The sequence below is a fragment of the Lissotriton helveticus genome, chromosome 5_1, assembly GCF_964261635.1.
Source record: "Lissotriton helveticus chromosome 5_1, aLisHel1.1, whole genome shotgun sequence".
In the NCBI taxonomy this organism is placed as follows: Eukaryota; Metazoa; Chordata; class Amphibia; order Caudata; family Salamandridae; genus Lissotriton; species Lissotriton helveticus.
In genome coordinates, this window is record NC_136065.1 from 2,024,820,219 (window position 1) to 2,024,892,307 (window position 72,089).

Here is a 72,089-nt window from a genome sequence, read left to right on the forward strand (position 1 = left end):
AGACTACAAAAGCCAATTCTTACACTGGGAAGGAAACAAGCTTCCGGGGACCGGTTTCTGCCATTTCAGGCGTCTTCGGCCCGGCTTGCTTGAATCCTGATGGTGCAATGAGCAAGGGACTCACATCTGAGTATACCCTTCCACGCTTAGGGTGGACAAAATAATTTACAACAAGGGGTGGTGATGGACAGAGTCTCTGAATTAAGCAGAGTACTCTCACCCAGTCAAGAGATCAGGGCTAGATCCAACACCGTTTTTTTAGCTCATTGCACCATCCCAGTTTCAGAACCTGGCTGTATGCAAATTAGTCTGTCCCTGGCCCAGTGCATCATGGGAACAGGGCAGACCAGACTACAAAAGCCAATTCTTACACTGGGAAGGAAACAAGCTTCCGGGGACCGGTTTCTGCCATTTCAGGCGTCTTCGGCCCGGCTTGCTTGAATCCTGATGGTGCAATGAGCAAGGGACTCACATCTGAGTATACCCTTCCACGCTTAGGGTGGACAAAATAATTTACAACAAGGGGTGGTGATGGACAGAGTCTCTGAATTAAGCAGAGTACTCTCACCCAGTCAAGAGATCAGGGCTAGATCCAACACCGTTTTTTAGCTCATTGCACCATCCCAGTTTCAGAACCTGGCTGTATGCAAATTAGTCTGTCCCTGGCCCAGTGCATCATGGGAACAGGGCAGACCAGACTACAAAAGCCAATTCTTACACTGGGAAGGAAACAAGCTTCCGGGGACCGGTTTCTGCCATTTCAGGCGTCTTCGGCCCGGCTTGCTTGAATCCTGATGGTGCAATGAGCAAGGGACTCACATCTGAGTATACCCTTCCACGCTTAGGGTGGACAAAATAATTTACAACAAGGGGTGGTGATGGACAGAGTCTCTGAATTAAGCAGAGTACTCTCACCCAGTCAAGAGATCAGGGCTAGATCCAACACCGTTTTTTAGCTCATTGCACCATCCCAGTTTCAGAACCTGGCTGTATGCAAATTAGTCTGTCCCTGGCCCAGTGCATCATGGGAACAGGGCAGACCAGACTACAAAAGCCAATTCTTACATTGGGAAGGAAACAAGCTTCCGGGGACCGGTTTCTGCCATTTCAGGCGTCTTCGGCCCGGCTTGCTTGAATCCTGATGGTGCAATGAGCAAGGGACTCACATCTGAGTATACCCTTCCACGCTTAGGGTGGACAAAATAATTTACAACAAGGGGTGGTGATGGACAGAGTCTCTGAATTAAGCAGAGTACTCTCACCCAGTCAAGAGATCAGGGCTAGATCCAACACCGTTTTTTAGCTCATTGCACCATCCCAGTTTCAGAACCTGGCTGTATGCAAATTAGTCTGTCCCTGGCCCAGTGCATCATGGGAACAGGGCAGACCAGACTACAAAAGCCAATTCTTACACTGGGAAGGAAACAAGCTTCCGGGGACCGGTTTCTGCCATTTCAGGCGTCTTCGGCCCGGCTTGCTTGAATCCTGATGGTGCAATGAGCAAGGGACTCACATCTGAGTATACCCTTCCACGCTTAGGGTGGACAAAATAATTTACAACAAGGGGTGGTGATGGACAGAGTCTCTGAATTAAGCAGAGTACTCTCACCCAGTCAAGAGATCAGGGCTAGATCCAACACCGTTTTTTAGCTCATTGCACCATCCCAGTTTCAGAACCTGGCTGTATGCAAATTAGTCTGTCCCTGGCCCAGTGCATCATGGGAACAGGGCAGACCAGACTACAAAAGCCAATTCTTACACTGGGAAGGAAACAAGCTTCCGGGGACCGGTTTCTGCCATTTCAGGCGTCTTCGGCCCGGCTTGCTTGAATCCTGATGGTGCAATGAGCAAGGGACTCACATCTGAGTATACCCTTCCACGCTTAGGGTGGACAAAATAATTTACAACAAGGGGTGGTGATGGACAGAGTCTCTGAATTAAGCAGAGTACTCTCACCCAGTCAAGAGATCAGGGCTAGATCCAACACCGTTTTTTAGCTCATTGCACCATCCCAGTTTCAGAACCTGGCTGTATGCAAATTAGTCTGTCCCTGGCCCAGTGCATCATGGGAACAGGGCAGACCAGACTACAAAAGCCAATTCTTACACTGGGAAGGAAACAAGCTTCCGGGGACCGGTTTCTGCCATTTCAGGCGTCTTCGGCCCGGCTTGCTTGAATCCTGATGGTGCAATGAGCAAGGGACTCACATCTGAGTATACCCTTCCACGCTTAGGGTGGACAAAATAATTTACAACAAGGGGTGGTGATGGACAGAGTCTCTGAATTAAGCAGAGTACTCTCACCCAGTCAAGAGATCAGGGCTAGATCCAACACCGTTTTTTAGCTCATTGCACCATCCCAGTTTCAGAACCTGGCTGTATGCAAATTAGTCTGTCCCTGGCCCAGTGCATCATGGGAACAGGGCAGACCAGACTACAAAAGCCAATTCTTACACTGGGAAGGAAACAAGCTTCCGGGGACCGGTTTCTGCCATTTCAGGCGTCTTCGGCCCGGCTTGCTTGAATCCTGATGGTGCAATGAGCAAGGGACTCACATCTGAGTATACCCTTCCACGCTTAGGGTGGACAAAATAATTTACAACAAGGGGTGGTGATGGACAGAGTCTCTGAATTAAGCAGAGTACTCTCACCCAGTCAAGAGATCAGGGCTAGATCCAACACCGTTTTTTAGCTCATTGCACCATCCCAGTTTCAGAACCTGGCTGTATGCAAATTAGTCTGTCCCTGGCCCAGTGCATCATGGGAACAGGGCAGACCAGACTACAAAAGCCAATTCTTACACTGGGAAGGAAACAAGCTTCCGGGGACCGGTTTCTGCCATTTCAGGCGTCTTCGGCCCGGCTTGCTTGAATCCTGATGGTGCAATGAGCAAGGGACTCACATCTGAGTATACCCTTCCACGCTTAGGGTGGACAAAATAATTTACAACAAGGGGTGGTGATGGACAGAGTCTCTGAATTAAGCAGAGTACTCTCACCCAGTCAAGAGATCAGGGCTAGATCCAACACCGTTTTTTAGCTCATTGCACCATCCCAGTTTCAGAACCTGGCTGTATGCAAATTAGTCTGTCCCTGGCCCAGTGCATCATGGGAACAGGGCAGACCAGACTACAAAAGCCAATTCTTACACTGGGAAGGAAACAAGCTTCCGGGGACCGGTTTCTGCCATTTCAGGCGTCTTCGGCCCGGCTTGCTTGAATCCTGATGGTGCAATGAGCAAGGGACTCACATCTGAGTATACCCTTCCACGCTTAGGGTGGACAAAATAATTTACAACAAGGGGTGGTGATGGACAGAGTCTCTGAATTAAGCAGAGTACTCTCACCCAGTCAAGAGATCAGGGCTAGATCCAACACCGTTTTTTAGCTCATTGCACCATCCCAGTTTCAGAACCTGGCTGTATGCAAATTAGTCTGTCCCTGGCCCAGTGCATCATGGGAACAGGGCAGACCAGACTACAAAAGCCAATTCTTACACTGGGAAGGAAACAAGCTTCCGGGGACCGGTTTCTGCCATTTCAGGCGTCTTCGGCCCGGCTTGCTTGAATCCTGATGGTGCAATGAGCAAGGGACTCACATCTGAGTATACCCTTCCACGCTTTCTGGTGAAGAATTGGCTTGGTAGTTTGGTCTGCCCTGTTCCCATGATGCACTGGGCCAGGGACAGACTAATTTGCATATAGCCAGGTTCTGAGCTGGGATGGGGCAGTGAGATAAATAACGGTGATGGATCAAGCCCTGATCTTTGGACTGGGTAAGAGTGGTCTGCTTAATTCAGACACTCTGTTCATTACCACCCCCTTTTCTGAATCGTTTTTGGCCACTATAGGTGTGGCAGGGTATACTCAGACATGAGTCCCTTTCTCACTGCTCCATCAGGATTCAAGCAAGCCGGGCCGAAGAGGCTGAAATGCCAGAAACCGGTCCCCGGTAGCTTGTCTCCTTTCTGGTGAAGAATTGGCTTGGTAGTTTGGTCTGCCCTGTTCCCATGATGCACTGGGCCAGGGACAGACTAATTTGCATATAGCCAGGTTCTGAGCTGGGATGGGGCAGTGAGATAAATAACGGTGATGGATCAAGCCCTGATCTTTGGACTGGGTAAGAGTGGTCTGCTTAATTCAGACACTCTGTTCATCACCACCCCCTTTTCTGAATCGTTTTTGGCCACTATAGGTGTGGCAGGGTATACTCAGACATGAGTCCCTTTCTCACTGCTCCATCAGGATTCAAGCAAGCCGGGCCGAAGAGGCTGAAATGCCAGAAACCGGTCCCCGGTAGCTTGTCTCCTTTCTGGTGAAGAATTGGCTTGGTAGTTTGGTCTGCCCTGTTCCCATGATGCACTGGGCCAGGGACAGACTAATTTGCATATAGCCAGGTTCTGAGCTGGGATGGGGCAGTGAGATAAATAACGGTGATGGATCAAGCCCTGATCTTTGGACTGGGTAAGAGTGGTCTGCTTAATTCAGACACTCTGTTCATCACCACCCCCTTTTCTGAATCGTTTTTGGCCACTATAGGTGTGGCAGGGTATACTCAGACATGAGTCCCTTTCTCACTGCTCCATCAGGATTCAAGCAAGCCGGGCCGAAGAGGCTGAAATGCCAGAAACCGGTCCCCGGTAGCTTGTCTCCTTTCTGGTGAAGAATTGGCTTGGTAGTTTGGTCTGCCCTGTTCCCATGATGCACTGGGCCAGGGACAGACTAATTTGCATATAGCCAGGTTCTGAGCTGGGATGGGGCAGTGAGATAAATAACGGTGATGGATCAAGCCCTGATCTTTGGACTGGGTAAGAGTGGTCTGCTTAATTCAGACACTCTGTTCATCACCACCCCCTTTTCTGAATCGTTTTTGGCCACTATAGGTGTGGCAGGGTATACTCAGACATGAGTCCCTTTCTCACTGCTCCATCAGGATTCAAGCAAGCCGGGCCGAAGAGGCTGAAATGCCAGAAACCGGTCCCCGGTAGCTTGTCTCCTTTCTGGTGAAGAATTGGCTTGGTAGTTTGGTCTGCCCTGTTCCCATGATGCACTGGGCCAGGGACAGACTAATTTGCATATAGCCAGGTTCTGAGCTGGGATGGGGCAGTGAGATAAATAACGGTGATGGATCAAGCCCTGATCTTTGGACTGGGTAAGAGTGGTCTGCTTAATTCAGACACTCTGTTCATCACCACCCCTTTTTCTGAATCGTTTTTGGCCACTATAGGTGTGGCAGGGTATACTCAGACATGAGTCCCTTTCTCACTGCTCCATCAGGATTCAAGCAAGCCGGGCCGAAGAGGCTGAAATGCCAGAAACCGGTCCCCGGTAGCTTGTCTCCTTTCTGGTGAAGAATTGGCTTGGTAGTTTGGTCTGCCCTGTTCCCATGATGCACTGGGCCAGGGACAGACTAATTTGCATATAGCCAGGTTCTGAGCTGGGATGGGGCAGTGAGATAAATAACGGTGATGGATCAAGCCCTGATCTTTGGACTGGGTAAGAGTGGTCTGCTTAATTCAGACACTCTGTTCATCACCACCCCCTTTTCTGAATCGTTTTTGGCCACTATAGGTGTGGCAGGGTATACTCAGACATGAGTCCCTTTCTCACTGCTCCATCAGGATTCAAGCAAGCCGGGCCGAAGAGGCTGAAATGCCAGAAACCGGTCCCCGGTAGCTTGTCTCCTTTCTGGTGAAGAATTGGCTTGGTAGTTTGGTCTGCCCTGTTCCCATGATGCACTGGGCCAGGGACAGACTAATTTGCATATAGCCAGGTTCTGAGCTGGGATGGGGCAGTGAGATAAATAACGGTGATGGATCAAGCCCTGATCTTTGGACTGGGTAAGAGTGGTCTGCTTAATTCAGACACTCTGTTCATCACCACCCCCTTTTCTGAATCGTTTTTGGCCACTATAGGTGTGGCAGGGTATACTCAGACATGAGTCCCTTTCTCACTGCTCCATCAGGATTCAAGCAAGCCGGGCCGAAGAGGCTGAAATGCCAGAAACCGGTCCCCGGTAGCTTGTCTCCTTTCTGGTGAAGAATTGGCTTGGTAGTTTGGTCTGCCCTGTTCCCATGATGCACTGGGCCAGGGACAGACTAATTTGCATATAGCCAGGTTCTGAGCTGGGATGGGGCAGTGAGATAAATAACGGTGATGGATCAAGCCCTGATCTTTGGACTGGGTAAGAGTGGTCTGCTTAATTCAGACACTCTGTTCATCACCACCCCCTTTTCTGAATCGTTTTTGGCCACTATAGGTGTGGCAGGGTATACTCAGACATGAGTCCCTTTCTCACTGCTCCATCAGGATTCAAGCAAGCCGGGCCGAAGAGGCTGAAATGCCAGAAACCGGTCCCCGGTAGCTTGTCTCCTTTCTGGTGAAGAATTGGCTTGGTAGTTTGGTCTGCCCTGTTCCCATGATGCACTGGGCCAGGGACAGACTAATTTGCATATAGCCAGGTTCTGAGCTGGGATGGGGCAGTGAGATAAATAACGGTGATGGATCAAGCCCTGATCTTTGGACTGGGTAAGAGTGGTCTGCTTAATTCAGACACTCTGTTCATTACCACCCCCTTTTCTGAATCGTTTTTGGCCACTATAGGTGTGGCAGGGTATACTCAGACATGAGTCCCTTTCTCACTGCTCCATCAGGATTCAAGCAAGCCGGGCCGAAGAGGCTGAAATGCCAGAAACCGGTCCCCGGTAGCTTGTCTCCTTTCTGGTGAAGAATTGGCTTGGTAGTTTGGTCTGCCCTGTTCCCATGATGCACTGGGCCAGGGACAGACTAATTTGCATATAGCCAGGTTCTGAGCTGGGATGGGGCAGTGAGATAAATAACGGTGATGGATCAAGCCCTGATCTTTGGACTGGGTAAGAGTGGTCTGCTTAATTCAGACACTCTGTTCATCACCACCCCCTTTTCTGAATCGTTTTTGGCCACTATAGGTGTGGCAGGGTATACTCAGACATGAGTCCCTTTCTCACTGCTCCATCAGGATTCAAGCAAGCCGGGCCGAAGAGGCTGAAATGCCAGAAACCGGTCCCCGGTAGCTTGTCTCCTTTCTGGTGAAGAATTGGCTTGGTAGTTTGGTCTGCCCTGTTCCCATGATGCACTGGGCCAGGGACAGACTAATTTGCATATAGCCAGGTTCTGACCTGGGATGGGGCAGTGAGATAAATAACGGTGATGGATCAAGCCCTGATCTTTGGACTGGTTAAGAGTGGTCTGCTTAATTCAGACACTCTGTTCATCACCACCCCCTTTTCTGAATCGTTTTTGGCCACTATAGGTGTGGCAGGGTATACTCAGACATGAGTCCCTTTCTCACTGCTCCATCAGGATTCAAGCAAACCGGGCCGAAGAGGCTGAAATGCCAGAAACCGGTCCCCGGTAGCTTGTCTCCTTTCTGGTGAAGAATTGGCTTGGTAGTTTGGTCTGCCCTGTTCCCATGATGCACTGGGCCAGGGACAGACTAATTTGCATATAGCCAGGTTCTGAGCTGGGATGGGGCAGTGAGATAAATAACGGTGATGGATCAAGCCCTGATCTTTGGACTGGGTAAGAGTGGTCTGCTTAATTCAGACACTCTGTTCATCACCACCCCCTTTTCTGAATCGTTTTTGGCCACTATAGGTGTGGCAGGGTATACTCAGACATGAGTCCCTTTCTCACTGCTCCATCAGGATTCAAGCAAGCCGGGCCGAAGAGGCTGAAATGCCAGAAACCGGTCCCCGGTAGCTTGTCTCCTTTCTGGTGAAGAATTGGCTTGGTAGTTTGGTCTGCCCTGTTCCCATGATGCACTGGGCCAGGGACAGACTAATTTGCATATAGCCAGGTTCTGAGCTGGGATGGGGCAGTGAGATAAATAACGGTGATGGATCAAGCCCTGATCTTTGGACTGGGTAAGAGTGGTCTGCTTAATTCAGACACTCTGTTCATCACCACCCCCTTTTCTGAATCGTTTTTGGCCACTATAGGTGTGGCAGGGTATACTCAGACATGAGTCCCTTTCTCACTGCTCCATCAGGATTCAAGCAAGCCGGGCCGAAGAGGCTGAAATGCCAGAAACCGGTCCCCGGTAGCTTGTCTCCTTTCTGGTGAAGAATTGGCTTGGTAGTTTGGTCTGCCCTGTTCCCATGATGCACTGGGCCAGGGACAGACTAATTTGCATATAGCCAGGTTCTGAGCTGGGATGGGGCAGTGAGATAAATAACGGTGATGGATCAAGCCCTGATCTTTGGACTGGGTAAGAGTGGTCTGCTTAATTCAGACACTCTGTTCATCACCACCCCCTTTTCTGAATCGTTTTTGGCCACTATAGGTGTGGCAGGGTATACTCAGACATGAGTCCCTTTCTCACTGCTCCATCAGGATTCAAGCAAGCCGGGCCGAAGAGGCTGAAATGCCAGAAACCGGTCCCCGGTAGCTTGTCTCCTTTCTGGTGAAGAATTGGCTTGGTAGTTTGGTCTGCCCTGTTCCCATGATGCACTGGGCCAGGGACAGACTAATTTGCATATAGCCAGGTTCTGAGCTGGGATGGGGCAGTGAGATAAATAACGGTGATGGATCAAGCCCTGATCTTTGGACTGGGTAAGAGTGGTCTGCTTAATTCAGACACTCTGTTCATCACCACCCCCTTTTCTGAATCGTTTTTGGCCACTATAGGTGTGGCAGGGTATACTCAGACATGAGTCCCTTTCTCACTGCTCCATCAGGATTCAAGCAAGCCGGGCCGAAGAGGCTGAAATGCCAGAAACCGGTCCCCGGTAGCTTGTCTCCTTTCTGGTGAAGAATTGGCTTGGTAGTTTGGTCTGCCCTGTTCCCATGATGCACTGGGCCAGGGACAGACTAATTTGCATATAGCCAGGTTCTGAGCTGGGATGGGGCAGTGAGATAAATAACGGTGATGGTACAAGCCCTGATCTTTGGACTGGGTAAGAGTGGTCTGCTTAATTCAGACACTCTGTTCATCACCACCCCCTTTTCTGAATCGTTTTTGGCCACTATAGGTGTGGCAGGGTATACTCAGACATGAGTCCCTTTCTCACTGCTCCATCAGGATTCAAGCAAGCCGGGCCGAAGAGGCTGAAATGCCAGAAACCGGTCCCCGGTAGCTTGTCTCCTTTCTGGTGAAGAATTGGCTTGGTAGTTTGGTCTGCCCTGTTCCCATGATGCACTGGGCCAGGGACAGACTAATTTGCATATAGCCAGGTTCTGAGCTGGGATGGGGCAGTGAGATAAATAACGGTGATGGATCAAGCCCTGATCTTTGGACTGGGTAAGAGTGGTCTGCTTAATTCAGACACTCTGTTCATCACCACCCCCTTTTCTGAATCGTTTTTGGCCACTATAGGTGTGGCAGGGTATACTCAGACATGAGTCCCTTTCTCACTGCTCCATCAGGATTCAAGCAAGCCGGGCCGAAGAGGCTGAAATGCCAGAAACCGGTCCCCGGTAGCTTGTCTCCTTTCTGGTGAAGAATTGGCTTGGTAGTTTGGTCTGCCCTGTTCCCATGATGCACTGGGCCAGGGACAGACTAATTTGCATATAGCCAGGTTCTGAGCTGGGATGGGGCAGTGAGATAAATAACGGTGATGGATCAAGCCCTGATCTTTGGACTGGGTAAGAGTGGTCTGCTTAATTCAGACACTCTGTTCATCACCACCCCCTTTTCTGAATCGTTTTTGGCCACTATAGGTGTGGCAGGGTATACTCAGACATGAGTCCCTTTCTCACTGCTCCATCAGGATTCAAGCAAGCCGGGCCGAAGAGGCTGAAATGCCAGAAACCGGTCCCCGGTAGCTTGTCTCCTTTCTGGTGAAGAATTGGCTTGGTAGTTTGGTCTGCCCTGTTCCCATGATGCACTGGGCCAGGGACAGACTAATTTGCATATAGCCAGGTTCTGAGCTGGGATGGGGCAGTGAGATAAATAACGGTGATGGATCAAGCCCTGATCTTTGGACTGGGTAAGAGTGGTCTGCTTAATTCAGACACTCTGTTCATCACCACCCCCTTTTCTGAATCGTTTTTGGCCACTATAGGTGTGGCAGGGTATACTCAGACATGAGTCCCTTTCTCACTGCTCCATCAGGATTCAAGCAAGCCGGGCCGAAGAGGCTGAAATGCCAGAAACCGGTCCCCGGTAGCTTGTCTCCTTTCTGGTGAAGAATTGGCTTGGTAGTTTGGTCTGCCCTGTTCCCATGATGCACTGGGCCAGGGACAGACTAATTTGCATATAGCCAGGTTCTGAGCTGGGATGGGGCAGTGAGATAAATAACGGTGATGGATCAAGCCCTGATCTTTGGACTGGGTAAGAGTGGTCTGCTTAATTCAGACACTCTGTTCATCACCACCCCCTTTTCTGAATCGTTTTTGGCCACTATAGGTGTGGCAGGGTATACTCAGACATGAGTCCCTTTCTCACTGCTCCATCAGGATTCAAGCAAGCCGGGCCGAAGAGGCTGAAATGCCAGAAACCGGTCCCCGGTAGCTTGTCTCCTTTCTGGTGAAGAATTGGCTTGGTAGTTTGGTCTGCCCTGTTCCCATGATGCACTGGGCCAGGGACAGACTAATTTGCATATAGCCAGGTTCTGAGCTGGGATGGGGCAGTGAGATAAATAACGGTGATGGATCAAGCCCTGATCTTTGGACTGGGTAAGAGTGGTCTGCTTAATTCAGACACTCTGTTCATCACCACCCCCTTTTCTGAATCGTTTTTGGCCACTATAGGTGTGGCAGGGTATACTCAGACATGAGTCCCTTTCTCACTGCTCCATCAGGATTCAAGCAAGCCGGGCCGAAGAGGCTGAAATGCCAGAAACCGGTCCCCGGTAGCTTGTCTCCTTTCTGGTGAAGAATTGGCTTGGTAGTTTGGTCTGCCCTGTTCCCATGATGCACTGGGCCAGGGACAGACTAATTTGCATATAGCCAGGTTCTGAGCTGGGATGGGGCAGTGAGATAAATAACGGTGATGGATCAAGCCCTGATCTTTGGACTGGGTAAGAGTGGTCTGCTTAATTCAGACACTCTGTTCATCACCACCCCCTTTTCTGAATCGTTTTTGGCCACTATAGGTGTGGCAGGGTATACTCAGACATGAGTCCCTTTCTCACTGCTCCATCAGGATTCAAGCAAGCCGGGCCGAAGAGGCTGAAATGCCAGAAACCGGTCCCCGGTAGCTTGTCTCCTTTCTGGTGAAGAATTGGCTTGGTAGTTTGGTCTGCCCTGTTCCCATGATGCACTGGGCCAGGGACAGACTAATTTGCATATAGCCAGGTTCTGAGCTGGGATGGGGCAGTGAGATAAATAACGGTGATGGATCAAGCCCTGATCTTTGGACTGGGTAAGAGTGGTCTGCTTAATTCAGACACTCTGTTCATCACCACCCCCTTTTCTGAATCGTTTTTGGCCACTATAGGTGTGGCAGGGTATACTCAGACATGAGTCCCTTTCTCACTGCTCCATCAGGATTCAAGCAAGCCGGGCCGAAGAGGCTGAAATGCCAGAAACCGGTCCCCGGTAGCTTGTCTCCTTTCTGGTGAAGAATTGGCTTGGTAGTTTGGTCTGCCCTGTTCCCATGATGCACTGGGCCAGGGACAGACTAATTTGCATATAGCCAGGTTCTGAGCTGGGATGGGGCAGTGAGATAAATAACGGTGATGGATCAAGCCCTGATCTTTGGACTGGGTAAGAGTGGTCTGCTTAATTCAGACACTCTGTTCATCACCACCCCCTTTTCTGAATCGTTTTTGGCCACTATAGGTGTGGCAGGGTATACTCAGACATGAGTCCCTTTCTCACTGCTCCATCAGGATTCAAGCAAGCCGGGCCGAAGAGGCTGAAATGCCAGAAACCGGTCCCCGGTAGCTTGTCTCCTTTCTGGTGAAGAATTGGCTTGGTAGTTTGGTCTGCCCTGTTCCCATGATGCACTGGGCCAGGGACAGACTAATTTGCATATAGCCAGGTTCTGAGCTGGGATGGGGCAGTGAGATAAATAACGGTGATGGATCAAGCCCTGATCTTTGGACTGGGTAAGAGTGGTCTGCTTAATTCAGACACTCTGTTCATCACCACCCCCTTTTCTGAATCGTTTTTGGCCACTATAGGTGTGGCAGGGTATACTCAGACATGAGTCCCTTTCTCACTGCTCCATCAGGATTCAAGCAAGCCGGGCCGAAGAGGCTGAAATGCCAGAAACCGGTCCCCGGTAGCTTGTCTCCTTTCTGGTGAAGAATTGGCTTGGTAGTTTGGTCTGCCCTGTTCCCATGATGCACTGGGCCAGGGACAGACTAATTTGCATATAGCCAGGTTCTGAGCTGGGATGGGGCAGTGAGATAAATAACGGTGATGGATCAAGCCCTGATCTTTGGACTGGGTAAGAGTGGTCTGCTTAATTCAGACACTCTGTTCATCACCACCCCCTTTTCTGAATCGTTTTTGGCCACTATAGGTGTGGCAGGGTATACTCAGACATGAGTCCCTTTCTCACTGCTCCATCAGGATTCAAGCAAGCCGGGCCGAAGAGGCTGAAATGCCAGAAACCGGTCCCCGGTAGCTTGTCTCCTTTCTGGTGAAGAATTGGCTTGGTAGTTTGGTCTGCCCTGTTCCCATGATGCACTGGGCCAGGGACAGACTAATTTGCATATAGCCAGGTTCTGAGCTGGGATGGGGCAGTGAGATAAATAACGGTGATGGATCAAGCCCTGATCTTTGGACTGGGTAAGAGTGGTCTGCTTAATTCAGACACTCTGTTCATCACCACCCCCTTTTCTGAATCGATGGAATGGGAGGATGCAGGAATCCATTTAATAGGAGACTTGTATGAGGATGGGGCCCTGTTGCCTTATCAGACGTTGCAGGAGAGGTTCGACCTGCCGAGGGGCGGGTTTTTGCTGCATCCGGCGCTAATTAGAGCACTCCAGGTACATTGGCGGGAGGGGCTGGTGGAACCTAAGACGACCTTGGCGTGCTAGTATACCATGATGGCCGCCGAGACCTTTAAGGCGGTCACGTGTCTTTATTCCAGGATGCTTAGCGAGGGATTGGTGCCCTTGGAGGTGTTGTTGGGAGCGCTGGGAAGCTGAAATAGAGAAGTCTATCCCCGCCCCGGCCTGGTCTCAAATCATGCGCAGAGCTTGGAAGAGCACTAGGAACGCGAGATTCCAACTGGTACATTTTTACATTCTCCACGGGGCCTATTTGACGCCAGGGAAGATTCAAAAGAATTTCCAGGTACAGGAAGCGGCGTGCCCTCGCTGTGCGCGGGCGGGTACTGACCTGTTACATATGCTGTGGTCTTGCCCCAAGATGGGGTTTATTGGAAGGAGGTAGGTGAGATGCTACACACCATTACGGAGCGCCAGTTGACTTTTGATGTAGCCACTAGTATCCTGCATTTGTTCCCACACATGTCGAAAAATAAAATAACTAGTAAATTTATAGATATAGGGCTCTTACTGGCAAAACGAGAAATAACGATACGATGGAAGGCGACAGTGGGTCCCAGCAGCGGGAAGTGGAGGGCTGAGTTTCTAAAGTGGGCGACTGGGGAGAGTACGCTTTGTTACCAACAGGCCCGACGGCAGAACACTGACAAAGCGTTGGAGGCAGCAACGGCATGGGAAACACTGGTACAGGCGTTGCAGGATTGTCAGGTAGAGGAGGAGTGAGAAGGGATTGCAGAAGTGGTAGGATACCCGAACTAGGACAGGTGTGGCTAGAGAGAGTATAGAGGGAGACTCCTGTTCCTACACGATTGTATAGCTCCGTGGCATAGTAAACACCAGCGATACGGGGGGGGGGGGGGTTCACTGCACACATTGGGGGGAGTCGGGATTGCAAGTAGTATTGGGTTGTGCTTATTGTAGTCGGGTTTTTCTGATGTAGTGCGGATAGCACGATTTTATGTACGCAGGATGATGGGGTTATTCCCTCTGACCAAGATTGCACTCTCCACTCGAGTGGTGGATTACATGTATGTGTATGATATTTGTACAAAACCCAATAAACTACGCTTAAAAAAAAAATGAATACATATAATTGTGCTCCTTCCTAACTTTGCCTATCCTAATGAGCATATATGTGCTAATTTGCCAGATCCCATAGAGTAGTCTAACTCCCCATTTTACCTGTGTGCGTGTATCATCCAACACCAAGGTTTGATATTAAGCAGGCCATCATCCTTCTCAGGATAGGGACGGAATCGAGCTGGGCTAAATTATTCAGGCACAGAGTGACTATGACATTCCTGTCAAAATGTTTCCACTGCTTAAGCAAGGGTCCATACAGTTCATATATTAAACTGAACCCATGCATTTATTACCTAAGCTCTGGTACAGCTGTACCTTGATTATTCTGCCCACCCCCAAAGACAACAACCAATAAAAAAGTACAGTACCAGGTACCTTGTACAGGGTGTTCTAAGAGACGATAATGTGCCTATGAAGAAATGTACTTGTAAGCAATTATTTCCCAAATATGCTAATGTGCAGGCAAAATGTGTACACTGTTTAAAGGATGTAAACTTTAAAAGTGAACATGTAAAATGGAAGTGTTTGTGCTCAGGGCCTACACAACCACATAACACCCACTCTTTGTCAGTAAAGTGACTAAACATTTAGGCTAAACATAAAAGTATATATATTATAAAACCTACGGCCTAAAAACATTTGTATCACCATCGCTGAAAGTGTGGCAGTCAGAAGTGTTCTCTATGATGAGAAGCCAGAATTTGCATACGTGGATGGCCCATATTATGCATTCTGTATCAAAGGCAATCTTCCAGGACATCTGTGCAGGTGGATTCTTAATGGACCCATCAGCAACTCTACATCCGGAGACTGGACCAGTCGTCTGACAAGGCATGAATCCATTGCACACTTGAAGGTGCACAATATGCAGTGGAACACGAGTTGAACACAATGTAACCAAATAGGTAGAAAGAGCGGAGATCAATTCTCGTCCAGTTCCTGCAGCAAGGGTGCGCCAAAATACTGCATCATTCTAGCACGACACAGCAGCACATGTGGAAGTCCCATTCTCATTTGCTGCAAACACACTCATGCTAGGGGAAGACCCCTTACTGGATAGGAAAGGTTCCCATTCTGCATGCTAAGCCGATCCGGGCCAAGAAAATACATCAAGCACATTACACTGGCCTCCCTCCAGGTAGAGTAAACAACACATTAAGGGCCAGATGTAGGTAATTCTATTTTACCGACTCATAAATACCGAATTTTACAGATTCGGTATTTATGAATCGGTAAAATAGAAGTACCGAGATGTAGGTAAATCCAGATGTGGATTTACCGAATCTTTAAAAGTCGGTATTTACCGATTCGGTAAATACCGACCGGTAATGCTCCATTCATTCCTATGGGCTTTGAAGCCCATAGGAATGAATGGGGCATTACCGGTCGGTATTTACCGAATCGGTAAATACCGATTTTGACAAGGGTGCAGGGGGTGTCACTTTGACACCCTCTAGCACCCCCACAAAAGGTACGGGGGCCATGTGGCAGGCATACCTGCCCTAAGGGCAGGTCTGCCTGTCATATGGCACAGGTGTGCATGCACACATGTGCATGCACACCTCAATCGGTATTTCACCATCAAATTGAATTTGATGGTAAAATACCGATTTCTTAGGCCTTGTGGGACTCATAAGAGTCCCACCTACATATCAATTTTACCGATTCTGTAAAAATACCGGTCGGTAAATTTACCGACCGGTATATTTACAGAATCGGTAAAATTACCGATTTGCCCAGTTTCTGTCCTCCTACATCTCGGTAGCCAAATACCGGTCGGTAACGGCCGAATTCGGCCGTTACCGACCGGTATTTGGCTACCTACATCTGGCCCTAAGAAGGGACAAAAGTAGGGTAAATAATCTGTTGAGAGCATTCAAAAAGACACCAATGGATCCAATTATACTGCAGAGCATACGAGTGGCAAGGAACATTTTAGAAAAGGAAAAAAACTAACAAAGGGAGTGGTGGAACACCTTTTGGGAAAAACTGTTGTATGACAATAAAACAAACAACTCCTCAGACATTTGGCAGACCTTAAATAAAGTTGGCAGGCATAAGCCAAATGTGGCTTCTTCAAACACCTCTGAGTCAACTTGGCACCAACTCTTATTCGATCACTATTTTTTTGTGTTGAAACTTTTTATTACAATAAAATACATAGTAATACAAAAATTAGCAAAATAATGAATTACTGATAAATACTTAAGAAATATTAAAGGAATAAGAAAAACATGAAATACATAGAATAAATAGGGAATCATATTATGTATAAATATTTAAGTAAATAAGTGAATAGATAATAGAAATATCATGAATAAGAAATGTATATTGTATATATTGTTAATAGATAAAATATGAATGAATCTATATATAAATAAAAGACAATAACTGTATACGCGATAGTTATATTGATAATATTAGGACACAAAAGTTTAGGGAAGAGTAGAAAGTTGGAAAGGAAAATGAAAGGAAGAAGAAAATAAGAAAAAGGTGGTACACTTTGAAGAATAGTATAAAAGAATAGTGAGAGAGTAGAGCCAGAGTAAAGGAGGGGGAGGAGGGATGACAGGGGTAAGGAAAATGAAATGGTAAAGGGAGAAGAAAGAAAGGAAGGAAATGTAAATAAAACAAGAATGGTGAAGAAACCTTAATACACAAGGATGAAAAAAATGAATTAATTGATTTGGTTGTTTGCATTAGGAGAGAGAATGAAGTTGGGTAGTATCATCAATTTCAGCTTTTAAAAAAGGAGACCAAGTTTGGAGAAAAATATCAGCTTGGTCCTGGAGGTTATAGATTGTGCGTTCATGTAGGGCCGTCTGCATCATTGCCACCAGCCATTTGTGAGGATGGTGACTTCCAATGACGCAAAATACAAATTTTAGCTGCAGCTAGCGCAGTATGTAGGAGACAAATTTGTGGTTTGGAAAGATTTGGGAAATAACATAAATCGTGCAAAAGAATGGTGGTAGATGTAAATGGTAAAGATAATGACATTGTGGAATGTAAGTTTTTACCAACAATGGTCCAAAAAGACATGGTTCTAGGCATTCGGAAATGATATGGGTTATGTCACAACCAGGGGTGAAACATCTCCAGCAATTAGTGTGTGAGAGTAGTCTAGCTTTATGTAATTTAATCGGTGACCAGTGCCAGTCATGGAGAATTTTAAATATACTAAATTTAAGCCTTGCTTCACTGACTCCTTCATGTAATCCCTCCAATATCTGGTCCCACTCAGAAGCTGTATATGCCATTTATTTTGAAGAGTATAAGAGAGGGTTTGTGAGAATAGAGGAAACATAAAGGTTTTATAAAGGCTGGAGGTCACTCCTTTAAGCTTCCCCCACAAATTTAGATAAGATGGTATTGGAGATACCTGGAGCAACAAAGAGGGAGATCCCAAATGTTTCTTCGGACATTGTTGAAGTTGAGAATATTTAGAGGAGTGTTGTATAGGAAGTTTAAATTCCTCACATAGTTGAGAGATGGTTTTAAAATTACCATCATGAAGGAGTTGATCTGGGGAGTAGATACCAGCTGCTTGCCATAAGGGCCAAGATAATGTGCGATCATTGATACGAATAGCTGAATTATTCCATAGGGGAGTTTTAACAAGAATACGTGCATTTGAGTCTAATATACAATGTCCTCTTTGCCAAGATTTGTGCATGACTGAGGCTCCGAGGCTCAACTGTATGGCAAGGCTCAATCTTGGCACCAATCTTCAAAGGGGGCGATAAAGGGGACCTCGGGAATTACTGATTAGTAGCGTAATCGACAATGGCACTAAATTCCATGGGGGTGGTACTGGAGGAGCTGCAGCTGTGGGCTGAGGCAAACACAATCATTCCGCTAAATCAAACTGGCTTCACCAAGAATAACAGGACCTCAGTTAACATCATGACGATTTCCCTGCTAACCGATTTGGCAAAGATCCCTTTGCCTCCCAGTCTATAGGGAGACCGGGTGGAAGTGGTGGCAGAAAATGGTCAATCAAAACATCAGGGCCTGCCTATTTGTGTCGGTACTTAGTTATGGATCTGTCACTTTGAAAGCGATCACTGTACCACTTCACTTTTTTATGCACATTTACCTTGAATAACATGATTACATCTAATGAATTAACAGTGCATCCTTCTGAAATAGGATCGCCTAGTTTCTATGTTTTATAGGTCTGTTAGTAGGCTAGTAATTCATTAGCCTGTGTTCGGTGCAGACACAGAAATTACATGCAACAAAATTTCTGATTCTTATCTACAAGGTTTCCCATTTTGGAACATTATTTTTCAGACTGCTATATCACAAGGAGTATTGCCTAATCATTTATATATATAAGGAAAGAGTTTCTGGTACTGTCACTGATGTTTCAACTCTGTATCATTCTCATATTATCATACTACGCTGACTCTGACCTGCTTTCACTCATAGCTATACTATTAAGTCTGATTTCTATTGCATTTGCCAATTATATCATGGTTCAAGCTAAATATTATGAAATACAGAACCCAACTGCTTTACTCCAGCACTCTGCCTCAGTTCCCTGGCGAGTCACCTGTGCACCATGCATCCACACACGCTGACAGACCGCTTCAACTACACAGTACAACCTGCTCCCTTCAGTCACTATGCAAATTCCAATTAGGCCTTGCACTATTTCACTGCCCCCTAATGTATGGCACATATGGAACATAGAGTGCTGTAACACTCCTCCTTATCACTTAGCTCGTGTCTTCTCAGTAAGGGGGCAGGACTAAACAACAGTGCATAGCCTTACTCTGCAGGAAGGATGATAATGTCATTAGTGAACTTGCTGTTAGTTACCTATAGTCTGCCCTTTGTGCAACTGGACATCATGGTAGAAGTTCTCTGCACTGAATTCCCTCATTATCCTTCTTTTCATACTGTTTGCGAAATATACCTTACACTGGACCTGCACCACCCTTCCAAAATGGACACAATGTGAATGGTTGAGACAACCAGCTTTTGCAACCTGGTGTCCTGCCCTCCCTCGGAGAGTGTTCAGTGCTGCATGGTCCATTTACAATGATTCATGACTGAGTCATTATGGACATTCCACCTTGTCCTCTGTATAGCAGTTGATACTACATGCCTTAGAAACAGATACTGCAGGTACATGCTGAGATATGTTACAGTTTGCTAAACATAGGATATGTCTGAGGGTTAAATGTCAGTTTGTAAAATTCAATTAAGGTTAGTTAACATAGACTTAGTCGCTGGTTTCGGGAAAAACATGGCGGCAGCTAGGTAGGCTGTCGTACTGCTCCACGGCGAGCTCCCGTCTAGAGAATTCCCTGCCTCAGTAAGGACTACAGTTTTGCAGGATGAGTTGTGGGAGTAGATAGCCACAACAATGTTTGCCTTCTCTTCGTGAAATTTACAGTTTTTCTGCCGTTTGCTGTCGTATGGATTCATTACTGTTTTCTACCTTTTTTTCGGATGTGGTGAGGATGCATTGCAGTGTTCCGCCCCCGGAGGTGCCTCGCCGAGCAGTCCGCTTTCTGTGTTCCTGCTCGTTTTTGGAGGACGGAGGACGTCGTGTTTACTGCCTCCGGGATGCTCTTTCCGTGAGCCCTACTGCCCGGGGTGTTGCTGAGTCGTGTCAAGGTCCTGCTGGTCCTGCTGATGCGGCGTTTCCCTGGAGACTGTTTCCTGATCTCTCTGGTGTGTCCAGGCTGTGAGATCCTCAGGTGAGGCCGAGGCTGCGTCTGTGGGCAGCCGCGCTGGAGCTAAGGAGAGGGAGGAAACTGCGGGGTTTGGTGCGGCCGTTCCGCAGTTCCTCTTTTGCTGCAAACTCAAGAAGTGCCATTAATAGAACACCTCCCAGAGACACACAGAAACAACCACTGTCGACTCCGTTGACAGCAGCTGCAGTGGTGGGGTTAGAGGCTGAGGTTCACAGTAAGGTTAGTGAGAGCTCTGAAGTTACTCTGGCTGAGTTGTTGCCAGGGTCAAGACCTGCTTGTAATATTTTTGGAAATTCGGCATGTACCTCGGATAAAAGGCAAGATAAGCGGGGACCGGAAAAAGAAATAGCCGTGCCAGAGGGGGAAACTGCTAAGTCTGCTGAGTCTACGGGGGCTGTTAGTTCTGGTGTGTCGGTTAGGAGGAAATCTTCTTCCTATTTAAACATAGAAGTGACGTCTATAGGCACCAAGCATAAGCCTAAGCCTAAGCTAAAATCTATAGCTAACGGCCCTAAGGCTGCATTATCTTTAGGGTCAAAAATCACCCCTTCGCTTCGATCCTATTTCAAAGCGGTCCCTCAGTTACTTAATCTTTCTGAGGATCATAACATGGCGTCTGTCCCACCTGCCCCTGATTGCCTTTACTCTCTCCCTGCCCAGGATATATTACCCTCCCTCCCAGTGGGGGAGGCTGAAGCTGGGGCTGAAGCTGGGGCAATGGCACTGGACACCCCTAACCTAGAGGGTATGGCGGGTGTAGGAGAAGATCAAGAAGTAGAGACGGGAGTCCAGGTCATTGGAGTTCTGTCCCCTGTGGAGCGGAGCCCCCCACAGAGCTTGAAAAAAGCGGAAGGACCAGACCCTGGAAATCACTTAGCAGTACCGCCGGAGATGGAAGGTGCAGCCAGAGGAGGAGAGTGGGGGGGCGATGAGAGCCTCAGGGAACAACACGATGTTGGTTCAGTTAAAGCCAGCATAGTTAATTTTGAAGGTGGATCCTCTATAACAGCGGCTTCCTTATTGGAGATGTTTTCTGCTCTCACATCGGAGATTAGGAATGGTTTTACTGAGTCCTCCGCGAATCAAATGGAGATAAGGAACTACTGCGAAGCATTGGACAGTAAGATTGATGGACTTACCATAAGAACAGGTGTCCTGGAAGAAACAACAGCAGCACTTTTGACCCACTTGGAGCAGGCTAAAGTTGATATAAAGAAGCTTACCAGTGAGGATCAAGCACTAAGTGAAAGGATGGAGAGGTTGGAAAATAACGCTAGGCGGGGGAACATCCGCATCCTCAATGTTCCGGAGGGAACTGAGGGCTCAGACATTAAGCAATTTATCACTGTTTTGTTGAAGGAGTCCCTTGGCCTAGACCATTCAGTTGAAGAGTTGGCATTGGATATCCAGAGAGTCCATAGAGATCCCTTTCGGCGGAACCCCCAAAGGCCAAATCCGTGTAAAATACTGGTTAACTTCCATACTTATGTGTTGAAGGAGCAGATTCTTAACCTGGCGTTAAAACAAAAGTCACTTGCCGGGAAAGGTTATACATTCCTAATCAGATCTGACCTCTCCAGAGTCACATTGGAGAAACAATGGGAGTTTGGGAGGCGGTTGGATGCCTTTAGGAGGTTAGGTGCAGCAGCCCAGCTTATGTTTCCGGCTACCATTAAAGTCATGCATAATAACCAGATGTTTAACATCAGATCGGTACAGGCAGCCGATGAGCTCTTAATGAAGTTGGGCAATGAGAATAAATAGGATGTGCATAACTGGAGGCAGTATAAGTGTACCTCTTCAGGTAGGCTCAATATTTTCTACGTCATTCATAAGCTATGATCACTCCTGGCTTAGAAGCAGTAAACCAACTAGACCGATTTTTATTTTTTTATTTTTTAGCAAACTAGCTATTCACTTAACCAGTTGTGGCAATTATTTTTGAGGGCATGTAGGGTAATCTCTTTCGTTAATACATGTCCTTATGTCCTTCCATCTCCTCTATCTCTCCCCTTGGGGCAGGTGGGGCAATCTCACCGGGAGCTCGTGGAAGGGGTGCTATCTACTGGACTATGTTCCGGTTAGATAACACAAGGGTTTTTCAAGGGGTGGGGGGTGGGGAGAGGGGTAAGGGGGGCACTGGGTTAGGGGGGTGGTGGGGGTGGCATAAACATAAAAAAGTCCTCATTGAGCAAGGATGTGTTAAAATGGATGGTAGGAGACAGATGTTGGATAGTGTTTTAAGTTCACAGCTGACATGCTTAGCTTCAGTTGCTTTCCTCTCTTTTAAGTATGAGTAGTGTAAAATATATCTCCTGGAATATCAATGGCCTTCGCACCAAGCCTAGAGCTAATAGAATTATGCAATACTTGCGAGACTTGGATGCACAGGTCATTGTGCTCCAGGAGACTCCTTTAACTCATACGGAAATGCTCACCCTTATTAAGAAAAATAGATGGATTGATTTTGCAGTTTCAACAACTCAAACAACAAATACGAGAGGTGTTTCAATTGTTTTTAAAAAAGGAGCTAGAGCTAGGCTGGTATCAAAGGCGGTGGACCCAGGTGGCAGATGGGCCATTGCGTTAGTGGTTATGGCGGGTGTACAAAGTACAATCCTGGGTTATTATGGTCCGAACCAGGACGATCCCTCTATTTTGGAGTCTAAATTCTCACACCTGCTTTCCTTTCCTGAACCTATTATCTTGGCTGGCGACTTTAATGTCGTACTGGATCCTCTATTGGATAAATCGGCCAATAGCCGTTCCCAAGTTTCTTCTAAGACTAGGTCCCTGCTACAGAGCGCAATGAAGCAATATGGGTATGTTGACATCTGGAGAGAGAGGTCTGGAAAACAACAGGGGGTCTCCTTTCGGAACTACAAGTACCATCACCAGTCCAGAATAGATTTTATCTTAATCAGTCTGAGGCTGGTAGACTCCGTTAAGACCATTAGCTATCTCCCGTTACATCTGTCGGACCATGCGGCTGTAGTAATGGAAATTGTTTGGCCCACTAAGACATGGTCTTTTGATCGCTCTCTTCTTTCCTCTTCGGAGGATATTGTGTCTCTTAAAGCAGAAACCCATAACTTTATGAATGCTAATAGGGGCTCAGCGACGACGAGGACTATTTGGGATTCGTTCAAAGCTTTCCTGAGAGGGGTTATTACGGGGAAAGTTTCATATCGCAGGAAGAAACATAGGGAGGAAGTAACCTCTATTGAAGCTAACATACTTCAAATTCAACAAGATATAGACACCAACCATACTACCTCTGAACCTGTTCTAACCTCTCTTAGGAATCAGTTATTGGTTCTGAAGGGTAGCTTGAGCTCAATATTAAATATTAGACTCCAGCAGAGATGGGAGGCCAGCAAGTTGGCCCATTTTGAATACAGTGAGGGGGCGGGGAAATTATTGGCATGGAAGACCAGAACAGATCAGGTTCGCAATAACATAGCTGCGATAACTGTTGATAATAACACCTTTTCATCAGATGAGGATATTAGGAGGGCCTTCAGAGATTACTTTCAGGTGATCTATAAGGAGGTTAATGGGATCTCGTCAGAAGCTATTGAGGCTTGGCTGAGGGATATTGATCTACCTTCGTTTTCCCCGGAGCAGTCTCAATCTTTAGATAAAACCATCACTGAAGATGAGGTTAGATCTGCCATAAAAAAATTAAGAAAGGGAAGGCGGCCGGACCCGATGGGTTGCCGGCAGAAATTTATAGAGCCCTTGAAGCAGAACTCGTCCCCTTTCTTACTATATTATTTAATCAAATCCTACTTGAAGGACAGACTCCGCCTGCATCTTAGGATAATGCCTCTATTACCCTCATTTTGAAACCGGGGAAGCCAAGGGTCGCCTGTGGATCTTATAGGCCAATATCAATATTAAACGTGGACTACAAGATCTTTACCACAATTTTGGCATCTAGGTTGGCTTTGATTGCGCCCTTGGTCCTCCATCCTGACCAAAAAGGTTTTGTGAAGGGACGACAACTATTTGAGCTTACCTATGATCTGATAGGGGCCCTTGATATAGCATCTTCCCGGAGCCTCCCACTAGCTGCCCTCACGTTGGACGCAACCAAAGCCTTCGACAGGGTCAACTGAGAGTACCTGTCGGGGGCTTTGGCCAAGTTTGGCGTTGGCGCAGGGTTTCACCGCGCAATCGGTTTCTTATATAATAGTCCAGTTGCGCGTTTGTTGGTTAATGGAGATTTGTCTGACCCGGTTACCATCTCTAGAGGGACACGGCAGGGTTGCCCGCTCTCCCCCCTACTATTTGATTTCTATATCGAGCCCTTCGCTCAATAACTAAGGGAGGAGGCTACCATCAAATCTTTTTCTTATAGAGGGTGGGAGAGGAAAGTAGCCCTATATGCCGATGACGTGCTTATTTGTACGTCACATGTAGATACTGCACTCCCCGCAATTTTAAAAATAGCCTACGCATTCGGTCAAGTATCCGGTTACGAGATCAACGAAGCAAAGACCGAGATGCTTGTCTGGAATGACGATGGGAGCGCCATGGAGGTACAGGCAGGTTCTTCAATGAGGTATTTGGGCCTACGTATTGTGAAAGACATTGATAAAATTGCCTCAGTTAATCTATCAACAGTAGCTAAAGAGTGCCGTAAGTTGTTACAATCATGGTCCCATATCCCACTGTCTTTAATTGGGAGGGTTAACCTAATTAAAATGTCGATTCTACCCAAAATTTCCTTTTTGTTTAGCACTTTCCCCTTATATTTTGATCATGCCTGTTTAGCCAAATTACAGTCAGACATCACATCTTTTATTTGGAACAATAAACTGGCAAGGATATCATGGAAAAAACTTAGGCGGCGAAGAGACAAGGGGGGGTTGGCTGCCCCCGACTTAAAATTATACGCATGGGCCTTCCAGCTGTCTCACACTCGTTATTAAAAACGCCCACGAATCATGGGGTGGGCTCTGTGTTTTCAGCTATGTTGGAAGGTGAGGGGGTTGGCCAGTCTGCTTATCTTTTCAAGTTTGGCAACCCGAAATTTAAAACAAAAATCAAACTGAAGGTCCTGCAAGGATTGGCAAAAATGTGGGCGGAAGTCACAAGATCTATAAAACAAGGGTATTTTTGTGATAGAACACCGCTTTGGGGGCTACCTGAAAATCCTGCCTGGCTCGGAGACAGTTTAGCGGTGCCTATAAGAGATGCAGGTTTAGAAGTTTGGGGAGATCTCTTTTTTGCAGGGGAGTTGCTTTCATGGGAACATCTTCAGGCTAAGATCGGCCCTTCGAGGTTTAAATATCTACAAATGACCAGTTGGACGCAAGCTTACAAAACTCAACCATCCAGAAGGAATAAGTTTGAACTTGGAGGTCACAGCCTACTTATCAACAATCTAGTGAATAATTTACCAGCTAAAAAGGAGACTTCACAGTGGTATAAACTCATCCTTGAGGAAACGGATGGAGAGTTCACCTTACCGGAGTCGTTGTGGAGCCCTTTAATCACTAGCCATAACCTGCAAGACCTTTGGTGTGCGTCATTTGAGCTCTTGTGTAATATTATGAAGCTCTCATGGCTACGCAGAAATCACCTTTTTACTCTGCACAGGGCATATTATTCTCCCCTTAAATTATCTAAATTCACTGAGGACAACTCTGTTGCATGTGCAAGATGTGGGCTTTTGGCAGCATCTGATACTCATATGTTTTTTGAATGCCCCAGGCTAGATACATTTTGGGCAGCGATTAGTAAGACTTTAACAACATCATTGGGTGCCCAGGTTAATATAGATCTGCCTCTTGTGATTTTTGGGATTCTGGATGAATATCAAAGTGCAGCTAAAAATTTGGTGTTCTATGCGGTGCTGTTGGCAAGAAGGGAAATCTGCAGGAAGTGGAAGGAACCTTCACCCCCCTTTTTTAGTGAATGGCAGGCTTCCGTATTGCAGACAGCTCGCATGGACCTGGCCAGGTCGGGTAACCAGAGCAAAAGGGCTTTTTGGTATCTGTTATCATGGGTGTAGTAAGGTGTCCGGGGTTTTTTTTTTTTTTCCCCGGGTCCGATGATTACTCTACTATGGTGCCCTTTTTGCTCCTGCACTATGTATACAGTCGTTGCCCGGTCTTAGCCCGGCCTGATGTGGCTGTCACTCCTACCAGGGTTGCCATTGCTTAGGTAACCGGTTGGTTTTATACCTTCTTGACTGAGCTTGCAATAGCTGAGTGATGCTTGGCCCCCCACTCCGTCGCTCCTTATCCCTGCCAGTTTTTCACAAACTGAGACAGCTTTTTGTATGCGAATGCGAACTTTGGTTTGGCATTGAACCATGGTAGTAATGAGGACAAAAATAAAAAAAAATTTTTAAAAAAAAGGTTAGTTAACATAATTCTAGGGCAATTCATCAAAGTAACCAATAGGGGCTTGCCATTCTTTCTTCTTGAAAGCACAGTTATGGATATATGAGAAAAAAAAACTTTTATGAAAAGAAAATACAAGATCATGCAAACAAATTAAGGATCATGGCTTGCATGAACCCATTACATGTTCTAAAACCTTGACGGTGAGGTTCTAATATCATTGTATTTTATGTGATTGAAACCAAGACAGAGGCAGTTCCTATTTGGAATACGTTGACAAATTAGCAAACACCACGAGACAGGAGACTCGCTAAACTATTGCCCCAATTTTGTTCCTTAGCACCCCGTTTGAAATAGGCGAAGTGCGAGACGCTATTATGCACATGCAATCAGGCAAGGCTACCGGTCTAGATGGGATCCCAATCGAATTCTACAAAACGTACATTGATTTTATGGCCCCGGTGCAGAGGGAAGTCTACGAGGATGCACTAGAAGTAGGCCACCTACCTCCATCCTTGAGAGTAGCTTTAATTACGTCCCTTTTGAAACCCGGGAAACAACCGCAGAGCTGTGAATCTTACAGGCCATTATCACTGTTGAACTGTGATGTCAAGATCCTAGCAAAACTTATTGCCACTTGCCTCAACCTTCTCATGCCTAATTTAATATTACCTGACCAATCGGGGTTTGTCCAGGGTAGCGCCACCTCACACAATTTGCGTACCTTTTTTACGGTCCTGAATAATGTCTCTGAAGACCTACCCATGGCGGCTATTTTTCTGGATGCTACAAAAGCATTCGACTCGCTAGAGTGGGATTATGTCTTTGCTATCTTGAGACGTATGGGATTTCCTCCTATTTTTTTATCCTGGATTAAGTTGCTTTATGCCTCGCCTACGGCCAAAGTACTCATTAATGGGAAGGTGTCACAAGAAATACCCATCACGAGAGGTATGCGCCAGGGCTGCCCGCTGTCGCCCCTATTGTTTGCAATAGCGGTTGAGCCATTGGCAGCTAAATTGTGGCAACATCATAAGGAGCTGGGTTTACAGTGCAATATGAGGCAGATATCTTGTATCCCTTTACGCGGATGATATAACGCTTTATATTCGCGACCCCCGTCATAATTTGAATACCATACTCAGAGAGTTTGTACGGTTTGGTGGACTTTCAGGAGTCCAGATAAATTGGAGTAAATCCTGTTTGTTTTCCCTCACAGCTGCCACATCTCCTTTTGCCATGGATTATCCCATGCCTTGGTGTGGAGATGACTTTAAATACTTAGAGATTCATATATCTAAAGACAGGGATGCACTAATGCGGCTTAACTATGGGACGACTATGGTTCGTATATCTGAGGCCATTACGCGATGGATTACTCTACCACTCTCTATGGCTGGTAGAGCCTCCTTAATTAAGATGGTGGTGTTGCCACAATTACTCTACTTGTTTTTGAATATTCCTTTCTATCCTGGAAGGTATTTCTTCCAGCACTTGCGATCAGAATTGTCTCGTTTTGAGTGGGGCGGTAAAACGCCGAGACTGAAGTGGGATATACTCATCAGACCATACATAAAGGGAGGCTTTGGACTCCCTGACTTTGAGTTGTATTATTATAGTGCTCAGGCACAGTACGCTTTTTATTGGATGTACCCGCCTAGATACATGCCTCAGGTAGCGGCGGAACACTGGCTGGCCCATCCAGTTCCGATTGACGGAGCGATACATGACCCAACTCCTGGCAGGGACAAGACTCCGACAACTGTGACGAGCACGGTCTATGCCTGGACCCGGAAAGGTAAAAGCTTGAATGCACCTTTGCTGTATTCACCACTCTTGCTGCTGACATATCACCCTGAAATGCCTCTCTTGCAAGAAACCGTATTCCATAGACTAGCTGAGCGCACACACGTCAAAACATGGGGAGATTTATATCCCGAAAGGCCTTTTCGCACGATTGACCATTTGTTTCAAGACGTACCACGAACACCTCTTGACACCTTTCTTTATCTTAGGTTGCGCCAAGGCCTCAGGTCAATTACACCCGACTTTCCAGCCGAGCCCCCTGCGCATGCGCCATTACACGTATACTCAAAGGTGCAACACCCAAAAAACTTGTTTTGACAATTTATAGAACGACACAAGCCCTGAGGGAGTTACCTAATCCTGTAGCTAGAACCAAATGGGATCTGGAGTTGGGTGTGGTACTGACGGACAGACAATGGGACTTTTGTACACAACAGACCGAACGCATTTCTTCGAGTAGTAGGTTTAGGATCATTCATTACAAATTCCTTCATAGGCTATACTACACGCATACGCGCCTCCATCGGTACCAGTTACGGGAATCGGATGCTTGTGCTAGATGTCATGCCCCGGGTGCCAACTTCTTGCACTTAGCGTGGAACTGTAATGTAGTGAGTGCATATTGGTTGCATGTTTTCGAGGCACTATCTCAAATGATTCATACTGACCTAGAACCCTCCCCAGTGTTTGCTTTATTAGGTTATGTTGAACCCATTCCAGCAAATTATCGTACATTTGTGGCGCTGGCGCTTCTTATGGCCAAAAGAAGAGTAGCTTGTAGATGGGGCAGAGGGCGGGCGCCAAAATTCAAAGAGTGGCTACATGACCTTACATACTGTCAAGAGCCGATATTAACATATGCTTAGCTTATGCCTGTGGCTTCCCGTCCGACAGACATTTGGGCCCCGTTGAAATGCTACTTGCAAGCGCAGTCATACTCTGTTACTGAGGACTAAATGTGCCCCCATTTCCCCCCCACCCCCACTCCCCATGCATTACTTGCTAAAGCCTGATTTCAGATAACAGATGTGAGGACCTACATTGTCCTGGACACTGTACTAGATGACAGTGGGGATACTCTCATAATGTTTCATTGCTATACTTGAAGACGGTCTTCTGCACACACCGTAGAATTGTCATCACCCAGAAGTAGTGTTTTGTATCCTGTGCATTTGTATGCTGTTAATGGTCTAGAGACACTGCTGCCTTTTGATGGATATTGTCATGCTGTGTGCATGGGACTGCCAACTGCCTACGTTTATGCCTACTAAAAAATGCAATGTTGGAGATATCGTACCGAACTGTATCTATGTTTGATTTCGCCTAACCAATGTATTATCGAGTCATGTGCTTTACGTATCTATCATGAAAGTCGGAATGCTGTGTGAACTCTTGATGTACCTTTTATGTATGTACCTTGATAAAAACTTGAAAATAAAAGTTTTTAAAAAAAACTATTGCCCCCATTTTTCCACCTGACCCAAACAGAAGAACTCCTTGGTCTACTGACCACAAAGGGCAAAAAACATATGTTGGGTGAGCCTGGCAGTCAGAAGAGAATTCAGAGCAGTTACACTGATCCCTTTTTCCAAGTACCCTAATATACTCTGGGCCCCTTCCCAGTAGTGTTTAAAAAGAAATATAGCAAATCCTAGCTCGTTTACTACATATTTTTCTTTCGTCCAGTCTAACATTAGGCCAGGTTTACATCTGGCACGTCTCTGGTTGCTTCTCAGCTCACTATAAAGTCTCTCTTTTTCACTGTCTCCTATAGATACCACTTGTGCCTCTCATTGACCTCATAGATAAGGTCATTGTCCATTACTTCTGGAGTCTGAGTAGTATAACATGTTGCTTTCTTTTAGGTTTGATAATATAAACCATTGGAAACCCAAGGCTAATTCTGCTGGAACACAGCTAAGTTTACAGAAGTTTTGCCTACCGTTCACCTACCTGCTGGACAAAATAAAGCAAGTGAAAAGTGAGTACATGCCAGACTTGAAGATAGCTATGGGAGGGCAGATCCTGGTTTGAAAATTGAGCGTGACAAGTTGACATACGCTCGTGGGAGAGAGCCTTGGGCAGGGCCGGACTGGTCATTCAGGGCACCGGGAAATCCCCCGGTAGGCTGGATGGGGTGGGGGCCTGTTTTGTGACAAGGGGCCGGGTCTGTTGTTGGGGCCGATTTGGACCGACTGTGAGTCATGGTCTGTCCAAATCGGCCCCAACAACAGAACACGGTGCTTACAGCAGTACATTAAGCCCAATCAGGCCGCCTGGCTGTCTGAGAGGCCTGATGTGGGCTGCTGTGCCGTGCCAATTTCAAATAAATTATTTCATTTTGATCAGGCGGCAGCCAGGCCGCCGCGGCGCCGCCCGGCCGTACTCATTAATGTATTACACACTACGTCACCACATGACCTCACCTCCTGTAACCTGACCATGATCTTCAACAACAAAACATCATCAATGATGATGTTTTGTTTAAGACGCGCGCAGCGCGCATTTGTCATCGCCTCCGCGGTGCCGCTGTTTTTTTTAGGGTAGGGTCTTTGCCCAAAATGACAAGACTCGGACACATGTTTCTTGAATAGCAGAAAAGGCCACCTTTATTTTAGATCAGGTAACTCCAAAATTCAGGCAATTGTTTTATAAGATCCACAATTTAGTAAAATATGCCAAAACCATTTTCTTCTTCTTGGGTATAAAATATTAGCATTTTCAGACCAAAACCATCCAATATTATGTTCTCACAATCTTTCAAAACCTTGTGTTTCATTACTCTTCATTGGTTACCTTTATTCTTTTCACCTTTCTTTTTCCTTAAATCCGCTCCAGACTTACCCCCCTTTTTTTAGGGGATGGGAGGGTGGGACTTACAAAATTTGACACCACCCGCCTCCCAGCTGCTGCCTCGTAACCTCCTACAGCGCGCACTGTGAACATTCAACAGCGCGCGCCTACCTCCCCGCCTAACGTTGCCCTCAGGCTGGTCCACTGGGCGAATGACCCCAGGGGGAGACCGCTCGCGCTCTGCTCCCCCTGAGGCCCCCAGCAGTGATGCTCATGCGCATTGTGAAGTGTGCGTGACTGAAGCGAGGTCGAGGAAGGCATTCAGAGGCCAGAGAGGGAGACAGCAGGACAGACCAGCCAGGAAAGAGATCCGCACCCCGTAGTTTAATCTCCCCTGTCTGCAGCCAATGAAATATTCGGCATGCGGCTATTTGTAAATACTGACACACAATGTTTTTCATTTCATGATACAGCTTGAACTCAGTGTAAAAGTTGTACACTGAGTTCAAGTTGTATCATGAAATGAAAAAAATTGTGCGTCACAGAATTTAAAACTGCATTCACCAACCTGCCTTTCTTCTAGGGCGCGTAGGAAATTCGCTGCGTTCACTTGTAAAGCTTGCACACGCCTCAAATGTTATGGTGTTATCAGGCACACAATCTTATTTCGATTCCAGTCTTCTCTCCAACCAACAGAGTCGTCTAGTGTCCAGTGGAACAGAACTGCTCGACGAGTACCCAAAAACGAGGTCAACCAAATTTAATTTGTATTTTTGTGGCATAAAGATGGCAACTTCACAGGAAACGTGAGCTGAAAACGCCATTGCTTGTTGTGCATTAAGGCAGGGGTTGGTTAGAAACCGTGCAGAAGGTGTGAAGTGAGGCAGCATCGCCGGTTTTGAAAAGGAACAAAATGTCCCTTTTCGTGTAATGGAAACGTCACTTTATGAAAATAAACACGAAGTGTGCACTTCCCAGGCAAAGCAAAGAGCGTTTAGCCAAACAAAAAATATTTTTTTGAGGGACAAGGTAAAATGATAATTTGAGTGGGTTTCTGGCAATCTTGTCAGGAACCATCACCATTGCAATCTGACCACATCTTTTTTGGAACTAAAGGATGTGGCTGTTTTTGAACCCTTTTTGGACTTAATCTCCCTGCCAGCTGACAGGTCCCTGTACTATAAATTTAGGGTTGGTACCCTTCCGATTGGGACCTTTGTAGCAAAATGGAAGGGAGCACACCGAACATCTTTTTGTGCTCTCTGCCCATCTAGGCCAGAATCTGTAGCACATATACTCTTTGAGTGCCCAGATTACATTAAACCCAGGAGATATTGGCTCAAACCCCTTTTTAAATGCCTGGGAACACGTAGGCATCTGGTCGCACTACGGATCTTAATGACCGATTCTACCTCTCTAATAGTTTGTGGTGTCTCCAAGTTTTTAAAACATGCATGGCTGATTCGTTGCAAGAGACTTTCAGTTTCAGTTTAATTCATTTTTTAGCTAATTTATCATGGAATATTTCTATTTTTTATCCGTTTAACATTTAAATGTCTGACGTACATTACATTGTTTTACAAACATGTTTCTTGTGTATGTATGCTTTCAAGATATCTTGCATATCGAATAAAAGCTTCCAACAACGATAATTTGAAACTGCCTTGTGCATTCTTGAAGATGTAATACCTAGTATAGTGGGCATTTGTAGCAATTTATGCTCATATTTTAGAGACATTGCAAGGCATGGACAACCATAAACCTCATTGTTGCACCCAATACACCACTGATGACCACAAATGGGCTCTCATCAGACTTCCACTAGGACTATGCAGCCAATCAGGAATCCAGACTATGGTATTTCAGCCTCACCTACAACAGCCAACAGTTTAAATAGCACATGCCAAACAGAAACCCCTCACCACCATGAAGACAACATAACACAAAAGCCACGGAGTGGCCAAAGCATGGCCAGTTCAACAGCACTGACAAAGCACACAGATAATATTAGCTTAAAATGACACATGCACAACAGCACACCATAAGACACCGTCCTGGCTTGTGACACTTATATTATAAGCACTGAAAATGCCAGTACGTCTGACTTTTAACTGAAAGTGCCTCTTCAGTCCTTGATGAGTTTAGGCATTCAATAAGTCATCAAGCATTGCTACCCATATTTGCACTCGTACATCTATTCATCCACCCACTGGCTTATTCAAGGTCGTGAGTTGTTCCCGTGAGCAAGCCTGCACTCAGTATTTGGCATCCTGTTGAAACTGGCAGAGTCAAACCTGGTTCACTAGCTGGAGAGTGGCACCAGCAAGTGAGAGACTCCGTTAATGACCACCAGAAACAGTGAGAGCCCTAGCTCAAGTTCACAGTCGACTTGATGCCATGCCATGTGACATCCTGCCCTTTAAGATTAAAAAACTAAACACCAAGCATTTACTTGTTTACATGTTTATAAAGTTCAGTAAGATCTTTTTTAAACTGAAAATGAAGGCCAGACCCTCGAACTGAGAGCTATTTTACAGTACTAGCCTGCTGTATGCTTAATTAATGTTCTGCCCTGTAAGATTGTGAGGCGGGAGGAAGTGGCTAGAGGGAGGAGAAGGAACATGAACAAAAATCAAGAGAAATGGAGACTAAAAGGTGAGCAGAGCTCCCCTTGCAGGACAGGCAGGTCACACGTTTAAATCTCAGGAAACCTCTCAGTTTTCCATCTTTCGAGGCCCATCTGTCTGCTATTTACAGCATTTAGAGGCTGCAGACGTATGGCTGACAGGAAATGCTATGAACAAAACAACGTATTATAATCCTCACAGCGATAGGGAGGTGCAGCAACATGATGTCATGCACAATTTGCCATTAACAGCAGTTTTATATAGAGTCATGCTAATTAATTTATTTGAAAGGTTTTATATAGCGCTGGCTAGAACCGGAGGTATCAGAGCGCTTTACATAAGGTAGGACATTGTTTCAGAACATTGTACATAGTTCTTTGTTTGGAGCTCCCGAGGTTAGATGGGCGTACATGCAGTAATATGCAGAGAGATGGCTCTAAACCAACCAGTAATAGCTGTAAAGACTTAATGCAAGGGGTCAATCTGTACCTCGCCTTGCCCACCTACTCCTAAAAGTCAGAACAGGGCCAAATCAAGATACTGTGATTATCATGGGTTTATGCTACTTGGGTGAGAATGGTCCAGATGAGTGATGGAGCAAAGGAGAAATGGCATTTTAAAAACATTTTCGCAGCCAGGTTCCCTCCTACCTTCTAGTTTGTGAACGTTTTAGGGCACCACCACCACCACCACCACCATTTGGTCTTTTTAAGGGGTCCTAGTGCCTTTTGTCTGATTTAATGCTCCTCTCCTACTGTGCATTTTTAGGAGTTTCCCCTTGTATTTAGCTTTATTTGAGCCCTGCCCATGCTTCTCTTTATTGTTGTGTTGTCTCCTTTTTGTATCGAGGCCTTACTTTTATTATTGGAGTGTGGATTTAGTATAGCTAGGGTTACCTGAAAGAGGCAACCAGCCCCCAGCCTGGGTATTCTTCTCCCTCGCATGAGTTTCAGAAACATCATTAAAAACAAGCATTGGAAATGCAATAGGTCTCGCATTAGAAAAGTTGGAGCTATTGGTCTTGTAAATGACAAATATTTTATTTATTTGTTGGTTTTTAAAATAGCTAAATTGATAGCTTTGTCATTTACAACGCCAATAGTTATAATTTTCGCGAATGTGACACCTATAGCATTTGGATTGCAACATGTTTTGTATTTACGTGACTTAGATGGCAGCTCTGGTCGTTAGGCCACATCTCTAGAGAGCTGGAGAGTGCAGCAGGGGAGAGAAGCACAGCAATGCAATAGGTCTCGCATTAGGAAAGTTTGAGCTATTGGTATTGTAAAGGACACATTTTTTATTTATGTGCTTGTTTTGAAAATAGCGAAATTAATAGCTTTGTTATTTACAATGCCAATAGTTTTATCTTTTGCAAATGTGACACCTATTGTAACACAATATGTGTTGTAGCACTGAGTGGTGAGGGGGTGTGAGGGAGAGTGAGGGTGTGAGGGTGAGGGGGAGTGAGAGGGTGTGAGGGTGAGGGTGTGTGAGGGTGAGGGTGTGTGAGGGTGAGTGAAGGTGTGAGAGGGTGTGTTAGGGTGAGTGAGGGTGTGTGAGGGGGTGAGGGTTAGGGGGTGTGAGGGTGAGGGTGACTGAGGGTGTGTGAGGGTGAGGGGATGAGGGTATGGGTGTGTGAGGGTGAGGGGGGGGTGATGGTGAGAGGGTGCGAGGGTGAGGGTGTGTGAGGGTGTGTGAGGGTGAGGGTGTGTGAGGGTGAGGGTGTGAGGCTGAGTGAGGGTGAGAGGGTTGTGAGGGGGTGTGAGGGTGAGTGAGGGTGTGTGAGGAGGAGGGGGTGAGGATGAGTGAGGGTGTGTGAAGGTGGGTGAGGGTGTGTGAGGGGGATGAGGGTGAGGAGGTGTGAGGGTGAGGAGGTGTGAGGGTGTGAGGGTGATGGGGTGAGGGTGTGAGAGTGAGTGAGGGTGTGAGGGTGAGTGAGGGTGAGATGGTGTGAGGGTGAGTGAGGGTGAGATGGTGTGAGGGTGAGGGGGGGTGTGAGGGTGAGGGGCTGTAGAAGCAAAAAAGGCAGCCCTCTGGAACCTTCCAGATGATGTAAGAGTTGCGCCGATAAAAATAGGGGTATATACTTCCCCACTGACTCCTATTAAAACAGTTAATTTTAGGCGGGAGAGAGCATAAATAAAGCCATTGTTTGCTTTGAAACTCGGGAATAACCTGTCTGACTCGGGTCTGTTGAACGGTACTGCTTTTGCAAGATAAGGGTGCATGGGTAGGAAGTGACTTGCCCAGAATCACAGTTTAGTGTAGAGGGAAGCCGATATTACAACTCTTTTAAAAGCAGCGGCTGTTACTCATGAGACTTGTGCACCTTAATAATTTAATACATTTTTATTCTTGATACTCTGCACTCTCGGATGCAGTTCCGGTTAGAGCGCCGGTCGTCAATAGTAAACACTGGATGTTATAAAAGTGACGTTTACATGTTACTGCACCCCCCTGCTCTCCCCCACCAGCGAATACAGATTTACTCCCGCACTCGATAGGAACAAATACTACGTTCCACGTGCTTGGAATGTGCCTTGCTAAAATATCAAAATATGCACAAATTCACAGGTTCTTATGCGTGCATCTGTTTTTTAAAGCATCCTGTCCTACAGCACCCAAATCCCTGCTCTGGCAGTAGTTATACTCCCATGTAATACACTATGCCGTTTTAGGAGCGTGAAAGGGCACTCTATGAAAGGGAAATGAGAACCGCGCCATCTGTGCACCAAGTAGCATTTTGGTGCGCACGTGGTTGCGTGAATCGGGCGGACAGTGCTTCAGTAACACACTCGCAAGAAAGCAAAAAATAGGGCGAAATTCTATTATTTTATGCGAGACATGGCTTGCGCATTGACCTAAAAGCGCACGGGCACAGCACCAAATCGCCCAGTTGGGTAAATTCTGTTTAAGTCGCTATAGTCTCGCTCTGCTCAATGCGCATTGAGAGGCGAGACCTCATGAATTGCATGCTATTTAATTTGAAAGGCTAGAAATCCATTTACTGCTTCTGTTTCAAGTGTTTATGCATGAAAATATTTTTGCTTATTGATGCTGTGCGTGATACACTGCCGTGTGCCCCATCTACTTCCTTGATAGAGTTCAGTTTGTACTTATATACACATAATTTAAAACATTGGGCGTAGTGTATTTAGAAAACAATTATTTGAGAACTTTACAAATAATTGTAACCAAAGTACTATAAATCTTCAAACACTTTTTAAAACATATTTGTCTTTTTCTATACAATTTGAGATTCACGTAATTGTGAGGTTCTTATATAAGTGGTCCTGCTCATTGTAGCATCTGCAATTGTTTTTCATATTGACACCATGTCATATTAGAAACAGTAAGAAATAGGGTAACTCTGGCAACAACCACAATCCTTCTCAGGATGATTGTTAGGATGAACTACAAAAGTCACTAAATTAATCTGTGCTTAACTCTCTGGTAGTTTGACACAAAAGCAGCCAGGGTTAACTTAGAGGTAATGTGTAAAGTATGTATGCCGCCATTGTCGGACTGGCCATAGCGGGCATCAGGCGTTTCCCCGGGAGGCTGAAAGGGTGGGGGCCGGTTTTGCAGTGTGAGGGCCTATTTTTCTACTGGGGGCCGGTTTTGTAACAGTGCTGCAATAACAGCCCCTTGTAACAAAAGTAGCAAGCAAGCGTTTAAACTCTTAGGTGGCCAGGCAGTGCATCATCAGGGGCTGGTCCAAGAAAATTGCAAGGGCTGCTTTGGGTTCCCAGTCTGGACCTGACCTTGGATAGGTTCTACATGGAAATGTAAGCACACTAGTTAGATCAAATGTGGTGGATAGATGATGTTTCATGTGGTGCTTTTATTATATGGCACCTTAGAACCCGTAAAGTGTTCTAGTGATAGTTCTCTTAGTGCCAGCCTAGTTTTGTGGTAGTTTATCTGAGTAACCAGAAAGTATTCTTTTTATGGTAATTTCTAACTACATGACTTTCTCGGGTCTAGCAGCCATTTTACACACTGCAGCATAAATTGATTAATGAATTAATATGTGTCCAACAAAGTGTGACTGCTACTGTGAAGAATGAAGTACAGTAACTGGTCATTTCTATAATTACATATCAGAAGAGATTAGTCATATTAATATCTGGCATTCAAGGTATGAATGCTTAAGAATCTTTCAGACATGGGGGTGCCAGTGATCTGGGTGATAAAAGTAAAGCCATGGGTAGAAGAGAAAAAACAGGAATTGTTGTGTAGGTGATGCTTTATGGAGAATGTAAACTGTGTTAGACTGAAGAGACAAGTGTGTATTTCACTATTTACTGGCGCAAATGAGAGTGCTGGCTTCTAGAAATCTGGATGTGGGGTTATTAAGCAGCCCAGGAGAAGAATAGAGAATCTCAAAGAATACAAAATAATATAAATGTGCCTTACTGGGTTGAAGGCTGAAATCAGCTGCAACATATGCACTTGAATGTGCAGTGAATGTTTAGGAATGCAGACATTTGAGTGTTTAGAGCTTGAGGAAGGATATGCGTATTTATAGAAGTAATCTACTAAGTTTTAAGAATAAATTGGAAAATAAGGAAGGCTTGTCCATGAGATTTGCTTTCTGTTGTAACTAAGTTCTCATTGTCTAGGACATTAAGAACTCCATTCCCTCTATATGAAAGCAAGCCTGTTCTGCATGACTTCAGTAGCGACACCCAAGTGTACCAACTTTTCCTGCCAAACACAAGTATTAGAAGAGGACTCTTTATTCAGCATGAATCCCTTGTAGGTTTTGCCTGCACAGCGCGTGTGATGTGCTTGTGAAATCTATGTTTTTAATATCAACTTAAAAGGGACTTCTGCCCCGTCTCCTCTCTTTCCTGTGTTTTCATTGGTTCCTATGCTTGCCACTCACTTTTACTTCATTTCTATTGACTGTAGTATATTTTTCTGCATTTAGTAATGCTTGTTCCTCGTCTGCTTCTCTTAACTGTTTCCTGTCGCCGAAATACTGGTAAAATCCACGTTGGTGGAACTTCTTTTTGAATAAAGTTTTGCCTTAATTCTTTTTCATAGTGCAGCAGATTTACATATCACAACATATCTGCAGGAGAAATTAAGTGATTCGCCCAGAATCACAGGATGTTGCTCAACCGAGATTCAAACCAGGATCCCTAGTTCTCAAGTCAGCAGGTCTGGCTGCTGCACGACATCCTCTCTACTCCTGTGATACTTGTTCTATTTCTACTCGGCATCTTACTGTCCTGTCCTGTAGTCCCTGCTTGTGTTTATCTAGAAAGAGCATGGGTGCTGAATTTCTCTTTGTTTTGCAATTATAACGGATGTTTAATTCATTTTACGCTAGATGATCCTTCTACAAAAGATTGTAGTAGAAATGCGTACGTTTATCACAATGGTCAAATAAAGTGATTCCTTGTGAAATTAGTGTCTTAAATGAAAGGTTCGAATATATATTTCAAACTATAATGTTAATACTGAACACATTTTCCAGCGCACCCGCCCAGCATTTTTCTCGGAAACCTATTGGCTTACCCCCAAGGGTGTCAACTTCTTTTTGAGCTTCTTTGTACAGTTGTTCCAGCTTCGCTTTCAAGCCTGACTGGGCGAAGCCAAAGAATGAAGCGGTCTGAGTTGAAACATGCAAACTCAGCAGCGCCTTCAAAGCTTGGAGGAGGCAGGCGCCAGACAGCGATGGCCGCTCTGGTGTAGAGCTCCTGCCGAGCCGGGTGCCTGCCGGGCCCCGGGGGAAGCACAGTCGCAGACTAGTCTTCCCCCGGGGTCTTTCGCGCAGGATAGGACAGGCAGGGGAAGGGGAGGAGTTAGGGGGTGGGTATATAGGCGCAGGGACGGAAGGGAACTTCCTCTTCCTGCACCTGGCACCATCGGGAGGGTAGAAAGAAAGGAGGTTAGTGCAGAGATAGCGATAGGTGTATTTTTGATTAAGTTAGGTTTCTGCTGGGAAGCGGCGAGGGCTGATTCACGGCAGCCGGTTCATAGTTTCACGCCGGAAGCGTGAGTTTCAGCACGATGTCGGGCATCTCGGCCGAGGAGGTCCGGGCGGCCTTGCTGCTGCTGGCTAGGGCCGGTCGGGAAGATCTTCTCCAACCAGGTGTGCTGGGACAGGCGTGGGTGGGGGCCACGAGGGGCACGCGCGCGGCCTCTGCGGGGGTCATGGCTGCTGTCTTAGCGTGCCAGGACGACGAGCCGGGCACTCGGGGGCATGCGGTGGAGCGGAGGAGAGGCGGAGCGCCCAGGGACTCGGCGAGGGGCGGGAAGCGCAAGAGCCTGCCCCCGCGAGCCTTCCCCCCGCTCGACTTCGTGTCAGGGGCCTCTGGGGCTGCTGTAGGGGGCGCGGCCCCCTCTGGCCTTTTGCTACAGCAGGTGATTGCACCGGATGCCGAGGAGGGTGGGGCGGGGCAGGGTGCCTTGTCCCCTTTTCTGTCTGAGGGAGCCGGTGGGGTGTCTGGGGCCACCGGGGAAGGGAGGCAGCCGGAGGATCTCCCAGTGGGGAGGGCCTGTGAGGGGGGGCGGTGTCCATAGAGGCAGGGTAATGGGATGATGCCCCCATCGACCTGTCTACAAGCTCCAGGGCACCCACACCTGCCCTGGTGGGGCGGGAGCCGGCCGGGGACCCAGCGGGCCCGGGTGGGCCTGCTGCCCCTGTTCCCCTGGGTGGTGGGGGGGGGGGGCCCAGGGCCTGGCCAGGTGGGCTTTTTTCCCCCGGGGGCTGAGTTTTTTTGGCTACTGCCCGCCCCCGCCCCCTCAGATATGGGGTTCCTCGTCCTGGGAGGACAGGGCCAGGCAGGAGCGGATCCTTGTGCAGATTCGAGAGGCCAGATGGGCAGCGCAGGACGGGGCGAGAGTGGGGGCAGTGTGGAGCCATGAGATAGAGGGGCCCCCTACCCCGACCTCCGAGGAGGAACGGGAGGCGGAGCGAGAGGAGGAGCAGAGGCGAGTCAAGGCCAGGAAGGCCGTGGGGGACCCCCCCCCAGAGGGTGATGTCAGGTGTAGGGACGGCCAGGACGGCTTTGAGGCCCGATGGTGCTGGGGCCCGCTCAGGTTGGAGCAACCTGAGGGGCGGGAGGGGATCCAAGCCGGCGGCTGTCGGCAGAGGCCGGGGGGGCCTGGCGGGGCGCAAGACGGCTCCAAGACGCAGGACAGAAGCAGCAGGGCAGTCTGCGGCGGCTGTCCCTCCTCCGAGGGCTCGGGCTGCTGTGGCACGTGTGGAGTCTGGGAAGCGTGCCCCTGGGGGTGTGCAGAAGGGTGTGAAGAGGGCAGTGAGAGAGGTGGTGAGTGCGCGGGTGGATCTGGAACCGGTGCTTGAGTTGAATTATAGTGATGAGAGTGAGGAGCTGGAGGAAGGGGAGGTGCGGGATGACACAGAGGGCTTAGGGGGCGCTGCGGACAACGGCGACATTGGTGTTTTGCAGGCCCTGGCGGTGACAAAGACCAAAGCTGGGACGGCGGCGGTCCAGGTGGCGGCGCCCAGAGGACGGCCCAGGGAAACGGACCTCGGCACTCACAGGTGAGGGTTCCTGGTGGGCAGCCTGGGAGGACGGTTCCAGGGGGGATTGGGGGGGCGTAAGAGGACTTGCAGGTCAGTGGGAGTGGGAGACGGGTCAGTCCGGGAGCCGGAGAAGCCATCGGGCAGGCCACTTGAGGATGGTGAGAAGGTGGACGGTAAGTCGGTGACTACGGGGGTGCAGACGGACAAAGGGGATGGTAAGGAGGAGAAAGGGGTGAAGGTCCCGAAGAAACTGCCGTACATGAGGTTGGCGATGCCATTGGGCTCACATCTCTCGGAGAAAGTCAGGGCTCGGATTTGGAGGCACGAATTCGTGGATGTGTTTAAGTTACTGCATAGGGAGGTGCAAGCTAAGGAGGGTTCGAAAGAGGAAGAGTGGGAGCTGACTAGGCGCCCCAGGGTGCCAGTGACAATGGAGAACTGGACATCAGCGTTTTTGATTTATGCCAGTATCTACTGTGAAAAGTATTTGGACAGGGCAATTGCGTTGTTCAAGTACATGGACATCATTCGCAAGGCTCAGATGCAGTTTGGGGGATTTGCATGGCTGAGTTATGACGAGGAGTTTAGGACCAGGGTCAGTGCGAATCCGGAGAAAAGCTGGGGGGAGGTGGATCAGGAGCTCTGGGTGCAGTGGATGGCGTCCACGCACTCCACTGCATCCACACACACAGCTAGCGGCTTGCCGGTAGTGTATCGGTCCTTTCCGCCGCGTCCTGCCCAAAGCGGGGCGGGAGGAGGCGCAGTGCCCAGCACCATCGTATCGGATCAACAGACTAAGCCAGGGGGATATTCCACAGGGGCCTGTTGGAGCTACAATAGGGGGTACTGTTCCCTGTACCCCTGTAAGTTCAAACATGAGTGCTCGAAGTGCGGAGGGAAACATGCACTCACTCAGTGCCTCACACTTGCCACGCCGTCAGAACAGTGGAGGAACGCCCGAGGGCGGGGCCACCCTAGACAGAAGGGCGCCTACACCGGTTTGGGTGGAGGCGATGGCCCCGTGGCTCTCGTGCTACCCAGATCAGGAGGCGGCGGCGCGGCTTTTCTGGGGTTTCACAGAGGGTTTTAGAGTGGGCTATCAGGGCCCCAGGGAGCGCCGATGTGCCGACAACTTGCGATCTGCTAAGGAATTGCCTGGTGTGGTGGCCGCTAAGTTGAGGAAAGAGGTTGAGGAAGGAAGGGTGGCTGGCCCATTTACTGACTGGCCTTTGGACGATCTGATCATCTCTCCGTTGGGTGTAGTGCCGAAGAAGGAGGAAGGGGAGTTTACGATGATACACCATCTGTCGTGGCCGGAGGGCCAGTCAGTGAACGATTTTATTGCAGAGGAACATTCCTGGGTGCTCTATGCGTCAGTGGACGATGCGATCCGGCTGGTGAGGGTGTGTGGGGCGGGGGCTGAATTGGCGAAATGTGACATCAAGTCAGCTTTCCGATTACTGCCCATTCATCCGGCGGATTTCTCGCTCTTGGGCATGCAGTTCGGGGGGGCCATCTACGTGGGCAAGGTTTTGCCCATGGGGTGCGCCATCTCCTGCGCTCTGTTTGAGCTATTTAGTACCTTCCTGCAGTGGGTCATGGTGCGAGTCAGTGGGTGCCGTGAGGTCACCCACTACTTGGATGATTTCCTCTTCCTGGGGAGGGCGGATTCCGGGGATTGCGGCAGGGCCCTGTCGCGATTCCAAGAACTGGCCCTTCATTTCGGTGTGCCTCTGGCACCGGAGAAGACGGCTGGTCCCAGCTGTTGCTTGACATTCCTGGGGCTCGAGCTGGACTCAGTACAGTGGCTAGCGCGCCTTCCTGCGGCCAAAGTGGCGGAAATTCTGGCTTGTTTGGAATGGGCAATTGAAGAAAAGCGGATCCCTTTGAGAGCGGTTCAGAAAATCCTTGGTTTCCTTAACTTTGCATGTAGAGTGGTGAGAGCAGGGCGGACGTTCTGTAGGCGGCTCGGCATGGCCATGTCGGGGGCGGTACTCCCACATCACAGAGTCAGGGTTTCCATGGGGGTGCGGGCTGATTTGAGGACCTGGATTGCATTCCTGAAGGATTTCAATGGTGTGCCCCTGGAATTTGATGAGGAAAGGGCGGTCTGGCAATGCCAAATTTTCTCTGATGCAGCTGGGTCAGCGGGGTTTGGTGTTTTCTGGGACGGAAGGTGGTGTGCGGAGAGCTGGCCGGCTCACTGGCTCAAACAGGGGAGGAGCATTGCGTTCTTGGAATTTTTCCCTCTGCTGGTGGCCCTGGAGGTGTGGGGCGGGGAATTTCGGAACAGGTCAGTGCTTTTCCATGTGGACAACATGACGGTGGTGGAGCTGGTGAATCATCAGAGGGCGAGGGACCTGAGAGTGCTGCGGCTGTTGCGGAGGTTCATGTTGGCTTGTCTGCGGCTGAATGTGGTGTTTCGGGCAAACCATTTCCCTGGGGCGAATAATGACATTGCGGATGCTTTGTCTCGTTCGCAGTGGCAGCGGTTCCGGCACCTGGCACCGGAAGCGGATACATGCAAGACCGAGCTGCCGGCCGGCATCTGAGCCTTGGGGGAGTGAGGATGATTGGCCTGGTGGAAGGTTCTGTTGCAGAGACGACGAGGAGGACGTATCGTTTGGCATGGTCTGAATTTAGTGCTTTCATGGGTTGGAATCTGGATGGGGTTGAGTCTGTGGTGGAACAAGGGCTGAGACGTTTTGTGCTGGATTGTATTGACAGGGGTTTGACGGCGGCTACGATCTCTGGTAAATTGGCAGGGATATCTTTTTACTGTGTTTTGTTTCTGTGTTTTGATCCGGCTAAAGATGTGATCGCGAGCAGGATGTTGCGGGGTTGGGGCAGGGAATGCAGGAGTGGAGGGGGTAGGCTGCGGGAAGCAGTTACTTTTGAGTTATTGGTCCGGCTGGTTGGGGTGTTACCGGAATGTTGTTACGACCTGGTTGAGGTTGGCCTTTTCCGTTTGTGTATGGTGTGGATGTTTTTTGGGGCGTTCAGAGTGTCTGAGTTGCTGGGTGCAAGAGGAATGGCTGGCAGGTTGTTTGAGGAAATTCGGGAGGATGGAGGTCGCCTGGGTATTTGGTTGCGGTGCTCGAAGACTGATCAGTTGGGCAGGGGTAAGTGGGTATGGCTGAATGAGGGCGGGCCGGTGTGCCCTGTGGTTGAATGGCGGACTTTCCTGGGGACGGCGAGTGTGGCGCGTGGGGAGATTTTTTGTCACGCATCAGGCGCGAGACTGACGGCGGGCCAATTGTTGGCGGTGTTGCGCAAGGCTTTGCGGCGATTGGGTCTGGATGCGTCTGGTTTCGGGACTCACTCCTTCAGAATTGGGGCTGCGACAGCTGCGGCCCGGTTGGGGTGGTCTTGGGACAGGATTAAGCGGATTGGGCGATGGAAGTCCCATTGTTGTGAGAGGTATGTGAGGAAATGAGATGGTCCCAGGTAGGGTGTTGGTTGATTCATGGTTTTGCTGTTTCTTGTTCTGACATCTTTTTTCTTCGTAGGTTGCGTGGGTGGACCGGGAAATAAGACGGTGACATGGATTGTTGGGCACTCCTTCGTGCATTGGGCATCCAAATATGCGGAGCAACAGGTTTACGGCCGTAACCTGGGACTGAAAGGACACTTGCACGAGGTACAATGGTGGGGCAATGGTGGCATGCGATGGGGGGCACTACTGCCCTGGCTCGCGAAGATGGTCCCGCAGAGGGGATGCCCTGATTTGCTAATAATACATCTGGGAGAAAATGATCTGGTGCAGCTGTCAGGTTTGGCGCTTTTACAGCTCATGCAGAGGGACCTGGAGGTGCTGAAATCTAGGCTTGCAGGGACCTGCATTGCCTGGACAGAGTTGGTCCCCAGGAAAGTGTGGAGAGGGGCAATGAAGCATGGGGCGATCGAAAAGGCACGAAGGAAGCTCAACAGGGCAATGAGACTATACTGTGGTGACAATGACATTAAAGTGATTGCACATGGAGGGATTCGACTGGAGGAACCTTTAGCTTTTAGGAACGACGGAGTACACTTGTCGCGGCTGGGCAATGCTTGGTACATGATGGAGATGCGAGATGTTGTGAGCAAGTTATGGAATGAAAATATCTGGTGTGTCAGGGAGTGATTGCGGGTGTGCTGGTGCGGGCGAATTGACCTGGGTAGGAGGGGTGGGGCAGGGAACCGCCCTACAGGGGGTTCCCTGGTTGGCAGTACTTTGAAGGGACAGGGGGGTCAAGAGCAGGCACACCCATCCCTTGGGGGGGGGGGGGAGTTCGATAGATAGAGGCATGATTGGAACGACGCAAGGAGCGGGCTGGATGACAAGTGATTGATGGGCAGGAATAAGGTATGGTATGGAGCTTGTAGGGGTTTGTGATGAGGTGGAACGGGTGAAACGAATGAGGGAGGAGTGTGAGTGGGGGTTTGATGTTATTTACTTGTTGATGTTTATTGTTATGTACAGATCACGCAGCCTGGTCTAATAAAATGGCCTTTTACGCTTACACACTGCGTGGTCTGTTTATTGCGCGATAAATCATCATAATCCCCATCCTGCCAATATAAACATTTCCGAAGACACTGTCACTGCACCCCGGAAGATCGTCTGCTGCCGCGGGGCAAGTTTGGGACCGGAGCTCCGGTTCTCGTGGAAGTTACACGCTGGTGTGAGCTGCGGCGGACCTCGCCTAAGGGCTGCTGCGGCCGCGATGATCACGCGCGGCCGCTGCTGCTCGGGCCTGAGCGTGACGCGGCGGGAGATACTACGACGGGCCAGGAGGCTTTCCGGAGAGCCCCCTGCCCAGGAAGAAAAGTGGAGGAGTTTGAGCCCCGTGGGACAGAGACGGTGAGCACAGGAGGTTACTGGGCACGCGGAGACCCCGCTCCAGCGCCGGGGCCGGGAACAGACTGAGCCGTCATTTGCCCGCATGCGGGGGGAGGCCAGACATGCTGAGGGCGGATAACGGTGGAGGAGAACAGATTCAGCAGCACCTGCCATTTAGCAGCCAGACATACTGTGAGACGTCTGAGGCCGAAGTAGGTCTATTAGGGCTGGATGGGGGCCGGATTAGCACCTCGCTGCTACAAGTAATTTACCCGCAGTTCTTGCACCCGTGCATTTACGGATTGGAACCCCCCCCCCCCCGTTTGCCACAGCAGAGCCAAGACACTGCTACGAGAGTCCCTTGCGGGTATAGGGACGGCCGCCATTTTGGAAGCAGAGGTCACACTAGCCCCAGAAGTGTACAGAGGCCTCACTCGGAGGGGCAAATCAAGGCGCACAAAGATTGCATATACCCCCGGGGCCCGGAACTGTCATCTAAGAGCAGGGTTCCTGGTGATTTGGTGAGAACTGGACCACTGGAGCCTCGGCCTGGACTGAGTCTGTGGCGGAGGGAGCGAGACGGGCCCTGGCGATTTCGAGCTGCTTGTGGGCGCTGAGCATAGGTAGACTGCGGCTACCCACCTTTCATCAGACGGGATCGGGCTGTCTGCAATTTGAGGCCCCAGCACCTGTGGGATTTGAGGCTGCCTGCAAGTATCCTGACGGCCCCCTTTCGTCAACCGGGCCTGGGCCGTGAACACCTTGATGCCATGGGCAAGACAGAGCCAAGGCAATCAAAATTGGCGTTCGACACCCGCAAAACACCTAGTTCTGCCCCCAAGGACCAAGGAGACGGCGACCCTCCTGAGACAAGGAAGGACGGATGGAAGAGCCTGCTGGTGAGCATGCAGCAAAGTCTCACTTCTATAGACTCTTAAGATAGACTCCATGAGCCACAGGCTCGACAGAGTCGTTGCGAAGCTTGATAACCACGAAGAGCGGCTAAAGGAAACAGAGCAGAGGGTGTCGGATCTGGAGGATGGAGCGGGGGCGAGCAAGCAGCACATTTTGCAAATGGACAAACTTTTAAAAGTTATTGCTGACAAGAACGAGGAGTTGGAATCCCGCTCTAGATAAAGGATTTCTTCCCCAGGAATACGGGATCCGTAGCCAGCCTTACTACGGTTTGGGAAGCATTTAAGGTGACAGCGCGGGGATGGTGCATCTCCAAGGGAGGGGAATCTTGAAGGACCTGCGACGGACCCTGAGCACTCTGGAGACCGACATGAAAGCTCTGGAAAGGGAAATGATGGTCCGGGAAGGGATAGGACCCCTGAAGGCTAGAATGAGGGAGAAGATGACGGAATATATGGAGGTGGCCTAGAGGGAGTGTAAGTTCCGCGGGAAACAGTACACGGCCAGGATATTTAAAGAGTGGGACAGGCCAGGCAAATCTTTAGCGGGAGCAGTTAGACCCCCCAGATTCCGCAACTATGTCACTGAACTGCAGGACGCGCAGGGTACACCTTGCCGATCCCTCCCGGATCAAATGGCCACCCTTACTACGTACTATAGACAGCCATATACGTCACAGAGACAATCCACACTGAAACTTGCGGACTACTTTGAGGACGTGGCCCTTGCATGGCTGGGAGATGGGCAATGTAAATTCTTAGCTGTAGACCTAGAAGTCGACGAAATCACTGAGGCTATAATGGGTATGAAGTCGAGAAAATCCCCTGGCTCTGATGGGATCCCTATAGATTTCTATAAAACATATGTCACCATCCTACATCCTATCCTCAAGGCGGTATTTTATGAGGCGCTGGAAGAAGGCACCCTACCCGAGACCATGAGAGAGGCCCACATATTATCACTGTTTAAACCCGGTAAACCTCCCGACCAGTGTGACTCGTACAATTCTGTCACTCTTAAATAGCGACACTAAAATCCTGGCCAAAGTACTGGCTACTAGGCTAAACCTCCTCCTAGAAAAACTGGTGCTACCCGATCAGGCGGGATTTGTACCAGATCGTGCTACAACCCATAACCTTCGGACCCTCTTAGCAATCATACAGGACATAGACCCGCACTGTGCTGCGGTGGCCGTCTTTTTGGACGCCACTAAAGCGTTTGATTCAGTAGAATGGGACTATGTGGTGGGTACACTGGCATACATGGGATGCCAGCATCTTTCATAGGCTGGGTTAACCTCCTCTACACTGCGCCATTTACTAGGGTCCTCCTTAATTGGTCCCGTTCGGACCCCTTTCCTGTCACTAGGGGGACGAGGCAGGGATGCCCCCTGTCTCCTGTCCTGTTTGCTATAGCGATCAAACCTCTAGCAGCTAAACTACGGCAACACCATAATCATAGGGGCCTTATTTACCCCTCCAGACAATTTTGGTCTCCCTCTATGAGGATGACATTACCCTGTACATCCGTAACCCGCAGGAGAACCTAAACCCATTATAGAGGGAAGTCACCAAATTTGGCGCAATTGCCGGGGTGCAAATGAACTGGGGGAAATCTGCAGTATTCCCACTGACTGAACATAGGCCCCCGCATTCACTGGACTACCCATTGCACTGGGAAGACTCGGAGTTTAAATACTTGGGGATTCACATCTCCAGGGATAAAGAAGTCTTAATGAGGACGAATTATGGGCGGGCCATGACTAAGGTGACGGATAACATCACGAGCTGGCTTAAACTCCCACTGTCAATGGCAGAGATGATCTCATTAATTTAGATGGTAATTGTTCCCAAATTTTTATATTTGTTCATTAACATCCCTTATCACCCAGGAGCTCACTTTTTTTGCAACGCTAAAAACGCAGCTGGTAAGATTGATATTGGGAGGGAAGCAAGCACGTTTGAAACTGGATACCCTCATGCTCTCATATCGACATGGTGGCTTCGACGCGCCCGACTTTGAACAATATTACCACAGTGCACAAGCACATTTCGCAGTGTATTGGTTCCATCCCCCTCCCCACATGCCCCATCTGGCGGTTGAAGATGGGCATATGGCCCCGGTCCCACCGTCGGGATATGTATTTGCACCATATAAAGAGAGAGATAGGGACCCGACTACTGTGGATTGTACAGTCAAGGCTTGGCACTGGTTAGTGAAAGCGGAAGGAATCCCTCGACTATACTCCCCTAGAATTCCATTGAATAACTGCTCGTATCTGCAGGTTACGATGGAGAAAATCTGCCAAAATTTACTAACTAGGCTAAAGTATTCAACATAGGGGGACTTGTACCTCGGAAGAGAATTTTGAACTAAGGAACAGTTCTTTGGGGAAGCCCCCTACACGTGTATGGATCTGTTCCTATACACTAGGCTCCGGCAGTGAGGTCTTCGGACTTCCAGAAGGAGCCGGAGATGTTCACCTCCCTCCATTTGTTGCTGCAGACGGCTGCACCAGCGCATGTCATTTCCGTGTTGTATGCGCAGGTCTGCTCTGTGCCTCCCAATTCGCAAGTACGAGCCAGGTCTGAATGGGATAGAGACCTGCCTGAACCGCTTTCTGATGATCAGTGGGAACAGGCATGTCAGCAGACAGAGCTGGTATCTGGTAGTAGCAGGTTACGATTGCTGCATTTCAAATTTTTGCACAGACTGTACCACATGCCAGCGCGCTTACATAGATTAGGCCTCCGGGCAGACGATAGATGCCAGGCGGATTTCCTGCACCTGGCATGGAACTGCGCTAAGGTGGCTGAGTACTGGCGGGAAGTCTTTACGGGGCTAACTGAGATATTGGGGACTGAAATTGCACCTCTTCCCACCAGAGCCCTTCTGGGCCTAGTCGCAGATATCAACACACCAAATCGCAAATTTCTAATTATGGTCATACTCTTATCACGCAGACAAGTGGCATGCAGATGAAACAGGGGCAGAGCACCTACATTTAAGGGGTGGATACAAGACATGACCACATGGCAGGAATATTTACAAGTGTATGCTTAACAATTACCGATGAAGTCCCGGCCAAAAGATATCTGGGGCCCATTGATGTCCTACCTCAGGGGACAGCAGGATGAGGAAGATACATGCAACATAGGAGTGGAAGGCGAGTGTGCTGCTGAATGAGGCGTGAGAGCGTGAGGTGCGGGGGAAGATGCAGGGAGCCGGGGAGTAAGGAGGGACAATAGCAGTGGGAGGTACGGGGCCTGATTCAATGTTGAGAGCTTATTGTGGAATACTCTACATCAGGACATTTGTCGGATGAACAACAGGACGATAAGAAGCACGTGCTAGACTTTAATAGAAGCAAGCTATAGTACTATACTCCGCTCACAAAGATAAGATTTTCTCTTTTTTTGGAGAGTTTTAGGGGACACAAAGGAAGGGTAAGGGTGGGAGGGGGGGCGTTTGGGGGAGGACATTGGAGAATATGTACTGTACTCATATACTAGACGCCACTGTTATACCGTTAATATGCATACTTTCTAATGCTATGTATTTGAGTAAGCAAATATAAATAAAAGTTTTAAAAAAAAAGAAAAGAAAAAAAGCTTGGAGGAGGCACTCACTGTCACTTGTTTTACAGACTGGTGCTGTGGTTGAGAAATGTATTCTGGTGTACTCCCTGCACCCTTCAGGTATGTGGACGACACCAGATCCTGTATGTTAATGTGAGTGGGAACTTGGACACCACGCTTTGCTTTCCTTCTCTTCTTGTTTTTGGGATACCCAGCCGGTGTTTTTTGTAGCGGACAAGCAAAACAATGAACTGGTTTCAATAGTGGGCTATAATGCGGGTTCTGGTAACAATAAAATTGAAAAGGGCCACACAACAGGTATTTCCACGCTACAAAAGCCTTATTCCACCTTGTATAGGTTTAAGGATGTGCTTGATGATCATTTATGAGCATAATACATGCTTTGGGAGTTGAAGGATGAAATTGTTAAGTACAAGCAGTCATAGGTTATAGCTCACAAGCTGTCGTGCCTTATCTGGTGTGAGAAGGCTGTGCACCCCCTTTTGTTACCTTTTCATTCACCCAAAACACACAACTACTCCTACCGAGTCGGCTTTGAAACGACATAAACATACAATAACCTGGTATTTGAAAAGCGCACAAAATTACCTCTAAGGGTGTCTAGACGCTGGGGTCCATCAGGAAGATTAATCGAGCTATTGCCAAGAGTCACATGGTGCTGGGCTAACCTGCCGCCGGCGATTGAACCGTGAGCCCCCTGGGTTCCAGAGTCAGCTGGCCTGGCCGCTGCACCACACCTCTTCCACTATTGAGGTATGTAATGTAATGTAATGTAATGTAATGTAATGTAAAAAATGTTTCTATAGTGCAACTAACACCAAACGGTTTCTTGGCGCTCGAGCACAAGGGGGAAAACAATCCACACAACAAAGGTGTTAGTGATAAGCATTACAGAACAAATAGGTTTTAAGGAGGGACCTAAAATGATTGTAGGAGGAAGCAAGTCTAATACCTAAGGGGAGTGAATTCCAAAGGGAAGGGGCAATGAAAGAAAATCTCAAACCTCCATGCTTCTTGCGTTTATACACTGGGACCTTAAGCAAGGCGAGATGAGAAGAACGGAGGTTACGTAAGGGAACATGGGGGTGTATTAGTGAGGAAATAAAAGACGGACCCATTCCGGCAAGAGACTTAAAAATAGTGCAACCCAGTTTGAATTTGCAACGCTCGGACACGGGGAGCCAGTGAAGGGATTTTAGCGAAGGGCGAACGTGTTGGTGTCTGGGTTGATGATAAATGAGGCGCGCAGCCTGGTTCTGGACAAGCTGTAGCCTCTTCATTAAATATGCCGGAATGCCAACATACAAAGAGTTGGCGTAATCCAACCTTGAGATGACTAAGGCTAGCAGAACTAAAGTAAGAGCCTCAATGGTCAGAAAACGAGCAATCTTACGGACTTTCCGCAGCTGAAAAAAACTGGAAGAGACAACAGCGTTAATCTGGGGCTTCAGTGTAAGATCTTTATTAATAATTACCCCCAGACTTTTAGCTGAGTCGACTGGACTGGGGGGGAGACCCAACCTCGCAGGCCAGAAGGTGGATTTCCATGGGTTGGCAGTACCCCCGACAAGAACCAACTCGGTCTTGTCGGGGTTAAGTTTGAGGTGGTTGGCCCCCATCCAGTCATTGATATGACATAAGGTTGACTGGAAATTGGCAATGGACTGAGCCGAGGTGTCGATGTTAAAGACCAGCTGAATGTCGTCCGCGTAGTTAAACGCGGTGACATGGCTGCCTCGCAAAGAACGAATAAGGGGAACCAAATACAAATTAAAAAGAAGAGGGAATAGGGAGGAACCCTGCGGGACGCCACAGGTCAGTTTGACCTTATCCACAGTAAACTGCGAGAGGCGGACAGCCTGGTGGTGATTGCTTAAAAAGGAGCGGATCCAGTCAAGGGCCGCGCCCCGCACGCCAGCCTCCCTGACACGGTCGACCAGAATATCATGGTCGACCGTGTCAAAGGCGGCCGACAGGTCCAGGAGCACCAGAACCTGGCTGATGTTAGAGTCGCCCCTCTTCTCAGTTCCTCCATGACAGACAGGATAACAGACTCCGTAGAGTGGGCGGGTCTGAAACCGGCCTGTTGGGGGTCAAGATAATGAGAATGCTCAATAAATGAGCTCAGGAAGTTGGTCACATAAGACTCAAGAATCTTGCCAAGGTAGGGGAGAAGGGAAATGGGGCGGTAGTTGCTCATGACCAGAGGGTCTGCCGTTGTTTTTTTTAAAATAGGCACGACCTCTGCAACTTTAAATAGGCTGGGGACTGAGCCAGAGGAAAGAGACTTGTTCAGAAGCCCCAATGGGGGGAGTGGACAGGCTGTAAAGACCTCACGAAGGATGAGGCAAGCTAATGCCCAGAGTTGCCGAGTGTGATCCCTGGTTAGAGTAGGCACCGAGGCGAGAATTATCGTGTCCGTTGACCCTGGCCCACGACCCTGCCGCGTCGGGAATTGAACCCTGGTCCCGGGCTGTTCTCTGCTTCTGGGTCTGCCGCCTCTAACCAGTGAGCCACACCACTCCACTACCAGTGAGCCACACCACTCCACTAGACCGGGTAGGCACCTCAGGTCAGCCAACCTGGGGCTGATTAAGACCCCACGTATTAGGAAAGCGCGCTGGGGAGGTAGAAGCTTCGTCCTGGGGGCAGCAACAGCCTGGAATGCTTTACCTCTGGCTCTTAGACAGATTACTGACCTGATGACCTTCCGTAAAAGTCTGAAAACTTGGCTGGTCACAAACTAAACAGGAGGCTTTGGCCAGGGGAGCTATCATTACAGCGTCAGGACACCATTTGGTAACAGCGCGCTCTACAAATGTTATAAATAAATAAATAAATAAACTAAACCCGAAGATACCGGATATCAGAACGCTTTACATGTTCACCAGTTTCGTTACACTGTAACACTGCACACTATACTTGCAAATCACATATCAAGATGAGCATTTTTCTACAATTTTATACACTGCATATCGAATAACGTATTTAAAAAACAAAATTAAAAATATATTTTGTGATATAAATAAATGTTTTTTAATTAACATCTGATTTGATGTTACTATATTAATCAGTTGTGTTGTCGCATGCCAACAATTGCCTTTATATTTTTGTTCTTGCTTAAGTCTGTTTTCCAAACATTAGAAATCTTCTGCGTTCATCAATTAATAAGGGGCAGATGCTGAGATGGTGTGATAGTGTCTCCTGAATCAAGCAGCATGAATGGCACTTGTTGATGGTGGGTTGAGTCAACCAGGGCGTCAGTAGGGCTAAGGATGAGACACATCCCATGTGTAGTTGACAAAGCTTCATTTTGTGGTTCTCTGAGAATGGTTCAATGTGGTATTTTTGGATCTCTCTTTGAGCGTAACTGTTGACAAGATCGGTGTGCTTTCTTCTCTTGAGGTTCAGACAATTTGGCGTGAAGGACGATATCTGAACCTCTTTATTTAGAGCTGCTTTAAACTGTTGGTGAGGCACGTGTAAGTTCCACAGAATAGCTGTTCTTTTTAACTCTAATGCTTCTGTGAGTGCATTTGTCCAAGGATTCTGGGATGACAAGCCGTTTGCTAGATTCTTTAGAGATCCTTCTTTAGAAGCTCGTACTGGGTGCATATACTGCAGGAGACTGGCTTTCTGTGCAAGATGTTGGCCGTCCAGCTTGAATTCCAACCTAATCTTGTATTGTGTAGCAGCTTAAACAAGACCCTGAGGATTGCGCTATGAGCACTGTTTAGAAAAGCACCTAGTTTTCCTTTAGAAGCTTCTGAGCTACATGTCGGGGACGGGATAACTTCCTCATCAATTATTTTCAGGAATGGTTCCAGAGTCGGCTGTTTTGAGGCCTTAAATATAGTTTTAAAAACAAATTGTAATGAGGCAGATTTTGGCTTTAATGGTATTAGATGTGTTAGGTGGCCTCCCTTATCCATCCAGCCAGCATCTGAGGTATTTATGTTTATTTAATTCAATCTAATGACAATCATTCAAAAACCAAGTGCCAGGCTTTATCCTTTCTGCCGAATATTACAATGTTTGTTTTTTCAAAATTTGTCAATCCATAGGAGACTTCTGTGATTATGGAACATGTTAATCAATCTTTGTAGCCCATCGCTGTTTTGCTTAAAAGGACAACTTTGTCTGCATTAAGGATTGATTTGCCAGTTTTAGGGCATGGCTGACGACTGAATTCGATCTGGTACCAGGTCATATATAAACAAATTAAAGAGGGCTAGGGCTAAAACGAACCCTTCTTTGACGCTTTGTTCGATTTTTAATTTTTTGGAATTGCAGTTCTATTCCCAGTTTTACTGTAGCCCACATATCAGAATATAGTTATTGAATGCCACGAAAAGTGCATCTGGGATTCGCCAGGCTTCGTGTTTGGCCCATAGCAACTGGTGATCAACATGATCAAAAGCATTGCTATTTTTTTTTTGTAAAGATCTTTTTATTCGCATTTTATTAGTATACAAGGTCAATGCATCATGAGAGTATCATTACAGGTGCTCAGTGTGGCTCTACAAGACTGAATGTTCCTGGGTGGAGTTACATTGGGTTGATACATGAGTCTTAACACAACAATCATCAAATGCCGCCTGTGCGAACTTGTGCTGTTACCTGTAGGGCGTACTGTTGCTCTTGTGTTGACCTACTGTGGTGGTGTGGGATACCACCACCTATTGTGTATTCTTTTAATATGAAACATAACTCTTCAACATGGGCTGTTTAAACTGGGATTCAATGTATGTGAGCATGGATACATTAATGACGGCTAGTAGGTGAGAAGGACGGCTTTCATTACTGGGCTTTGTAGCGCAGGGGGTGTGATGCGTTATGCTACGTAGGGAGCACCGAATGCTTTCCGTGTGCAGGTTTGCGGTCGCGTCCATCTGGGGGGGAGATGATGTGCGCCCTCGCGGCATGTCTCCTCTGCCGGGAGTGTAGTGACCTGCTTGGGTGGCTCATCTGCTACTGCATGTTTGAAGGTATGAAGTAGCGTGGCCCATTGCATGGAAATGTGGTGTTTGTGGGTGTCCTGGATCTCATCCAATCTGAGCGACTCCACCTCCGAGGCCCCCGACTTACTAACCACCCTCCCCCCGCCACACTTTGATCAATGGCCCTCTCGGCGCTCTCCAGTGCATAGCTATGCACCTCTTCGCTAAGAGGATGCAGAGGGAGGCAAAGCGCAACTCCACTTTTGGTGTTTTCGGTCCTTGACTATGCCCAACACGCAGACCTTCCATGTGTTGAGCTCGCTGAGCCCTGTTATCTTGAGCAGAGTGGCATGTATTGTGGTCCAGTAGGAGTGAAGTTCCGGGCAAGCCCAGAACAATTGGAGGAAGGAAGCCCCGGGCTCCGGGCTTCAAGGAGAGGTGAAGTGTGTGTTGGGGTAATAGCGCTGAAGCATTTCTGGGGTCAGATATGCATGATGTAGCATGTGGTATTTATTGTATGTTTGTGAAGCAGTATTGAGTCCGGCCTCTGGGAAAGCCCACCAGTGGGTGTATGGGAGAGTAGAAAGGGGCTGAGTGGCTCATTTCATGTATGCGATTCAGGCATGTTCGTGCTACTGCTAACTTGAGTGGGCAATCTTGTATAGGCACGGCACCTAGTAGCAGCATGCGTTGTATATCAGCGGTTGTGACTGGTCCCGCCATAGTGTGTGTTTCAGTCAATGCGTGGCCTGCAGTCCAGCGCGACACCCATTGCAACTGAGCTGCCAGAAGTACGCCTCTTATTTAATGGTTTTTGTAAAGCGCGTAGTAACTCAAAAGAGCATCCCAGCGCTGTTCTGCTTCTCCAAGGCTTCAGCCAACTAATGAAATTATATTTGCGGGAAAAGGAGTCTTTAAGATTTTTCTGAACTGGAGGTAGTTCGGTTCTGTCCTGATTTTTCGTGGTAAATGGTTCCAGCGTTTGGCCGTGTGAACCGAAAAGCGACGGCCACCGGTCTTGGCTTTTTTGACTCTAGGGACTACAATAAGATTTTCTACATTAGACCGGAGATCTCTCTCTGCTTTGTATGGGATTAAGAGTTCTTTCAGAAGTGGGGGGCCGTTGTTGTTGAGGGTTTTATGGGCCAGACAGAGGGCCTTAAAAACGACCCTTTCTCTGACTGGGAGCCAGTGGAGAGATTTGAGGGCCGGCCTGGCGGAGGATCTTCCTGTTGTACCCGTAAGTAGACGGGCGGCGGCGTTTTGGACTTTCTGCAGTGAGTTCAGGGTGGCCTCAGGGGCTCCCAGGTATATGGCGTTACAGTAGTCTAATCTTGCCAGGATTAGACCCTGAATGGAGGGAACACACAGTCCGCCTTGATCCATAGGCAACTGCAGCTTAGCAAGGGCTATCCGTCTGTGGCCTGTTCCCCAGATGAGGGTAACCAGCTCACAGAAGAAGGGACGGGGGAACCACTGGGCGATTGATGAAAAAGCAGCTGTGGGACCAGTGTCATCTTGGCCACTGCTTTCTTCCCTTGGGGGCTATTGGGAGATCTTTCCAGAAATTCACTGAGGCCCGAATCCTGGCTAGGACCCTACGGTAGTTTCCCCCATAAACGTTGTTAGAACTGGGGATTTCTAGTTGGCAGAGGTAGATACCTTTGTCCAAATAGGGACCCTTGCTTCTAGTCAGGGTAAAGGAGTACACTCCTAAAATTACCCCTGCTCACCCCCCTGGTACCTTGGCACGAGCAGACAGGCTTATCTCAGAGGCAGTGTGTAAAGCATTTGTGAACACATATAGTAATACAGTGACAACACTACAGAGGGGCACCATACAGGTTGTATATAAAAATAAGTATTCTTTATATAGACTTAACACAATTCACAAATGACAAAAATCCACAATATAATACTTCAAAATATGACTGTCAAATGGTAGAAATAGTTCAGTTCAATGTAGATGATAAAGGCGACACTTTACTCTCATTGTACCTTAGATGCGTAAGGCAAAATAAACAAAAGGGTCGCAGGGAAGGTGATGCGTCGATTCTTTACACGCAAGAACGAGGATGCGTCGGTTCCTTGCTTCGGAGGGAGATGGTGCATCGGTTCCCTACTGCAGCGCAGGGAGGGTGATGCGTCAGTTCCTTACCGGAGAGGAGGTGATGTGTTGGTTCTTCACCATGTGGGGAGGTGATGCATCGGTTTCTTACGCTTCAACATCGATGTGACGGCACCTCTGTGCCGGCACCTCTGTGGCGGCAGCAGGCTTCTCCGGTGATGCGAGGCGCTTCGGCGATTTTGGCAACAGCAGCTGCAGCGTCACGCTTACTCAGCGATACAATGACAACTGCTGCGGCTGAGACACGCTTCCTCTTCATTGAGTAGCACTCCCAGCATTGCGCAGTAGCTCAGAAGGCCCAGAAAACAGCAGACACTTCAATTCCCAGCATGGGAATTCAGGAGGAGAGCTGCGGGGTGAAGTCTTGTATCCCTGAGACTTCAGGCAGGAGGCAAGCTCAATCTTAAAGCCCTTCAATGTCTTCTTCAAGATGATGTAAAAGCACACTCAGTTCTTTTCTCCTTTCCTTAGCAATAAAGCAACCACTGCAGGCCAACCCAACAACACGCAGCATAGCGGTAGTCTCCTCCTTCAGCTTCCTTGGTGCTTCTCCTTAGGAAAAGTTTGTCTTGATTGCCAGAAGTGATCTAAAGTTCTGGGGTCTGGGTCTCCATATTTATACCAGTAAATCCTTTGTTCTCGGAAGGCAGAGTGTGCCTGTACCTAGCCAGAACCAGTTATGTGCAGCTTCCTGGCAGGAGGTGGAGACAGCATTGTTTGAGAGCAGACCTGGCCCAGGTAGCTGAAAGGAAATCTCCTCCCCCTACTCTCTATCCTATGAGGGATCAGGAGAGTGAAAGGAAATCTCCGACCCCACTCCTTATTCAGCCAGGGTCCTATTCAGCCCAGTCCTGACGCATCAGACTATTGGAGCCCCAGCCCTCCTGTCACTCACAAACCAGCCATGCAATACAAAACCTAGCAGAGGCAGGCTGGATGGTTAGGCAAGAAAATACCTACTTTCTAAAAGTGGTATTTTTAAACACAGAATGTTATAACCAATTTCACTAAAAGATGTAGTTTATCATTCTGAGTTCAGGCATACTAAATTCGTTTTTCTACCATGTTCCCTCGGTCAGTTAGCATTATAAGATGTTATAATCAAACTGAGTATTCTGGCCTATGGGAGCAGATAGCCTTGCAATAGTAAAAAACGAAATTGGCTGTAATTTACTATCAGGACATGCCGCACACACCAGGTCATTTCCTACCTCTCACATGCAATGTACCCTGCCCTAGGGCACTACCTTAGGGGTGACTAACATGCAGAAAAGGGAAGGTTTAGGGACTGGCAAGTGGGGGGCACTTGCCAAGTCGACTTGGCAGTACCAGACTGCACACAGGCTCTGCAAAGGCAGGCCTGAGACACACTTTACAAGCTGCTCCGGTGGGTGGAACAACCAGTGCTGCAGGCCCACCAGCAACATTTACAGGCCCTGGTCACACACATTGCACGGCACTAGGGCCTGATAGTAAATCAAACAAGCCAATCATGGAGTCACTAATCCATGCATCAGTTTGCCATAGGGAGCAATTGCACTTTGGCACTGATTGGCAGTAGCAAAGTGCCCAAAGCATCTAAACGAGCAAAAACATATCAACAACAGAGAAGGCATAGCGCCCCAAATGGAAGGGAGGCCCACGCCAATGGTGCCAGGACTAACACATGTCCTGCGACATGTGGTATAGTCATATACCCAAGTATCTAACTGCTTGGGCACTCCAAGATATGTGTTGCCCGCCTGTTAGCAGCTGTTGGGGTGGGAGGTTGCCTGAGAGTGGTTATACCGTGGACTTGGCCAGTTGACTCTCAGTCCTGCCACCTTCTCAAAGTCTCGCAGGGTGTCTAGTATGGGGGTGAGGACTGACGTGATGTCCCTGGATATAGATGAGGACATCATCGGTGTATAGTGACACCGCGTGGACCGTGCCCGCGATCGGTAGGCCTCATTTTTCTCCCTCCTTCTGGAGGCGGATCGCAAGCGTCTCCATCGCCTTCACAAAGAGTAGGGGGAAAAGCGGGCACCCCTGCCTTGTGCCTCTGAGAATGGGGAATGATGAGGACATATAGAGCCCCAATTTTACATTGGACGTTTCTCCTAGTGTATATGAGCGTAGTGTTTGCGAGCAGGCATGGCCCCACTCCCATTTGCCGCAGGACCCGAAGGAGATAAGGGTATCAGCTCAGCGTATCATAGGCCTTCTCAAGGTCCAGTTCCAGGCACACCGCGTGGGGGAAATTATTGCGAGTGGACATGAAGAAGGCTCCTAATGTTGTAGGAGGTGTTTCTCCCCGGTACAAACCCACACTTATCCAGGTGTATCAGGGTGGAGAGGATTATGGCGTATCTCTCCGCCAGTATCTTCCTGAATATCTTGTAGTCTGCTGGCAACAGGGATATAGGTCGCTAGGATCCTACAAGCTGGGGATCCCTATCCGGCTTCGGGAATGAAACTATTACCACCTCACACATGGAGTGTGGTAGATCTCCCTCATCTATCGCTGACTGGTAAAGTTTTACCAGTTGCGGCATGAATTGGATTTAGACGGTGCGGAAAAACTCCAGTGGGAGGCCGTCCAGCCCGGGCGCTTTGCAGGTACTAGCGATTGCAAATGCCTGTGTAACGTCCGATGCTGTAATTTTCTCGTCCAGCTCGCGTCGGTTCGCTCGCGGTATCCGGGGCAGAGGGAATACGCTTTAGAATCAGGAAAGTGCTTCAGAGTCTACTGTGGCGGGGGCCGCATATAGTTGTGTGTAGTATTGCTGGAAGATTTCTGGGATGGAGGCCTGTGAATGTACCAGGGCACCGGCTGCATTACGGATCGTGGTGACCGGTGGGAGGGTAGTGTCTTGCTTCACTAGCCAGGCCATTAAAGTCCTGCTATGTCACCTTCCTTGTGCATATCAGAAGCTTGCTAAAATCAATAAAACAACAATAGAGAAGTTCCCTTTTGTTATTTGTTTTGCGTTGAGCATCGTAATGGCTACTAGGTTGTCAGAAATGCTTGAAAAAAGTCTGAAGCCGGCTTCGTTGAAAAATATCAGATTCCTTGATATTCACCCTGCTTCAAGGTCCCCCAAAAGGAGTGAGGCAAAATATTTGGCCTCAACATCCAAAAGGGCAATTAGTTAATGGTTGGCTGGGCCTTCAACTGAGTCTTTCGTATAAATTGGATGGAGAACCGAGCCTTGCCAAGACATTGGGATAGATTCAGTAAGCATACATGTGTTAAGAGCTTTTCCAAAGACATAGTCCAAAACTCAGCATCCTGTTTTAAACTGATGCAGGAGTGGCGTTAGGGCCCGGAGCCCCATCGGCTCTAGTTTTGTGAATAAGTTTTGCATGAAAATAACACATCAAAAAGGAAAAACTCATGTTTAGCACAGTAAAATAATGTCCATGTGCAGAGTATAGCTCCCTACTGTGCAGAAAGGTATCTATGTAGCACAAAGGTGAACCGGAGGTTCGATAAAAAAAAAACTAACTATGTACTGTTCCAGTCTTGGTGAGCTCTGTATTCCTTAAGATAATTGTAAGTCTTATAGACAAAATGTGCTTAAACTGGCAACCTATTTATTTCACATTTCTGATAATAATTGGTAAGACTGTGGACATCTTAAATTGTGAGCTGGAATGTTTTTGTCCCTGAGACTGCTAGCTGCTGGAGCATGTAGAGCGAAAATAATGAAGGATAAGCTGGTCTGAATTGTAGATGGTGACACTCACTTGAAAGAATTGGAGTTGCTTTTTATGAACTTTTAATTAACAACTATGGGCCAGATGTAGGTGACTAAATACCGGTCTGTAACGCCGAAATTCGATAAATTTCAGCATTACCGACCGGTATTTAGCCACGTGCGATGTAGGTATTACCGAACGCCCTATGTAATAAGGAATCTGTAAAAATAAGGAAAAGCAGTTACTGATTCCTTATTTACCGGTTGGCAGACACCGAAACACAAAAATACCGAATCGGTAAATACCCGCAAATGCGATGTACCAAAAATCGATAATACTGATTTTGCCAAAAATCAGTATATACGAATTGCTAATTACCACTGACTCAAAGCAGGTGGTAATCAGGTGCACTGCATAAAAACAGCACCAAAATGCAACAGTGTGAAGACAATGGTGGCCCTCTACGTCACAGCAAGATGGCTACGTTTGCGAGCAGCAGGACTGAGGGTCTGGAGACAGGAAGAGCGTGTGTACAGACTTCGTGTCACACTGTTCCAAATGACAAATACATGAAAGGTACAGGCTACACCCACAAACCATCCTAGACCTGATACGGGACCTGCACCCATTGCTGGAGCATCAGACACCAAGGACGCACGCCATACCAACACATGTGCAGGTGCTCTGTAGCCTGCACCTACTTGCATCAGGAAGTTACCAGGGTGTGATAGCTGTGGCAGGTGGTGTGTCACAGAGTGGCCTGTTCCGTTTCTTTAACTCCTTCTTGGATGCCATGATGCAGAGAATGCATCACTACATACGCTTCCCCAGCACACAGGCGGAAATGCAGAAGAAAAAGCTGGATTTCTACCAATAGGTACAGTTCCCACATGTAATGGGGTGCATTGATGCGACACACACTTACCAATCTGCCCACCTGCTGAAACATTATATATATACTGCAACCGCAAATCCATGCATTCCATCAACGTGCAGGTGATATGTGATGCAGGCAACATCATCACTGACGTCGTGGCCAAATTTCCAGGGAGTACCCATGACTCCTACATATTTAAAAACACTGGGATCTACACACATCTGGCTGGTGGTGAATTTGGAGAAGGATACCTGCTAGGTAATTCAATGTGACACACCCTGATGTATACCTTGGATGAATGAATTGGTGACTCCAACTAATGGCACTTCCTTTCCCATTTAGGTGACAGCGCATATGCCGTGCGGTCATTTATCCTAACTCCATACCTTAATCCTTCCACCCCAAGTGAGAGGAAATACAATGTAGCACATAAAAGCATGCGCAACGTTGTGGAGCGCACCTTTTGGTCTACTAAAAAGCAGGTTCCGTTGCCTACACAAAAGTGGAGGTGCACGTCAGTACGACCCATCGTCTGCTGCAAAATATTAGCAACATGTGCAATGCTGCATAACCTTGCCACAAAGAAAGGAAAAGTTGTGGAACTAACTGACTCTGACGACGAGGGTGAGGACGGTCCACAGCCAGAGCACAGTTCCGCAGGTGTGGCAGTAGCCATGGGAGACACAGACGGGCTGAGATAACACCCAACTATTTCTGAGTAAGTAAGGAGACATAGCCAGTTACTGTATATATATATATATAAATCTTTATTCGGCTTATTCACAGTGGAAAAACCATAAAAGCACACAAAATTTCATACACTGTAAAAGTACACATGTTACAAATGTTTCAGATAAAATTCATTTCATGGTTAAGAAAAAGAGCATAATCAAAATGTGCAAAAAGGCCGCTTATGATAAGTCTGACGAGGTTTTTAGAGGTTCTTTCTATGTTTCATGATGCACTTTAGGAAACTACTAACGAAATAACAGACATTTACCGTTTCCAGCATTTGCAATCTTAAAAGGGCTGGTCTGCACTGTCTCAACCCCCAAGATCTTAATATCGGTAAAAGCCAGATCTTTCTGTGGGCTTGGTGGTATTTGCAAAGCAGGATCACGTGTAGGTTCGACTGCGTTGATAAACCATCACATGGGCACGGCGGGAGTATGGAATTCCAGCAGTTTTGTGACAGAAAAGTGACCATTCTAAAAAAGGTATTTAGCCTGAATCTTGTGATTAACATTCTCTCGTAAGTTGATATTTGGTATACCAAATACGGGTGAATGTCAAAGGCTACTTGGATCATGTTTGCGTGGATCACTGCCGTTTTTAAGGAGTTGGATGTGAGTCTTAACAATTCCAGATGACTTAGTGCTTTCTGTTTAAGGTCTTTTTTTGATATGTCCGTTATAGATGCCGGGTCCAAATAATAGTTCTCAAAGCCTAAATCGTTGAAAAAATTCCTAACATATAAGAGCCACTTTATTTTTGCAGAGTTATCCATGTTCATTGAGTCTGCGATAATGGCTTGTGTCAGAGCATTTTTTTTTGACTTCCAGATGCGACGCCACAACATCAGAGGTTCTATTTTAATTAGATCCTCTAAGTAGGGTATAGCTAATTCTAGGTGCATTGCATAGGTTGAGGTGCCTTTGGGGGTGGCTAACAAGAATCTTAGAAAGATATTTTCTACCTTCTGGATGGCACTAATGTCAGCGTACCCCCAGACTCCCGCACCATAAGTTGCGATTGCCTGGCATTTGGCCTTATAAATCTTGAGGAGCTCTACTGGTGGTTTTTTACCTAATCTCTGAGAGAAAGTTATTAAAGCGGCAATTGATCTCCTAAACAAAAGTGCCCTTGTGTTCACTGCTTGCTTCCAGCTGAGTTGGTCATCTATCATGACCCCCAAATAGGGATAGTGGGGGGTGACTTCAAGCTTTTGATTGTTAAGCAGTGTGGGATATGTTCTTTTTTGGCCTCTGCCGACTGTCATTACGAACGTTTTTTTTACATTCACCATTAAGTCTAAATTGCCCATGAAGGACGTGTACCTGCCTACTGCTTTCTGGAGCTCCCTGGGGGTTCGCGCTAGGATAACGGCGTCGTCCGCATAGAGCAGGGCCGGGATCAGGCGGCGATTTATGCGTGGGAGGTCCTGAGCCCCCTTCAACATCTCCTCCTCCAAGCCATTAGTGTAGAGTGAGAAGAGGAAGGGGGCCAGGACACATCCCTGCCTGACCCCGCGCCCTACACTAAACGGAGACGTCAGTTCGCCATTTACGCCAAAGCGTACTCTAGCTGTTGCTCCAGTATAGAGCTCTCTTAGGAAATCCAGAAGGGGTGGATCTACTCCCAGTTGGGCTAAGACCTTCCACAGCTTTGTGTGCGACACGCAGTCAAAAGCTGCGGAAAGGTCGACAAAGACCATATACTGTATGTGAGTGATGGTGTTTAATGATCAGCACACCACCAAAATCAAAAGCAGTGTCCATACAAAAAATGGGTTACGTCACCCATTTGAGTAAAACCATGTTATGGCTGGCTCTACTTCCTGCGCCTACGCGCTGCACTGCCGCGTTCCTTCGCCCCACTGTCCGCACTGCCAGTCTGTCCAGTGGCAGCGCTGTGGCGTTCGCTGCACCTCCAGGACTCTGTAGGAGAGGGCTTGATGCTACTCCGGCGATTAGCTACTTCCCTTTCACCCCCATCACCTGTACTGGCCACCTTGTCAGTTTGGAGCAGTGGAGAGGCGGTTCACTGCCTTGGTGTAATTATCAAGTTTCTGCCTCTCCCTGCGCCTTGACAGACGGTCCACATCTAACTAGCTGCACAGCAGCCTGACACGTCCCTCATGCCCTCAGCCATAGTGGTGTTCATGGAACTGATGCCTTTCTCAATGCGGGGTGCATGTGTGCATTCATGTGTGCCATCTCCCGCTGCAATGACCTGATTGCTCTTCCTTGCAGGCGCTGGACCTTCAACATGTTGCCTTCAAGGCCGGAGAACACACTATCATCTTTGCCCAGAGATTGAGGACTGGCTGCCCTTGCCCTGCGGCATCTAGAGCGTGTGTGGGCACGCTCTGTGGGGGACTTTGACCCTGCCCAGTTGGCATCCTCAGCCACTGTTGACTGTTGTCCTCCTATGCTGTCCTCCTCGGACACCTCCATTTGCTGGAGGGTGGCCACTGCATGCCTCCTGCCTGTCTGTGCTGGTGGCGGTGGTGATGGTGATGGTGATGGTGGTGGCGGTGGTGATGGTGGTAGTGGTGGTGGTGGTGGGGTGGTGTGCCCTGCAGGAGACTGGACCTCCTCTTCTTGTTTCTTCTCTGTCCTGGGTGCCTTGCCTTTGCTCCCCTCTGCTGCACTGTGAGATGGCTTGCCTGCGAAGACAGAATGTACATATGCTCACTTATCTGGCAGCATTTGTTTTGTAATAAATGTTATGCCTGCCAATCACACTGATGCCTTTGGGTTTGGTGGACTGACTGCTCTGACGTGTTACTTCTGACTATATCTCCCATAATGCATTGCAGGCTATGAGTAAAACATCTACTGGAGTGGGAGTCCCTATGCCTCTTTGGGATGGGGGTAGGGGGTGGGGGGCACAGCATGCTGTGAATGCATCTTACCTTGTTTGTTGGCAGCTCTGGCTGAGTTGTCTGCATCGCCAACCCCACTCGCACTCTCCGGCTGGAGGGTGGACTCGACCAGGAGATCCAGAGCAGTTGATGCAGGTGCTGTGTTCCTCCCTCCACCTGTAAGGTTGGCCTGCTTCTGCCTCTCTGCCATCCTCGCCTTAGCAGTCTTCCTCAAATCTTACCATTTTTTTTTCAGGTCCTCAATGGAGCGCTGGGTGACTCCGATGGCATTTATTTTCTCCTGAATTGCAAGCCAGATCTTCCTTTTTTGTGGCTCTGGCACGTGCAGGGACTGTTTTCGGAATAATTTATCGTGGTCCTTGGTCACATCTTCAATGAGGACCTCCAGCTCCCTTTCAATGAATTTTTATTTCCTTTTTCTTTCACCTGCCTCCTCATACCTCTCCTGGTTGGCCATTTTGTTAGGTTTTTGTTGCAAAATTCAGCTGAGTTGCCTCTGGCTCTCTGCTCTGCTCCCTGCCTCACAGTCAGCTCCAGGTTCAGTGCAACTGCTTGGGTGTGGCCACTTCCTATTTGGGAGGTAATGGGGATGCACAGGATTGGCTGATTAGACAATTACCGAATTTTTGAATTACCGAATCGGTATTTACCGAATCGGTATTGGGGATTCGGTAATGGGGATTCGGTACTTATTTTTTACTGATCCATTCTGAATCGCTATTTTTTTGCGATTTATACCGAATCAGTAATTTTTACCGATTCATTGAGTACATCTGGAATACAGAGTTCTTAATAACAAATCTGTAAAATTCACTATTAAGGACTCAGTATTTTAGGATTACATACATCTGGCCCTATAATCCTTAAGGACTCAAATTTAATTGTTTCAAATGGGAATGCCACTATCTAATAAATAAGACCAGCCTGGGCGTAGTTCACGTAGTTATATTTCTTTTTTTTTGCAGAGTTTTATAGAGCGCAATCTTGACCCGACTATGGTATCAGAGCGCTTTACACAGCACCAGTTACGTTACATGAGGACACAAATTAATTTTTGTTAGGCACGGGGAGATTAAGTGATTTGCCCAGAATCACAGGATGTTTTTAGCGTCATTACCGAGACTCGAACCCAGTTCCCCAGTTCCGAGGTCGAGCGCCCTAGCCGTTAGGCCAACTCCTCTGTTATGTTATATTAGTCTAACTTGTATAACGCGACAGCTGCCTCAGAAAAGAGACGTACCGGCGTTTACTAAAGGCTGACTAAAAACTAGAGCCTGGACCACAGGGAAGAGATGAGTTTTTATTGCCTTTCTAAACGTCAGGTAATTCTCCAGGCTGCGGATGTGCAGTGGGAGGGAGTTCCAAAGCTTGGCAGCTAGAGAGTGGAAAGATCGTCCCCCAGCACGTGAGCGATTTACCCACGGGACAACAGGAGTTATGCTACGCGGAACTCTGTGAAGTTACAAAAAACCCTGCGAAGTTCCGTGAGTGGCGGAGTGCTGTGCGAACTGCAGTTTGTGCTTGTATTCCTTCAGTAGACATTCTACCGAAGCGGCAGCTTGCGCTCACAAACTTACCATTCGCAATCCCGAGCATGGAAAAAACTCCACTGCACATCGCGGAGCGCAGTGCAGAAAATTCCGCAAACTCCACCAACGGAGCGAAGTTCACCGCTTCGGCCTAAAATAAGACCAAATTTCTATTTTTCAATGCCTTGTAGCATTGTCCGTGTTTACTTTCACTCAGTCTACGCACTCCAGCAGGAGTACACTCCAGCTCCACATGTATGACTCATCAACAATAATGAAAGCCATTCCCTAGACGCTGACAATAACTAATTACTGGGGCCCATCTGCTCTCAATGGCAGGTTTTGCAATATGGTGACCTGACAGTGAAAGTGTTTATTTAAAGCTGTCAAACGTTCAGATTGCTTGTGTGCAACATATTCATAGTTTCATTTCCATAGTACTTATGTCAAATTGTACAAGTGGCTCACTACAGTAACTGTTTGACGTATTTAATGAAGTAAGATATGGTGCAGGTTTTGATGTGTTTAAATATTTCATCACTACACTTTCACAATTGCTTTATAAACCTTCTTTCTTTCACAAATTTGCTTTAAAATGTTTTCAAATGTACCATTTGTCACATGTTTTTAAAAAGTTTTCTCCCCAATCCTGACATAACATTTATTCCTAACCTTTACTCCTCACCACTTTCAAATGCCACCAGCCGCCACTGGTCTGACTAATATTAAGTAATGGCGGAAGAATCTGATATTTGAAAGCAGCAGGTCACTCACGTCGCTCACAGCTTGCCTCCAGGGAAAGTTTACTGTCCTGTCATCTTGCAGATTAAATATTTCCCCTTATCTTCTGCCACAATTGCCTTTCTGCTGCACTTAAAGCCACACTCATGACTATAAAACAAACAAAGCAGGTCCTCTCCTTCAATTCACTAAAACTGCAGGATTTATCAGTGGCTTATTGACATTGTTGACCGTGTCATTCTGATAAAAGGCATCCACAACATGTGGTGGCCCTCTTCCATTGTATTCCCAACCCATCTCTTGTTGTGCTTTACAAGGCTCAATAATAAGCCCTTTCCTTTGTCATCTATGAAGTTCCACTCATTAAATAGCTATATACATTAAGCTAGGCTGATGACGCACTTGAGTGTGAAAATGTCCGTCTTTCTATTGGCACTTGAACAGGAGGATGCACTATATGCGCTATAAAATGAACCCCACAAAGATGTGTTGTGAACTCCAAATTCAGACTCCATTTTTAAAAGTTTAAGTTAGCCTGTCGGCCTTTGGTTCACATTCAGCATTTCATTATTTTCAAACTATAAGATATCTCCTTTTCAAAGTTAAACGCTAGAAGTGTAAAATAAATATGTAGTCTGAGTTGATGTATTTTCATTTTGTTGGTTTGTCCAGGCGTAGCTCGGATTTTGGAAAGTCCAACTGGACTGCAATGCTGGATAAAAGTAACTTGTTAATCCGATATTAGCCCCTTGAATTGGCCACTGAATTAGAGAGGCTTTCACACCAGGTTATCACTAAAAGTTCTGCGAAACTGCCACCCCATTCATGCTTATGCAACATATCGAATTAGTGATGGTGGCACTGAGCCCAGCTGATCATGTGTTTTCCTTCTGAAGGAAAAATCTCTTCCTGATGAAGTTGTATACACACAGCTGGTCCCCCTGTGAACAAGTATGCAGTGCACAAATTCCAAAGAAACTCTAGATGCAAGTTAGCTATTGTATGCCCTCATAATGTAGCTCATAAAAGTAGTTTGGGGTGGTAGACTGTTAGAAGCATTCTACACATGTTAGAACTGTATATTCTTGCTGCTAGCAACATGGATTAGTGCAGGAGGAAATAACACTATTAAATATATACGGCCACATGTAGGTAAATCGGAAATACCGATTTCTTAATAGCGAAATTTACCGATTCGATATTAAGAAATCAGTATTTCCTATGTAGGTAAAGATTCGGTAAAAAATACTGAATCCTTAATATTCCTTATTACCGAATCGGTAATTGAGATTCGGTAATAAGGAATACCTACCCATTCATTTCTATGGGCCTCCATACCGAATCGCTTATAGCGGGAGCGCTTTCAAGGATGCCAGGGTGTCAAAAGGACACCCTGTTGCACCCCTGAAATGTGCACATGTGGCACACATTCATGCGCTAAGGGAATGAATGTGTGCCACATGGCACTTAACAAAAAACAAGAAAGTGATTTTTTAAAGGAAATCAGTAATTACCACCAACTTGTAGTTGGTGGTAATTACCGATTTCTTAATGCTCAAAAGCACTCTTTAATGTGTTTCCTACATTGCATTTAAAGAATCAATATTACGGATTCCTTAAAAGCAAGAACTATAAGGAATCGGTATTTACCGATTCCATATTTACCAATTCCTTACCTACATTAGGAATGGCTAAATACCGGTCGGTAACGGTGAAATTTACTGAATTTCAGCGTTACCGACTGGTGTTTAGCCACCTACATCTGGCCCATAGTCTTTTCTTAGAGCAATGTTTCAGTGTGTTATACTAAGAACGAAATTGGGTTTGAATTACCTCTGTGTCCCACAACCTCATAGGGCACTGTACTTAACTCCGGAAGCATGGACACAGCGCCTGCAGGAAGGCTTTGTCGTTTGTGTGAGGCATTTTATTTATCATCTTATTATGCACTCAGGTGAATTAATATTAATGCAGTTGTCCTCACATGATTATCATGAATAACGCTAAACTTTCTTTCCAGTTTCCCCGGCGCGTTACCTGTGGACAAATTATGGTCATGTTTTTCTGGGTATCCTGGCTATTCTTATAGCAGTGACTTTGGGATTTTTTGGTAAGTATTCAAGGTTCAAATCTATGATTAGGGAGGCAGACAGAAGGCACTAGTCTGGTGAATCAATGTAGAGCTGAATTTATAATTTGAAGGTGAAAGAAATATACAAAACAATCACTTTTTTTGGTCCAGACACCTTTATGGCAAGCTGTATTGTTGAATAACACACACACAGACACACACACACTCTCACCCGCTCACTCTCCTTCTCCTTCTGCCATTCGGAAACAACGAGTCAGTCAAAGCAGATACGTACATGTCTATGGACCGGGTTTCTGTCCGAGGTATTAAGATTCAGATGTCAGATTTAAGCAACCTTTCCTGATCGGTCTGTCTGACACGGAACGGCTGTCGGAGATTGACTTTTGGGGCCCATAGCAGGCCCCCTTCGCCCGGAGGCCCCCAGTTGGTGTCCATAGGTGTACCCACTGGGCCCTCTTTACAACCATGCACAGTGTGGCAGGCACCATGAGGTGCCCCCCACAGGGTGCAAGATTTTCCGCAACCACCCCTTTTTTCAATGGGAAATGATTCCGAGACCGAGTCGATCGTAAGAGTTTTCAACCGACATTGAAATCGGCCCTATGTGCTGATGGCTAAATGTATGCTTAAAGTGGCTCTCTTGCTTACTATGCCACTGGAACCAAGCTGCACCCCACTGAAATGGCTCAAACAGGTTGATATCAGTGTTGTTTTATAAGTGTTCCCATTCAGAGAGGACCTCACTTGGCAGTTTGTGCTGAGCTGTTTCTTTTGGAGTAGGACCAAGGCTGATTTGCATATGGCTAGGTATAAGCTGAGATGGCATGGTGGGCAAAAAAACACAGTGGGTTGGATTGCTGTCCCTAGCGATTGCCAGTTGTTAGACTGTTTGCAATCATTACTCCCATCAACTTTTGTGTGTTTGATCTTTTGGATTTGTGCACCACATTTTGTAGATGTTTACATACATTAACCTTATATTTCCCACTGGTTAGGAAGAAAGAAATTAGTTTCCTTGCCGTCTAAATAATAAACATTTTTTAGCTGATCACACCTTCCCATCATCAGCCGGAAAGCTATCGCTGCTGAGGCAAAGGAAAGTGATTGGAGCACCTTCTGTCTGGGGGATGCCTCGGGCACTGCCTATGTCAGCAGTGTGCAGGAAACAGCATTCATCATGGAGCTTTCATCAAATAGTCTTCACCACGCAGGTAAGTACAACACAGGTAAGTATTCATACCGTCACCTCAAAGTACTTTATCAAACGGGTACGTTTTTTGTATTTTTTTTAACTAAGAAAATTGTCTTGTTATTTTTTTTTAAGTGGTTTAGGTATGGGTAGAGGTAATGAGTTCTAAGGGTGATTTTTGGTTTTAGGGGTAGGTAATTGTAAAGGGGATCATTTTGATTTTAAGGTTTAGGGGTGGTTTGAGGTAAAAGCAATTAAGGATAGTTTTGGGGTGCAGAGGTGGCTAGAGATATAAGGAGGCATGTAGAATTTTATGGGGGAGGGGTGGCTATTGGTAAAGTGATGTAAGGGTGATTTTAGGGTTTTAGAGTGGATAGAAGTGAGAGAGGTTAATTTTATGATTTAGAGGTAGGTAGAGGTAATGAGGTAAGGGTAATTTTATGATTTTATTTTATACAATTAGCACAGTTAATTAAAATCATTGCAATAAAATGTCTCTGTAGCGTCTTTACCACATTAAAAGCAAAACAAAGCAAACCATCAAATTCGTACACATATTTATAACAAGGCAGTCTTGTAATTACTATTATGATCAGAGTACAACCTTCAAAATCAAGGATAAAATGGGCCTTGTGGCTCAATTTGGTGAAGAGACACTAGGGCAAAGTGCCAAAATAGTCTGTGAGGAGTTTTTGGAAAGGAGGGACCGGTTGGGCAGCGACAGGAGGGAGAGAGCAGGTAGTCCAAGAGCCTCACATATTTTCTGGACATTGCAAACGCTTGAATATCTGATGAAGTAAAACAGAGAGCAGATGCCTCTCAACATGTGCTGATGCCCCTTTTTAGATATAAGGATTTTAGGAGAAGTCTTCTAGGAGCGTCACGGAAGGGACAACAGCACAGAAGATGCCACCATGATTCAGACCTTTAATTGCACAGTCTACAAGCCCCCTCCTCACTAGTTGGAGCCCATCGGTTGAAGGCAGTGGAGCGCAGACCTAGAAGACACATAAACATTATGTTTTTGCAGGCCACTGCGTTCAAAAGGGTACGGTTGTGGTACCCCAGGGAGGTATGAATCGTTCAAGGGGAGCAGGATAGCGGACGTTTTTAAGACCCTAATGTCCATCTGGTAGGAGGTGT